Source organism: Malaclemys terrapin, chromosome 25, assembly GCF_027887155.1.
Source record: "Malaclemys terrapin pileata isolate rMalTer1 chromosome 25, rMalTer1.hap1, whole genome shotgun sequence".
In the NCBI taxonomy this organism is placed as follows: Eukaryota; Metazoa; Chordata; order Testudines; family Emydidae; genus Malaclemys; species Malaclemys terrapin.
In genome coordinates this window covers 2,610,233-2,670,609 of record NC_071529.1, presented here as the reverse complement: position 1 = coordinate 2,670,609, position 60,377 = coordinate 2,610,233, and the positions used below count along the sequence as shown (strand labels likewise).

General features: G+C 59.5%; 1 protein-coding gene across 2 annotated transcripts; it reads right to left on the bottom strand.

Moving 5' to 3' along the window:
* Positions 1-12,840: 12,840 nt before the first annotated feature.
* On the bottom strand, positions 12,841-56,533 carry ITGA2B (integrin subunit alpha 2b). Of its 2 annotated transcripts, XM_054014732.1 has the most exons (30): positions 56,336-56,533; positions 53,328-53,458; positions 52,033-52,130; positions 51,327-51,492; positions 49,173-49,222; positions 48,769-48,814; positions 48,147-48,272; positions 47,036-47,083; positions 46,202-46,245; positions 45,771-45,830; positions 45,079-45,131; positions 43,941-44,152; positions 43,175-43,348; positions 42,552-42,597; positions 41,917-42,015; positions 41,723-41,778; positions 32,899-33,050; positions 31,905-32,030; positions 31,395-31,462; positions 30,921-31,068; positions 30,361-30,453; positions 30,038-30,117; positions 29,478-29,558; positions 29,044-29,149; positions 27,075-27,227; positions 26,014-26,142; positions 23,159-23,272; positions 21,874-21,975; positions 20,240-20,362; positions 12,841-13,451 (listed from the first exon to the last, which is right to left on the bottom strand). In XM_054014732.1, exons 1-30 carry the CDS (start codon positions 56,530-56,532, stop codon positions 13,356-13,358), a joined length of 3,177 nt encoding a protein of 1,058 aa, XP_053870707.1. In that variant the 5' UTR covers position 56,533; the 3' UTR covers positions 12,841-13,355. The 2 variants fall into 2 exon arrangements, with proteins under 2 accessions (XP_053870707.1, XP_053870708.1); XM_054014733.1 differs by lacking the exon at positions 20,240-20,362.
* Positions 56,534-60,377: the final 3,844 nt, after the last annotated feature.

Below are 60,377 nucleotides of genomic sequence, written 5' to 3'. Positions count from 1 at the left end.
AGGCTGGCCCTTCTCCAGCACTCCCCTCCCCTCAGTCTTGGGCTTGCCCAGACGGACCCCGGCCTCCCCCACCTCCCCTCTCACCCCCATCCCCCAGGTCAGGCTGAGGCCTGTGGGCAGGGGCTGTTCGCCCTGTGGATGCCCATAGGGGCCTTTGCCATCTGGCACCTTTTGGCCCCGGGTCTTTAGCCAAAACAGGTCCTTCCCGCAGGGGAAATGAGGTTTTCTGTCACCTGGTGAACTGGGTGGCATCTTCCGGACAGCGTCCCTCTGGCTCCATTGCTCCAGGCTGCTCACAGCTTCCCCGAAGGCGGCCCCTCCTCAAGCTGCTGCCAGGGGGTTGGAGGAGACCCCCCTTCGCTGGCACAGGGCTGACTGGGGCTGGGCAGGGACTTGGGTTATTTCCCCATCTCGCTGTCTGCTTATCATAACCATGGGGGCGGTTCCCCCACCCCACCCCACCCCACCAGCCAAGCCCTGCCCAGAGCAGAGACCAGCTGCGGGGAGCTGATGGGGGGGCCCATGGGCCCTTCTCCCGGCTCAGCAGTAACAGGCTGGGGAAATGCAGCCTGCCAAGTGCGCTCACCTGTCACTGCTCCCCACAGCCCTCCCCTGCCTGGGGGACGGGCAAGAAATTAAACTAGAGCATTGGGGTGGGGCTGGGCTGAGCATGCACCTGGGAGCCAGGCCTGCTGCATCCCCGGCCTCAGCCGTCCCAGCAGCAAAAGGGGAGGATCATGTGGCCGTCTCCCGTCCCCCCAGGCTGCCCTGGGAACCACTGAGCTCCTGGCCCAGGTCCCACAGAGCCAGGGCAAGAAGCCAGGAGTCCTGCCGCCTACCCCCTGTTCTAACCACATCACCTACAAACCACTGCCCCCACGAGCCCCTTCCCCAAATCTGGCCTGGCCCCTAGCCCAGGGGGGACACCCCCAGAATGGCCCAAGCTAGGCATGCTGGATGTGTAGTGCTGGGAGCGCCATTGTGTCCACACTGGGCAGCAATGTCCTGCCATTGGCCACCCGGGGCCGTAGGGGGAGCAGTGACCCGATGGGCCCATCCACCTCCTGACACTGTGAGCCCGAGCAGGGCCATGTGGCATGCTGCAGCTGGCGACTCATCTACACTAGAGCTCCTAGCGCTGCCCCTGGCAGAGCAGAGCAGAGCAGGGCTAGTGCAGCAGTGGGGAAGGGGCTGGCTTCATGGCAACCTGACCAGCCTCACCAGCTGCCCCGTGGTTTAGCAGAGGCTGCTGTAGGCAGCACAGCCGGCTGCGGGGCCAGGGAGGGCAGGGCAGGGGGGCTAGGCTGCGCCAGGCCCACTCGGTGCTTCTGGGACTGGTGGGAGAGCTGGGTTAGTCTGCACGTTTCAAACTGGCTGCACAATGCGCACACACACCCCGCACGAACACACACATACAAACACACATGCCACTATGCATGCACCCACCCCTACACACACATACCCCTGTGCGTGTGTACACCCCTACACACACACACACACACCCAGTGCACGCACCCGCATGCAAACACATGTCCCTGCGCATGCACACCCCCTACACACACACCCCCTTGCACATGCACACTCCCTACACACACACACACCCAGAACGCACACACACACATGCCCCTGCGCATGCACACCACCACACACACCCTGTGTGTGCACACATACACACACCCATCCTTGCGCATGCACACCCCCTACACACACGTGTACACCCCTACACATACACACACCCAGTGCGCGTGCACACACACACACACCCCTGCGCATGCACACCCCCTAGACACACACACCCCTGCGTGTGCACACACCCCTAACCACACACACATCTGTGCATGCACACCCCTACACACAGTGCGCACACACAATTGCAAACACACATGCCCCTGCGCATGCATACCCCCTACACACACACACCCCTGTGTGTGCACACACCCCTACACACACACACAATGCACCCAGTGCACGCACACACATGCAAACACACATGCCCCTGCATATGCACACCCCCTACACACACACACATCCCTGCATGTGCACAGCCCCTACACACACACACACACACACACACACACGCTGCTATTTGCTCCCCTCCTCCCCCAATCTCTGCGCTGTGTCATGCTCTTTGCGGTGCCATGTTTAAAACGGGCACTAACTTCCAAGGCTGCAGCCCATTGAATGTTGCCGGGAGCCCTGGCATGGCTGGTGCTGCCCGGGAGCCAGGCTGCCTGTGTCGTGCCAGGAATGTCAACGTGCTGCACGCAGACCCCCTCCCAGCCAGCTCTGCAGAGGAGGGGGAGGCTGGGAGATGAAGCCGCAGCTGCTCTGCCACCTTGTCCTGCAGCACCAGCCCTGGGAGCAGAGACGCGCCCATGGGCCTGAGCAGGTGTGTGTGTGTGTGTGTGGGAGGGGGAATAGCAACAGGGAATTTGGGGGGTGCACTCGGGGTCTTTGCAATGCAACCACAAAGCAATATCGTGTCAGTTCCCAGCCCCCCTGTTCCCCATGGACCCTGGCTACATGACAGCCCTGTGCAGGGGCTCTGTGCACCGGATCCCATAGCCAGGTCTGTAGGTGGAAGCTGGTGCCCTGCCTTGGCAGCTGCAGCGTAGAGACAAGGAAGGAAGGTTCGGAAGCCCCATTATTAACCCTCCCCATTTAGAGAGGCTGGAAGAAACCAGCCCTGTCCCAGTCCTCACTTTGCCACTGCAGCCCTGACTTCCTCCCACACCCCTCACTCCCGACCCGCAACCCCCTGCGATCCCAGCCCTGGGCTCCTCCCAGCTCTGCCGGTACCCCTCACTCCCGACCCACAGCCCCTGCTATCCCAGCCCTGGGCTCCCCACAATCTGCTGGTGCCCCTCACTCCTGACTCCAGTGCATTATCCACGATCTACAACCTATCCTGGAAAATGATCCTTCACTCTCACAGACCTTGGGAGGCAGGCCAGTCCTCGCTTACATACAACCCCCCAACCTGAAGCAAATACTCACCAGCAACCACACACCACACTACAGTAACACCAATCCAGGAACCAATCCCTGTAGCAAACCTCGTTGCCTACTCTGTCCCCACATCTACTCTGGCGACACCATCAGAGGACCCAACCACATCAGCCACACCATCAAGGGCTCATTCACCTGCACATCCACTAATGTTATATATGTCATCATGTGCCAGCAATGCCGCTCTGCCATGTACATTGGCCAAACCGGACAGTCCCTCCGCAAAAGAATAAATGGACACAAATCGGACATCGAGAATGGTAATATACAAAAGCCAGTAAGTGAACACTTCAATCTCCCTGGTCATTCTATTACAGATTTAAAAGTCACTATCATTGAACAAAAAAACTTCAGAAACAGACTTCAAAGAGAAACAGCAGAACTAAAATTCATTTGCAAATTTAACACCACTAATCTGGGCTTGAATAGGGACTGGGAGTGGCTGGCTCATTACAGAAGCAACTTTTCCTCTCCTGGAATTGACACCTCCTCATCTATTATTGGGAGTGGACTAAAAAAAAAAATAATGGAGATATCCCATCTCCTAGAACTGGAAGGGACCTTGAAAGGTCATTGAGTCCAGCCCCCTGCCTTCACTAGCAGGACCAAGTACTGATTTTGCCCCAGATTCCCAAGTGGCCCCCTCAAGGATTGAACTCACAACCCTGGGTTTAGCAGGCCAATGCTCAAACCACTGAGCTATCCCTCCCCCGCACTACATCCACCCTGATTGAATTGGCCCTGTCAACATTGGTTCTCCACTTGCGAAGTAACTCCCTGCTCTCCATGTGTCCGTATATAATGCCTGCATCTGTAACTTTCACTCTATGCATCCGAAGAAGTGAGGTTTTTACCCACGAAAGCTTATGCCCAAATAAATCTGTTAGTCTTTAAGGTGCCACCAGACTCCTTGTTGTTTTTGTAGATACAGACTAACACGGCTACCCCCTGATACATGCAGTCCCCTGCTATCCCAGCCCTGGGCTTCCCACACTCTGCCGGTGCCCCTCACTCCCGACCCGCAGCCCCCTGCGATCCCAGCCCTGGGCTCCCCACACTCTGCTGATGCCCCTCTCTCCCAACATTTAACACCCACCGATATTCCCAGCCCTCCATGGCCCCTTGCATTGGCATGGGTGGCATCAGGGACATTTCCCGTAGTCGCTAACGCCGGGTGCCGCCGTTTGAGGTGCCCTATATGAGAGTCCAGGAGCCCTCATTTCCTGGGCCCAGTTGCAGCCCCCACCCCCAGGGCCGGTTTAACCACTAGGTGAACTAGGCAGCTGCCTAGGGCACCAAGATTTGGGGACACCAAAAAGCTGTGACCCCAAATTTTTTTTTACACTATTGCTCTCTGCAGGGGGATGGGCCGCTCGCAGCCACTTTAGCACCTACCTCTGCAGGCGTCCTCTGCAACCATGGGCCCCGCCGCCTCCCTCTGCCACGCCTCACATCACTGCCCACCCGCGCCCCCCTGCCAGCCCAGCCCCCTCCCTCTGGCTCTGGCAGTCCCAGACCCCCTGCCACAGCAGCGGCTGCTGCCCAAGGGCTGCCGGCTGCAGATTGGAGCCAGTGACATCAGCCTGCCTGCAGCCGGCCCTATTGACAGCAATGCAGCAGCGGGGGGGAAGAGAGGGGGGAAGAAGAGAAGACCGTGGCCACCGGTTCACCTGCAGGAGTGGATCATGGCCCTGCAAGAGGATACAGGGTTAAAGAGCTGCAAAAGTGTAACCGTCCTCAGCATGTGCCACCTTCCAAGGCTTCATCCCCATCCATCCCTGCAGCCCTGTGGAGCAGGTAAATAGAGCCCCATTTTGGGAGAAACTGAGGCAGAGAACAGGGACGTGACTTGCCCAAGGTCACCCGGGGAGTCATTGTCGGAGTCCTGCTTTGAACACAGGAGATCGAGACTCCTAGTTCTGCGCTGGCTCAGACCTTAGACCAGGGCCTGCAAGCCCTGAGCTCTGCACCTGCCCACACACGGTATTAATCTGGGGTTCAGGGGCAGCTCACTGCAAGTTTTCAGTGAAGAAACACGGCTGTCTTGAGCCCTTATGGCTACAAGGAATATCTTCCAAAGGTGATGGGCGTCTAGCTGACACAGTTCTGTCTGCCTGAGTCTGCAGCCAGCCTGGGACAACAGCTCTGGGAAATGCAGCAGTAACTGTTAAGTCTAATTAAGACACCGTCAGAGCCAGATTTTCATGTAACATGGGTGACCAGTGGCGTGGTGCACAACCACTGCAAGTGTGTGAGCAACTCAGGTTAAGTGCAGCTGAACCCAGCACCCAAGAGATTTTTGTTCTCCCACTGAATGACAGCAGATGCACCAGTCACTTTACTAGGTAGAAGTTTAGTGACCACATTAAAGGGCCATGTCCTCCCACTCCCAGCATTGGGCCAACTGCCCCTCATCATTCTCCTGATTGCTTGTATTGTTATTGATGGGAGATCTGCTGTGGACTGAGGGGTGTATATGGACCTGCCTTTGCAGGCTCAGTCCTGGCCTTGAGTGGGCCTGACTGGTATATAAGGGCAGTCAGCAGCAAACCAGCTGGGCGGCGAACAGCAGAGGCTAACAGCGGGAGTTTGCCTGGGAGCTGTCCGAGAGGAGGTACGCTAAGTGCTGCATTAGGGGGGCTGTGTTGGTGAGTATCTGAGTGTCTGCTGCTGGGACAGTTGGTCAGTTTGACCGTGTGCTTGATTGCTTGCTTGTTTGTTTGAAAAGTGTGAATTGGGAGTGCTTTGTTCCAGCTGGGCCTTGAGTGGGCCTGACTGGTATATAAGGGCAGTCAGCAGCGAACCAGCTGAGCGGCAAACAGCAGAGGCTAACAGCGGGAGTTTGCCTGGGGAGAGCTCACTGAGGCTTTCATCTGCAGGTTTCTCTGAGTAGTTCCTGCAACAGTTGAGGAAGCTCTTAAGAGGACGGTGATATGGAAGGTGAGCGATCAGCTGTTGTCACCTGCACAGGTTGTGCCATGTTTGTCTTTCTTCCACAGGACAGAAGCGACTTTGTCAGTACAAAGTGCAAGCTGGTCTCCATATTGGAAGAGAAGGTTCGAGGGCTGGAGAAACGAGGGTCGACTCTGCGTTGCATAAGGGAAAATGAAGATTTCCTGGACAGACGTCAGGAGATGCTTCTACGGCCACAATGTTCTGAAGATTCAGAGCAGGCGCAGCAGGGACAGAAGGATTGTGAGGAGGTTTGGCAGCATGTGACCTCCAGAAGGAGAAAGAGGAGCGTCCATGCACCAGCAATGGAGATACAGGTGAGTAATCGTTTCCATGTTCTCTCTACAGGTACTAATGTGGAGAGTGGACTAGATGGCCCATCTGAGGGAAGGGAGCAGAAGGAGACTCCACCGATTGGAAGGCAAAAGATGCACTGTCCTAGGGATGGGGGTTCCACGACCACCACTCCCAAGAGGAGGAGGAGGGTGGTGGTGGTGGTCGGGGACTCCCTCCTCAGGGGGACTGAGTCATCTATCTGCCGCCCCGACCGGGAAAACCAAGAGGTCTGCTGCTTGCCAGGAGCTAGGATACACGATGTGATGGAGAGACTGCCAAGACTCATCAAGCCCTCGGATCGCTACCCCTTCCTGCTTCTCCACGTGGGCACCAATGATACTGCCAAGAATGACCTTGAGTGGATCACTGCAGACTACGTGGCTCTGGGAAGAAGGATAAAGGAGTTTGAGGCGCAAGTGGTGTTCTCATCCATCCTCCCTGTGCAAGGAAAAGGCCTGGGTAGAGACCGTCAAATCGTGGAAGTCAACGAATGGCTACACAGGTGGTGTCGGAGAGAAGGCTTTGGATTCTTCGACCATGGGATGGTGTTCCAAGAAGGAGGAGTGCTAGGCAGAGACGGGCTCCACCTAACAAAGAGAGGGAAGAGCATCTTCGCCAGCAGGCTGGCTAACCTAGTGAGGAGGGCTTTAAACTAGGTTCACCGGGGGAAGGAGACCAAAGCCCTGAGGTAAGTGGGGAAATGGGACCCTGGGAGGAAGAACAAGCAGGAGAGCACAAGAGGGGAGGACTCCTGTCTCATATTGAGAAAGAGGGACGATCGATGAGTTATCTTAAGTGCCTATACACAAATGCAAGAAGCCTGGGAAACAAGCAGGGAGAACTGGAAGTCCTGGCACAGTCAGGGAACTATGATGTGATTGGAATAACAGAGACTTGGTGGGACAACTCACATGACTGGAGTACTGTCATGGATGGATATAAACTGTTCAGGAAGGACAGGCAGGGCAGAAAAGGTGGGGGAGTTGCATTGTATGTAAGAGAGGAGTATGACTGCTCAGAGCTCCGGTATGAAACTGCAGAAAAACCTAAGAGTCTCTGGATAAAGTTGAGAAGTGCGAGCAACAAGGGTGATGTCGTGGTTGGAGTCTGCTATAGACCACCAGACCAGGGGGATGAGGTGGACGAGGCTTTCTTCTGGCAACTAGCAGAAGTTGCTAGATCGGAAGGGAAGCAAAAGTGGATGGGAACCTGGGAGGCAGTGACCATGAGATGGTCGAGTTCAGGATCCTGACACAAGGAAGAAAGGAGAGCAGCAGAATACGGACCCTGGACTTCAGAAAAGCAGACTTTTGACTCCCTCATGGAACTGATGGGCGGGATCCCCTGGGAGAATAACATGAGGGGGAAAGGAGTCCAGGAGAGCTGGCTGTATTTTAAAGAATCCTTATTGCGGTTGCAGGAACAAACCATTCCGATGTGTAGAAAGAATAGTAAATATGGCAGGCGACCAGCTTGGCTTAACAGTGAAATCCTTGCTGATCTTAAACGCAAAAAAGAAGCTTACAAGAAGTGGAAGATTGGACAAATGACCAGGGAGGAGTATAAAAATATTGCTCAGGCATGCAGGAGTGAAATCAGGAAGGCCAAATCACACTTGGAGTTGCAGCTAGCAAGAGATGTTAAGAGTAACAAGAAGGGTTTCTTCAGGTATGTTAGCAACAAGAAGAAAGTCAAGGAAAGTGTGGGCCCCTTACTGAATGGGGGAGGCAACCTAGTGACCGAGGATGTGGAAAAAGCTAATGTACTCAATGCTTTTTTTGCCTCTGTCTTCACGAACAAGGTCAGCTCCCAGACTGCTGCACTGGGCAGCACAGCATGGGGAGAAGGTGACCAGCCCTCTGTGGAGAAAGAAGTGGTTCGGGACTATTTAGAAAAACTGGACGAGCACAAGTCCATGGGGCCGGATGCGCTGCTTCCGAGGGTGCTAAAGGAGTTGGCGGATGTGATTGCAGAGCCATTAGCCATTATTTTTGAAAACTCATGGCGATCGGGGGAGGTCCCGGATGACTGGAAAAAGGCTAATGTAGTGCCCATCTTTAAAAAAGGGAAGAAGGAGGATCTGGGGAACTACAGGCCAGTCAGCCTCACCTCAGTCCCTGGAAAAATCATGGAGCAGGTCCTCAAGGAATCAATTCTGAAACACTTAGAGGAGAGGAAAGTGATCAGGAACAGTCAGCGTGGATTCACCAAGGGGAAGTCGTGCCTGACTAACCTAATTGCCTTCTATGATGAGATAACTGGGTCTGTGGATGAGGGGAAAGCAGTGGATGTCTTATTCCTTGACTTTAGCAAAGCTTTTGATATGGTCTCCCACAGTATTCTTGCCGCCAAGTTAAAGAAGTATGGGCTGGATGAATGGACTGTAAGGTGGATAGAAAGCTGGCTGGATCGTCGGGCTCAACGGGTAATGATCAATGGCTCCATGTCTAGTTGGCAGCCGGTTTCAAGCAGAGTGCCCCAAGGGTCGGTCCTGGGGCCGGTTTTGTTTAATATCTTTATTAATGATCTGGAGGATGGTGTGGACTGCACTCTCAGCAAGTTTGCAGATGACACTAAACTAGGAGGCGTGGTAGATACACTAGAGGGTAGGGATCGGATACAGAGGGACCTAGACAAATTAGAGGATTGGGCCAAAAAAAACCTGATGAGGTTCAACAAGGTCAAGTGCAGAGTCCTGCACTTAGGACAGAAGAATCCCATGCACTGCTACAGACTAGGGACCGAATGGCTAGGTAGCAGTTCTGCAGAAAAGGACCGAGGGGTCACAGTGGACGAGAAGCTGGATATGAGTCAACAGTGTGCTCTTGTTGCCAAGAAGGCTAATGGCATTTTGGGCTGTATAAGTAGGGGCATTGCCAGCAGATCGAGGAACGTGATCGTTCCCCTTTATTCGACATTGGTGAGGCCTCATCTAGAATACTGTGTCCAGTTTTGGGCCCCACACTACAAGAAGGATGTGGAAAAATTGGAAAGACTCCAGCGGAGGGCAACAAAAATGATTAGGGGTCTGGAGCACATGACTTATGAGGAGAGGCTGAGGGAACTGGGATTGTTTAGTCTTCAGAAGAGAAGAATGAGGGGGGCTTTGATAGCAGCCTTCAACTACCTGAAGAGGGGTTCCAAAGAGGATGGAGCTCGGCTGTTCTCAGTGGTGGCAGATGACAGAACAAGGAGCAATGGTCTCAAGTTGCAGTGGGGGAGGTCCAGGTTGGATATTAGGAAACACTATTTCACTAGGAGGGTGGTGAAGCACTGGAATGCGTTACCTAGGGAGGTGGTGGAGTCTACTTCCTTGGAGGTTTTTAAGGCCCGGCTTGACAAAGCCCTGGCTGGGATGATTTAGTTGGGAATTGGTCCTGCTTTGAGCAGGGGGTTGGACTAGATGACCTCTTGAGGTCCCTTCCAACCCTGATATTCTATGATTTGAAATAAATTGCCCTGAGTTTCAGAAGTACTGAGAACCTGGAGTTCCCACAGACATCGGGGGAACGGCAGGTGCTCAGCATCTCTGAAAATCAGGCCCAGAATGACACTGACGCCTTTGTCCTGGGCCAGAGCTCTCTGAGTAAGGGGCTTCAGCAGCGATTGGCGTGGGGCAGAGTAAAGCAACTAGGACGGTCATGACAAGGCTGGAACTCTGTCCTCGCATCCCACCTGTGGGGAAGACAGGCCTTCAGACCCCCCTCCCGCCTGCATTGCACTTTCCAGCCCAGGAGCAAGGAACCATTTCACACCTTAGCACTGGGGGCAGCTGAAGCCCAGAATGGGGAAGTAACTTGCCTGAAGTCATCCAGTGAGTTGGTGCCAGGATGGAGAATAGAAGCCAGACCCCGACTCCCAGCTCTGTGCTCTGATCCCCAAAACAGCCCTTTCCAGATCCATGGGGGGATTGGAGGGGCAGGAGGGACTCTAGCCACGTGCAGGAGACCCAAGGCCATTTATTTTCATTAAGTATGTAGACTAAATAATGAAAGTAATAAATTTTCAAGACGAATGTGTATTAATTCTAATGACCAAGGCCATATTATGCAGTATTAATTGTTGAAAGTTTATAATAAGCGATGCTCCGGGGGGGAGAGTGGGCGCAAGGTGGAAGTTTCGCCTGGGCGCAAAATATCCTTGCACCAGCCCTGCCTCCACCCCCCAATTTCTGGAGGGGCTGAGCACACATTGCCCCCGAGACAGGCACCAGGAGCTGTGACCTTTATGCAGAGGCCAATGGTGAGCGTGCTGGCAGCAGTTGGCCCCTGTGCCAGCAGCGAGGACGGGCGGTGGGTTTGCAGAGACGAGACAAATGCCCAGCCCCTGGCAGCCCAAAGCCAGGCGTAGGGCTAATCCCCTTCCATGCCCACCCCCCCATCACTAAGGTAGGGCTACCATTTGTCCGGATTTCCCCAGACATGTCCGGCTTTTCGGTCTATAAATAGCCGTCCGGGGGGGATTTTTAAAAATCTAAAGATGTCCGGGATTTCCCCCCGGTCGGCTATTTATGGACAGAAAAGCGGCGGCCAAGCGCCGCTCGGCAGCCAAAGCCCCTTCCCGGCTCTCCCATCCCCTGCAGCCTTACCATGCAGTCCGGCCCCGCAGCTGTCTTCCCCCTCCTCCCCTCCCCTGAACGCTCCGCCCGCCTGCTCCTCCCCATCCCCTGCTTCCCGCTAATCAGATCTTCCCAGGAAGTCTGAAAAGAAGCAGGAGCAGGTAGGCGGGGGGGGGGGGGGGGCCGCAAGGAGGAGAGCTCCGGGGAGGCACGGCCCTGGCCGAGCAGCTCCCTCCAGCCTGGGCCGAGCGGCGCCTGGCGGCCCCAGTGGATCCAGCCCAGCTCGGGCCCCAGGGCAGCAGCTCCGGTTCTGGCCGAGCGCGCCAGCCCGGCACTGGCTGGGCACCCCCGGCCTGGCCCAGCTCAGGCCCCAGCAGCGCCGGCCCCGGCTCCAGCGGCTCCAGCCCGGCTCGGGCCCCAGGGCGGCGGCCCTGGTTTCGGCCGAGCGCGCTGGCCCAGCCCCGGCCGAGCACCTCCAGCCCGCAGGGCCGGCTCTAGGATTTTTGCCGCCCAAAGCAAAAACAATTTTGGCCGCCCCCGCGTTCTTTAATTACCCCACCCCCGGCCCCGCCTCAACTCCGCCCCTTCCCCAAATCCACAGCCTTGCCTCCTCCCCCCAGGCTCTCAAGCCTAGGAGGGAGGGAGGGAGGGGGAGAAGTGGCGCCCGCGCCGCGGCCACTCGGGATCTCCACCCCCTCCTAGGTTTGAGAGCCTGGGAGGGAGGGCGAGCAGCGTCTCGCGAATCAGCTGTTTTGCGCGCCGTGGCAGCAGCAGCGGAGGTGAGCTAGGGCGGCCGGGGCACATTTTTAGGGGCGGCATTCTGGCGCCGGCCATGCCGCCCCTAGAAATGTGCCGCCCCAAGCACCAGCTTGTTTTGCTGGTGCCTAGAGCCGGCCCTGCCGGCCTGGCACCAAGCCCTGCAACCCCAGCCGGAGCTCCGGCCGGAGCGCAGCCCAATTCCTGGGCTCTTTAAAGCCGGCCCTGGTCAGGGGATAGGGAGCGGGAGGGATTGGATGGGTCAGGAATTCAGGGGGGGGCTGTCAGGGGGCAGGGGTGTGGAGAGGGGTTGGGACAGTCAGGGACAGGGAGCAGGGGGGGTTAGATGGGTCTGGGGTTCTGGGGGGGCTGTCAGGGGGGCAGGGGTGTGGAGAGGGGTCAAGGCAGGCAGGGAGCAGAGGGGGTTGGATGGGTCGGGAGTTCTGGGGGTCCTGTCGGGGGGCGGGGAGTAGTTGGATAGGGCATGGGAGTCCCAGGGGTCTGTCTGGGGGCGGGGGTGTGAATATGGGGTGGGGGTATGGATAAGAGTCGGGGCAGTCAGGGGACAGGTAGGGTCGTAGGGGGACAGTGAGGGTGGGGGGTTCTCAGGAGGGGGCAGTCAGGGGACTAGAAGCAGGGCGGCTTAGATAGGGGGTGGAGTCCTAGGGGGCAGTTAGTGGCAGGGGTCCCAGGAGGGGGCAGTCAGGGGACAAGGAGTGGGGGGGGGTTGGGAGTTCTGAGGGGGGCAATCAGGGGGTGGGAAGTGGGAGGGAGTGGATCGGGGTGGGGTGGGGCAGGGGCGGGGCTAGAGCGGGGCTCCTCCCCCCCAGTGTCCTTTTTGCTTGTGGAAATATGGTAACCCTAACTAAGGGGCAGACCTGGCTGAGCTGACATGCAGCCCCGCCCCCATTTTCCCTTGCCCCCCCCCTCCCCCCAGATTCAAGCTCTCTCACACCCCGACTCAATCCCAGCATGCAGTGGGGCTGGAAAGCAGTGCCTCCATCCCAGCATGCAATGGCGGGGTCTCCTTATTGCCTCTGTGCCAAAGGGCTGAGGAAAAGCTGCTGCTCCCCAGGGACGCTGGCGCCATTGCCCTGCACATGAGGGTCCCACCGCCGCCCCCACACTACCCCACTCCCATCCAGGAGTCCCCCTCGCCACTCCCACATCCCATGCACCATCACCTGCTCCCCCCGCGTGCGGGCCAGGAAAGGACGCCCTGCACAGGGTGCTGGGAGCTCGTTTATTGCACAGCAGGAAGCAGGAGGGAGGCTACAATTCCATGGCCAGGAGGGGGCCTGTGATGCAGGAGCAGTGGGTGGGGAATGGGAGAGGCCCCCCTGTCTCCCCCAAGGGTGCAGCGAGGGGCTTGGTGCTCTGCCCTCCAAGGGTGGGGCCTCAGCAGCTGTTTGACCCCCCTAGGTGGAAATCAACATGTGGTGCTAAGGAGAGGCAGTGCTCACAGGGCACCCGGCTGCGGGGGGGCACTTTCCTCTGGCCAGCCCTGCCCATACCTGCTCTTGGCTGGGAGGGGAGATCGCTGTGGGCTGGGGAGCTCCAGCTGGCGAGGGGCAGGGTGCGCACTACAAGAGGAGCGGGGGGGCAGGAACTGTCTGTCCGTCTGGCTGGTGTAGGCATTAGCTCTGCTTCTCCTTGCTACTGGGGGACAGGCCCCAGGCATGGGCTGCACTTGCAGGAGATAGTGACAGGAGTGCAAGGAGGGGACCAGTTTGGGGGGTGCCCCCTACTGGCCCTTCCCTGTGCATGGCTCCCCCGTCTCATCACTCGTTAGCTCCTCCTGGTCGTCCATGGGCGGCCGGGTTCTCTTGAAAAACCCCATCTGTGAGAGAGGGAAAGAGTGACCCAGATCCCCCAACACCCCCAACATGACACAATGTCCCTGAACAGCATCCCCCAACAACCCCCCCAGATGACATGCCTCCCCCAACAACCCCATCAAGCACGTTCCCCCCAACCCCCGCAAACACCGCTCCAACAGCATCCCCCCCAGCACAGGAGACTCAATGTGCACTAGATCAGGGACCCGGGAAATACGTTTCTCCAGCTGCAGCCCCACAGCTGGAGGCCACATTTCTGCTCTCCCAGGGAATGAAACTTCCTCTGATTGGCTGCCTTCACCACTGCCCCGCCTCCTGGGGAAGAGCAGCCAATCAGGCCTGTGGCAGGCAGAGCTCTCCCTCCCCTCTCCTGTGAGCAATGGGGACAGGAGGGAGCCTCTGCCCCTCCCCACTCCCACCTGCAGCACCCGCCTGGAAGGGGGGGCCCACTGCAGCCCGCTGGCTGGGGCAGGGGATGTGGAGCCCCCAGGGCTGGGGGGCAGGCAGATGTGCCGTTGCTTTCATTTCTGCAGTGACAGATCCTCCCCAATGTCTTCCAGACCCCACTGAGCACCAAGCCAGACCCCCAGGGCACCCCCACACTGACGGACTGGGTCCCCCTCCCCCAGCTGGGCCGGTCTCCCTGCAGGGCTAGAACCTAGGCCGGAAGCACTGCCAGGCAGCTGTAACCAGCGTGGGCTCCACTGCCAACAACTCACTGTCGATGCGGATTATGGGAAGTCCCGCCTCAAGAGTTTGACAGACAGCAGCCTCATGGCTCCTGATTGGCTCCCCACCCTATATAAACCCAAGGGGCATTCCAGGAAGTGTCCAGGCAGCAGCACAGATCTTCTGTAGCTACTCCAACACCCACCCCTGCTCTTGAACTCCTGGCCTCTGCCTTGGTTTGGCTTGAACTTCACCTCGTGACCCTGAAACCTGACTTGGACCCTGACCCTCAGTATCGACCCTGGCCTGGAACCCAACTATAAACTCCTCCACTCCCCCTGCTCTGCCCCTGGGGCCCGACTGCCCTTGTCGGGATCCTGATAGCTTGCCTGGACCTAGGATAGCCAGATGAGATGAAGAAAATATCGGGACACCGGGAGGGCAAAAAAAAAAAAATGCTGAGTGCTGCCGGCGGAGCAAAATATCGGGACAAATTGCATCCCGACCAGAGATCTGCTTTGAGCAGGGGGTTGGACTAGATGACCTCCTGAGGTCCCTTCCAACCCTGATATTCTATGATTCTATATTCTATGATCAGTCGGGACGCGGGACAAACAGCTAAAAATCGGGACGGTCCCGATTTTATCGGGACGTCTGGTCACCCTACCTGGACCATCCTAGCCTGGGGTGAGGTGAACACATTACCCTGGGGGGACATGGAGGCAGCAGACCACTCTGTTGGCCTGCCCCAGGGGACCCTGGAGATGCCCCAAGAGGCTGATGTCTTCCAGGAGCTCCCCACCCTTCGAGACCGAGTGTTCATAGAATCATAGAATATCAGGGTTGGAAGGGACCTCAAGAGGTCATCTAGTCCAACCCCCTGCTCAAAGCAGGACCAATCCCCAACTAAATCATCCCAGCTCACGACAGAGAACTAGGCTCTGCATGGGCAGTGGGACAATGTGTACACTGGGCGGCTGTAAACCCTGCCTATGATGGAAACCACGTCCCAGGCAGGGCAAGCACTCCCCATACCCTGAGCTCCAGGTCTGCCTCTGTGTTGCAGAGAAGCTCACCGAGTCCCACCACAGTGGGCACTGGTGGATTCCGGGGCAGTGGACAAAGCAGCCCATCCAGTTCAATCAAAGACGGTCCTCGACCTAGTGGGAACTATTGATGGCTCCTGTCATCGGGCCAGTGACACAGGCGACGGTACCTCTGGAAGTTGCCATTTGGGACCATCGGACCTCCTCCAGTTTGGGACGATCTGCTCACCACACTTCCCATAATTCTTGGCATTTCATGGCTGTTGGCTCATGACCCACACATCCTTTGGCATGAGCACCAAGTTAGCCTCTGCTCCTAGTTCTTCCAGCACGTCTGCCTGCATGTGCCATCTGACAAGCCCCAGAAACCAGACACACGCCCTGGCCATGGGTCAGGTGGGACCAGCAGCAGAGTTGGCTTTGGCACTGTCCCCCAAGCACAGCGACTGCTGTGACGTCTTCAAGAACACCCCCGACCCCGCACCACACCCCGGGATTATAACTGCGCCACTGAGCTGCACTCAGGGGCCAAGATGCCATTTGGCCATATCTACGTGATGTAGTAATGCAGGTCAGCCAGCTCCGGTTCCGATCTCCAGGAGAACCCGGCCAAGGGTTTCATATGGCCATCTATCTCTTGCCAGGGCCCTATTCTGTTTGTTAAAAAGAAAGATGGAACCGTGCGCCTATGTGTGGATTACCAGCCCTCAATCAGGTTACTCCTTCCACTCATCCCAGAACTACTGGCCTGTGTACAATCAGCCCAAGTATTCAAGAAACTCAACCTACGGGGGGCTACAGCCTGGTTCAGATCCACCGGGATGAGTGAAAGGCTGTTTTTTTAACTCAGTACAGCCACTACGAATACCTGGTAATACCATTTGGCCTCACAAACGCCCCTGCAACATTGCAGCTCTTAGTGAACGAGGTCTTTCATGGCATTCCAGGCCAGTACATCACAGTCCACCTAATAAAAAGAACAGGAGTACTTGTGGCACCTTAGAGACTAACCAATTTATTAGAGCATAAGCTTTCGTGGACTACAGCCCACTTCTTCAGATGCATATAGAGTGAAACATATATTGAGGAGATATATATACACACATACAGAGAGCATGAACAGGTGGGAGTTGCCTTACCAACTCTGAGAGGCCAATTAAGTAAGAGAAAAAAACTTTTGAAGTGGTAATCAAGCTAGCCGAGTACAGACAGTTTGATAAGAAGTGTGAGAATACTTACAAGGGGAGATAGATTCAATGTTTGTAATGGCTCAGCCATTCCCAACCGCATTTGCTCCAATCCCTCGGATAGAGACAAGCACCTACAAGATCTCTATCAAGCATTCTTAAAACTACAATACCCACCTGCTGAAGTGAAAAAACAGATTGACAGAGCCAGACGAGTACCCAGAAGTCACCTCCTACAAGACAGGCCCAACAAAGAAAATAACAGAACACCACTAGCTGTCACCTTCAGCCCCCAACTAAAACCTCTCCAGCGCATCATCAGAGATCTACAACCTATCCTGAAAGATGATCCTTTACTCTCACAGATCTTGGGAGACAGACCTGTCCTCACTTACAGACAACCCCCCAACCTAAAGCAAATACTCACCAGCAACCACACATCACTGAACAAAAACACTAACCCAGGAACCTATCCTTGTAACAAAGCACGATGCCAACTCTGTCCACATATCTATTCAAGTGACATCATCATAGGACCTAATCACATCAGCCATACCATCAGGGGCTCGTTCACCTGCACATCTACCAATGTGATATATGCCATCATGTGCCAGCAATGCCCCTCTGCCATGTACATTGGCCAAACCGGACAGTCTCTCCGCAAAAGAATTAATGGACACAAATCTGACATCAGGAATCATAATACTCAAAAACCAGTGGGAGAACACTTTAACCTGTCTGGTCATTCAGTGACAGACCTGCGGGTGGCTATATTACAACAGAAAAACTTCAAAAACAGACTCCAACAAGAGACTGCAGAGCTAGAATTGATATGCAAACTAGACACAATCAACTCCGGTTTGAATAAGGACTGGGAATGGCTGAGCCATTACAAACATTGACTCTATCTCCCCTTGTAAGTATTCTCACACTTCTTATCACACTGTCTGTACTCGGCTAGCTTGATTATCACTTCAAAAGTTTTTTTCTCTTACTTAATTGGCCTCTCAGAGTTGGTAAGACAACTCCCACCTGTTTATGCTCTCTGTATGTGTGTATATATATCTCCTCAATATATGTGCCACTCTATATGCATCCGAAGAAGTGGGCAGTAGCCCACGAAAGCTTATGCTCTAATAAATGTGTTAGTCTCTAAGGTGCCACAAGGACTCCTGTTCTTTTTGCGGCTACAGACTAACACGGCTGCTACCCTGAAAAAAGTCCACCTAATGAGATCCCCGTCTTCTCTGAGGATCCTGAGCAACATACTCAGCATGTCCAGCTGGTCCTGGAACAGCTCTACCAACACAGCCTGGATGCAAAGCTGGAAAAGTGCAGCTTTGATCAGTGCTCTGTGAAGTTTCTGGGCTACATCTTGTCCCCCAAAGGCCTCCAAGAAGGTGGGGCAGTATGAACCTGGGCACTCCCCCAAAACGTCAAGGTGCTGCAGCGCTTCCTGGGTTTCACTAACTTTTATAGATGCTTCATCTCTGGGTTTTCAAGCGACATTGCCCCATTGATAGTGCTTCTCTGCAAAACTACCACCTTCACCTGGGCTTTGGCGGCCCCACAAGCATTCGACCGGCTCAAGATGACCTTTGTCAGTTCCCAGGCCCTGGTCCATCCCAACTAATCCTGACTGATGCCTCCAATATGGCAATTGGGCCCTACTCACTCAAAGACATGGTCCCCAACAGCATCTCCACTCTTGTGCCTGCTATTCATGGACGCTCACTCCAGCCGAACAACATTACAAAACTCTACATAAGTTGCTTCTAGCCATCCAAGCGACCTTCGTAGAGTGGTGCCACTATCTGGAGGGTGCACAGTACCCAGTCCAGGTCTACAGGGAACATAAAAACCTGGAGTATCTCCGCTGAGCCAAAGCGCTGAACCAGAGGCAGCTTTGCTGGGCCCTGTTCTTCCCACACTTCAATTTCACCATCACGTACCACCCGAAGACCCAGACCAAGACTGCCAATGCCTTGTCCCAAAGAGGGGAATATCTTGCTATCCAGGAGTCCCCCACATGGAGTCCCCACACGATTTTAAGCCCTGGAACTTCCTGGATGCCACAATTCCCCAAGACCTCATGTCACTGATCCACTCAGCCACGGGGAAGGTGCCCCCTCCCAAGGAACTCAAGACAGCAGGCCAGGGCCAACACTAGGTTCAGGATGGCTTGCTCTATGTCAAGGGCTGCTTGTATGTTCCACCAGGACCCTCCAGTTTGAGGTACTCCGGCTCTGTCTTGACTCGCCACTAGCAGACCACCTGGGGCACCTCAAGACTCTCCGCTTGGCTGCCCACTCCTCTGGTTGCCCCGAGTGTGCACTACAGTCCACTTGACTGTTGATTCCTGTGAGACATGCACCCACACCAAGATGCTGCGCTCGAAACCCCTCAGCATGCTACTGCCTTCTGAGACCCTGTCGGGACCCTGGTGGCCATTGCCCTGGGCTTCACAGCTGAGCTCCCCTGTCTCAGGGGCACACTGTAGTTCTCACTCTGGTTGACCAGTTGACAAAAATGGCCCACGGCTCCCCATTGTGCACCTGCCCCTGCAGAAGAGATGGTCCCGCTCCCGGTGACTCGCATCCTCTGCCCTCATGGGCTCCTGGAGAGCGGCACAAGTGATCGGGGTCCACAGTTTGTGTCGCGGTTTTGGTTGGGGTCTGCACTTGCACGTCCTCTGCCTCTCCCCACAAACTGACGGTCAGGCCACATGAGGGAATCCGCTGTTAGAACAATGCGTGTGCTGCTTCATGAATTTCCACCAGGACAAATGGTCGAGCCTCCTGTCCCGAGCAGAGTTTGTTTACAGCAATGCCAGCCACGTCTCCATTGGGCAGAGTCCATTTTGTGCCAACTGTGACTTCCACCCCCATCTCCACTCAGCCATACCCAACAACTCCACCAATCCTGCAACCACTGACAGGGTGCAGTAGATCCAAGGCCCACCTGGACAAGGCCGAGGAGAACTAAAAGTGGTATGCTGACCGCTGGCATCAGGAAGGCCCGGCATTCGCTGCTGGGCAAAAAGTGTGACTCTCAGCCCTAAACCGCCACACCAGCGTGTTGTAAACTGGACCTCCGATCCCTTGAGCTATGTTCCATCAGCCGGCCAATCAACCCAGTGCGTGGGACGCTTCAGTTACCCAGATCCCTCACAGTACATCCAGGGTTTCAGGTATCCTCACGGAAGCCCTTTCGCTCACCAGGCTCAACCGCTGCACTCTCCGGTGTGGGTCCAAGGACATGAGGAGGATGCAGTCCATGAGACATTGGACTTCAAAATCAGACACAGCTCCCTCTGCTGCCTCAGAGACAGGTTGGGCTGTGGCCCAGAAGAGCAATTCTGGGAGCCCACAGCCCGAGTCCATACTCCCAACCTGCCTTCGCTGCTGCCACTCCCAACAGGGGGCACCCCTATAAGGGGGGAGGGGACGTAAGACCCTGCAGCTCTAGTACCCAGCTGGCATCTCCAGACCGTCACCCAGCAGCAACTGTAACCAGCCTGCCTGCCACTGCCCACGACTTGCTGTGGACACTGACCATGGGCTCAAGTCCTGCCTCAAGGAGTCTGACAGGCAGCAGCCTCATGGCTCCTGATTGGCTCCCCGCCCTGTATAAACCCAGCCTGGACCTCCTGGAGCTGCCACACCCCACTCTGCTCCAGAACTCCTGGCTCTGGCCTCGCCTCCTGACACCTAACTTGGCCCCGACACTTGGTATTGAGCCTGGCCTGGAACCTGACTACAGACATCTTGGCTACCCTCAGGGTCAGGTTTGCCCCTGCTCTGCCCATGTGGGGATCCTGATGCCAGGAGCCCCCCGGCCTTGGCTGGACTAATCTGCTCAGGAATGGCTCTGTTCTGGCAGCCTCACCTTCCACAGGGCGCAGATGAAGAGGGCCAGGAGCAGGAGCCCAGCCAGCACAGCCAGCACCACCCACCAGGTGGGGATCTCCTTCTCCGCATCCGGGCTCACCCGCACCACCTCCGTGTGGGCCTGGGGAGGGACAGCTAGGTCAGCGCCCCACCAAGGGGGAGAGAGACGGGGCCAGGAGGGGCCTGGGGGAAGGGCTGACCCCCTCACCTCAGGGTGGGGACTGCAAGGGCGGTGTCCCACCAGCCCAAATGACCACGGTTACCAAGACAACGGGCTGCCCCCCCACCTCCCCGGCCAACTCAGTAGAGGGCTCAAGTTGTCTGTTCCCCACCTCAGACCTCACGCGTGGTCTGGTACCAGGTGCCCCATGGTGCCACCCTCTGGCCCAGGGAGCTGCAGCCGGTGCTGGACGGGGTGCTCTCGCCCACACCTCTGTGCCCTGGGGCCAGGCCGAGGCGCTGGCTGCACGCTCTGCCAGGGCTAGGGTTACCATACGTCCGGTTTTTCCGGGACATGTCCGGCTTTTCGGCACTCAAACCCCCGTCCAGGGGGAATTGCCAAAAAGCCGAACATGTCCGGGAAAATGCCGGCCAGGCACTTCCCCTCCCGCCGCGGCTCTGCTCCTCCCCGACTCTTCAGCTCTGTTTAAGAGCAGAGCGCTACGGGCTTTGGGCAGCCCCCATACCTCCGGACCCTGCGCCAACAGAGCCCGGGAGGGGAAGTGCCCGGCCGGGGGCGCAGGGTCCGGAGGCATGGGGGCTGCCCGAAGCCGGTAGCACTCGGTCGGTAGCACTCGGGCACTCGGGCAGCCCGGCTCTTAAACAGAGCCGAAGAGTCGGGGAGGAGCAGAGCCGCCGCGGCCGGAGGCTCTGCTCCTCCCCTGACTCTTCAGCTCTGTTTAAGAGCCGAGCGCTACGGGCTTTGGGCAGCCCCCATACCTCTGGACCCTGCGCCGCCGGAGCCCGGGAGGGGAAGTGCCCGGCTGGGGGCGCAGGGTCCGGAGGCAAGGGGGCTGCCCGAAGCCCAAGCGCTACCGGCTTCACAGTTTGCCGGGCAGCCTCCGGACCCTGCGCCCCCGGCTGGGCGCTTCCCCTCCCGGGCTCCAGCTGCACTGGGGAAGCGCCGGCCGGGGGCGCAGGGTCTGGGGGCTGCCCAGCAAACCATGAAGCCGGTAGCGCTCGGGCAGCCCTTTCCGCGTGGCTGGGAGTGGGAGGGAGGAGGGGGCGGAGTTAGGGCGGGGAAGGGGCGGAGTAGGGGCAGGGCTGGGGAAATGGGCGGGGCCAGGACCCCATGGAGGGTCCTCTTTTTTTATTTGTTAAGTATGGTAACCCTAGCCAGGGCACTGTGCCCTGGGTCTGCTCGGCTTGGCTCTCCCCACCCACAGGAGCACCCCGTCACTGCCAGCACGCCCCAGCCCTCGGTGCGGGGCCCCAGCCCCAGGCGGAAGAGTGTGACTCTCAGTGCCTGCTTCGGGCTCTTACTGCCAGGGCCACCATGCCAATCGGTATCTGGGGGGCAGAGTATGGGGGCACCAGCAAGGCGCTGCAGGGCTAACAGAACCAGCCCCCCACAGAGCAAGGGGGCCGCAGGTGGCTCCTCCCACTGGCCGTGGCCCCTCCCCAAGGACGTACCGTGGCGTGTCCGCTGGGCAGCAGTTCAGGCTGGATGCGGTAGGGCATGGCGGAGACGTTGAACCAGGCCTGCGACTGGATGATGAACTGGTCATGGGGCCGCTGTGCGGGAGAGAGCCCCGGGGGGCAGCAGGAATGGCCCAGCACTCACTGGCAGGGCTGTCATGCTGGGGACATGCCCAGTGACTAGCCGTGCCTGTGAGGGGCTGGATGCCCTGCATGGGTGCTTTGGGCACCAGCAGGGCTGGGCTGATCCCAGAGCAGGGGCATGAGGGAGATGTGACAACAGGCTGGACTCCACCGCCCCCCGGCTGGGCCCCACTGCCCTCTGCTCTTCTTTGGGGCCACGAGACCGCAAGGGAAGCAGGGCAGCTGGGCCTCTGTCCATCCAAAGGGAGATGACGGGGCATCTCCAAGCTCCAGCGGACTGCAGCCCAGCATGTCTTGCCCTGCAGGGAGCCTGGACTCCTGGGTTCAGACCCCAGCACAGTTCAGGGGCTGCCCAAACCCACTCAAGTGGAACGCCACGGCCTGTACACACAGGGCCGAAGTCGATGTGCAGTACAGGGGTGCCCTGCTGTGTTCAGACAGCCTGTGCAGTCCTAGGGGGGATGGATGGGTGGGCCTGGGTGGGCCCGCACTTGCCTTGGGCCCCGGTTGGGTGGGCAGGCAGGGGGAACCTCACTCACGCCCCTTGGGGAGGGGGACAGATGGGCAGACGGGGACTCCACTCGCCCTGGGGGGGACGGACGGATGAACAGGTAAGGAGACCCCACTCACCCAGAGGGGACACATGGGTGGGCAGGGGGGACCCCACATACCCCTGAGCGGGGATGGAGCTCTGAGGGCTCTGATCTCAGCACTAATTGAATTTTTGGGTTGGGAACCAAACTGGAAAAAACAGGGGGAACAGGAACTTTGGGTTGAAGTGAAGCTGAAGATTTGGGGGTTTCTGACCAAAATGAGAACTCCCCAACATTTCATTTGGGAAACCCCAACCCCAAATCTCCTCCAGGGCTCCCTGCTGCAGAGCTAGGGGCCAGCCGGCCTCCCGGGATTTCCCTAGAGCTCCTGAGAGGAGCCTGCCAGCTCTGAGAGGCCGGGCATCAGCCAGTGCTCTGGGGGCTGGAGGGCTCCCTGCGCGGAGGTGTGGACCTGGGAATACCAGCAGGTTTCCAAGGGACTCTCGCCTTGGCCTGGTCAAATCTGCACCAGGGTCGACAAAACCTGTCACGTCAGCGAACGGGCGAGTGGCTGGGAAAATTCTGACCGGCCGCATCCCCACCTTCCTGACGCTCTGCATCCACAGGACGGAGTGGACAGTCACCATGGCCCGCTGGTCCCTCTCCAGCATCTCCACCTTGCACAGCACGGCCACACAGGGTTGGCTGCTGCAGTTCTGCCACAAGACAGAGCGAGTCAGCCCTGCGCCCCCACCCCCTGCACCCCTGCGACACCTGCAGGGTTTGGATCCAGAGCCTGGGGGTAGGGGTTGATTTGTCCCCATGTGACGTTACTGACATAACCTGGGACCGTAGAAATCATTGTTGCAACCACTGTTATATATTTGCACCAAATATTGTACAAAGGTTGTCGTATGAGGTGTCTGTGGACAGGTTATGGTTTGCTGATCATGATGATGCTGTCTGTATGCAGGCATCATTTTTGTAATTGAAGTTATGAATATTGACTATGTACTTGTATATCAATGACAGGTTTCAGAGTAACAGCCGTGTTAGTCTGTATCCGCAAAAAGAAGAACAGGAGTACTTGTGGCACCTTAGAGACTAACAAATTTATTAGAGCATAAGCTTTCGTGGACTACAGCCCACTTCTTCGGATGCATCTTATGCTCTAATAAATTTGTTAGTCTCTAAGGTGCCACAAGTACTCCTGTTCTTCTTTTTGCGGATACAGACTAACAGGGCTGCTACTCTGAAACCTGTCATTATGCAAGGCACTGCATTTAGCCGTATGGAGTGGAAATCCATCAACCTCATGAAAAAACTCGTACAGATACAGACTTATGCATCCGAAGAAGTGGGCTGTAGTCCACGAAAGCTTATGCTCTAATAAATGTGTTAGTCTCTAAGGTGCCACAAGTACTCCTGTTCTTCTTTTTGTATATCAATGTGTTTTGATTCTGAAGTAAAGCATTTGGTCAGCTTCCTGAGAAAGGAATTTTCAAGTTAAGTGCCCAATCAAGAAACACTTAACTGACAATAGACCTTGGGAGACTCCAATCCACATAAGAAGTCTTCCTGGGGACATTCAAGATAGCGTGTGGGCAGTGGCTGCCGCCTGTAAAGCACGGAGTCATGCATGGACATGTGACTTGCCCATGTGACTCCAAACTCCATTTTGCTGTAATTTTCCACAGTAAGAACAAAGAGGTGTCCTTACACCTGGAAGAGACTATAAAAAGCTGATGCCTCATCTCTATCTTGTCTTCAATCCTGCTTCGTACTTCTGGAGGGACTTTGCTACAAACTGAAACTTTGAACAAAGAACTGAATGACCCATCCCAGCTGGGGATGTTCCAGAGACTTGATTTGAACCTGCAGTTTATTCCATCACTGCTACAAGCCTGAACCAAGAACTCTGCCATTACTGTATGTAATTGATTCCATTTAACCAATTCTAACTCTCATCTAGATTTTTTTCTTTTTATGAATAAACCTTTAGATTTTAGATTCTAAAGGATTGGCAACAGCATGATTCATGGGTAAGATCTAACTTGTATATTGACCTGGGTCTGGGGCTTGGTCCTTTGGGATGGAGAGAACCTTTTTTCTTTTACTGGGGTATTGGTTTTCATAACCATTCACCCCCGTAGTGAGTGGCACTGATGGTGATACTGGGAACCTGGAGTACTGTATCTAAGAGAATTGCTTGTGTGACTTGTGGTTAGCCAGTGGTGTAAAACCACAGTCCTCTCTGGCTGGTTTCGTTTGCCTTGGGCTGTAACTGCCCTGTTTGAAGCAATTTGTCCTGAACTGGCACTCTCAGTTGGGTCCCACCAGAACCACCCAGCTCCAGAGCAGATGGGGGGGCAGGGCGGGAGAGATGGAAGATGCCGGCCCAGCGTGGGAGCTGGCCTTCGGGTGTGTGGCCGCTCAGGGACCAGACACAGAGCTGTCTCCCTTGATAGCGTAGTCCATGCTGCCCACAGAGTCTGCCTGGTCTCCCAGCCACGCTCTGGCTGCAGGCCCTAAACTGCTATCTGACCTACAGCCCCCCCTAGTGGGGGGATCCCTCCCCACCCCCTTTTGCAGCCACCCTGTGTGTGTATAACAGGGAGGCTAAAGCCCAGGAAGCCACACCCCTGGGGGCACTGCCTTCCCCTCACCAGGGGTTCTCTGCTCCCCCCAGATTGTCTCTGCACAGCACTGGGCCTGGCCAGCACCCACTGGGGCAGGGTCTCCTGTAGGGTTACCATACGTCCGGATTTTCCCGGACATGTCCGGCTTTTTGGGCTCCAAATCCCCGTCCGGGGGGAAAGCCCAAAAAGCTGGACATGTCCGGGAAAATCGGGGGGGCCGGGACGGGGGCCGGGACGGGACGGGGGCTTGGGGGCCGGGACGGGCCGGCGGAGCGGGGCCGGACCGGGCCGGGGGCTCCGGGGCCGGCCGGCGGTGCGGTGCCTGGCTTGGGGGCTCTGGCGGGGCCGGGCCGGGGGCTTGGGGACTCCGGCGGGGGCTCGGGGGCTCCGGCGGGGCCGGGCCCGGGGCTCGGGGACTCCGGCGGGGGCTCGGGGACTCCGGCGGGGCTCGGCCGGGGGCTCCGGCAGTGCCAGGCCGGGCCGGGGGCTCGGGGGACGGGCCGGCGGGGCTGGGGACCGGCAGTGCGGTGCCGGGGGCCGGGCCGGGGACCGCAGTGCTGGGCGGGCTGGGGGTGGTCGGCCGGGGGCCGGCACCCCAGGGCCGGGGCCAGCCTGGGCCGCGCCTCCTCCCCCCACACTCCCCCTTACCTGCTTCAGGCTTCCCGCGACTCAAATGTTCGTGGGAAGCAGGGGAGGGGGCGGAGACTTTGGGGAGGGGGCGGAGTTGGGGCGGGGGCGGGCCCGTGGAGTGTCCTCCTTTGGGAGGCACAAAATATGGTAACCCTAGTCTCCTGGCAGACACCCCCCCTTCTCCTTACCACCAGGGTGGGCTCCCTGAGAGTGGCTGGGCCTGCCTCGGCCTTGTCTGCCTCCCGTCGCTCTCGCCTGTGGGCGGGCTGGTCACTCATGTTGTGGCCAGGGGAGGCCGTTGGTTTCTGGCCCTCCAGCTGGAATGAGAGGGGACACGGCCTCATCTCCACATCCCAATGCCACAGGGATAGGCCCTATGGACCAGCCTCCATATTAAACCAGTCCCCCTCCGCTCCTCCACACCAGCCCAGCACCCCTGGCAGCCTGGGCAGACCCCTCAGACTCTGCCCAGTGGAACCAGTTCTTGGGGAGTTTTGATATTTGGAAATTTCCTTCAAACTGGAAATTGCAAACAAGTTTGCTTAGAAAACACCAACCCTGAATTTCCAAGCCAGACTCTGCTCCCAGGGCCCTGCAGCCCGGAACTGAAACTGACGGGAAAGGATCACAGCTGCTGTTCAGTGGTGAGTAACAAGACTTATGGCCATCTATTTCTGTCAGCAGCTGCCACGCGGCCTGCCCCTGGGCTGGGGACCCCAGGGCTCCCCTGGAGCTGCAGACCTTGGACCGACTGCTTTCCGGGGAAATGCAGCCTCCAACAAATCAGGATTTTCCAACCAAACGCTGCTTCCTCGGAAACCTCCGACCGGCTCCACTCAGGGCTCCCACCCTGCGGCTTGGTGGGGCTGGGCTGGCTCTGCTCCCAGCACAACTGCACGTGGACAGCGCAGCCCCACAGCTCAGCCCCACAGGCTGGCAGCTGGCTGGGATAGCGGGACTGGAGCCGCTTTGCCTGCTGGCACCTGGGAAGATCCCACATCAGAGCCTGGCAGGTGCACTCGGACCACATGTTCCATCTCACCCGTCACCCCCTCCCTTGGGCCCCATGCAGCCTGCGCTGCCCCCAGCTCCCGTCCACTCTTGCTCATGGAGGGACAGGTGCCTGGCAGCAGAGCTGGGATGGCAACGAGGGGCCTTTCTGCTAGTGCTGGAGCTGGCAGAGCCCGGGGCCCATGGCCTGGTAGCAGCCCCCCACCCCCCTGCCGGTGCAACAGATCCCCGCTCCTACCTCCAGAGGGTTGAGTCCTGTGGGGCTGGAGCAGTTGATCCTCCCCTCTGTGTTGAGCTCCATCATGTACAGCAAGAAGTCACCCTGGAACTGGTTCGGGAACTCCACCCGCAGCTCTGCTTGGCTCACGGTGCCAGGGCCCTGGTTGTGGAGCTTGGGGACGGGAGGGGAAGAGAGGGGAGTAATGCTGGGTGGGAGTGGGGGGGCGCCACACTGGAGGGAGGCATCGGGAGGAAGGTGGGAGACAGGAGTTGGGGGGTTGTCTCCTGGTTCTCTAACAGGAGTTAGGGGGCGTCTACACTGTAAACCAGCCCTGGCAGCGAGTCTCAGGCTCCCGCTGGGGGGCTACATGTAATCGCTGTTCCAGACCCCTAAGCATTTCCGTTGCCCTCTTCTGAACCTTGTCCAATTCCAAGATTTTTTTTCGAGATGGGGCGAGCACATCTGCACGCCGTGTTCCAGGTGTGGGCATCCCATGGATTATATCGAGGCAATAGGACATCGGGTGATTAACAACCCGCTAGCAAGGGGAGCCAGCTTATCAGCTGGGGGCTGTTAACCCGGAGGAGGAAGGCGGGGCTGGAAGCCCAGGGCCCCAGCGAGGTGACTCCTCCCTCCCCCCCACCTGAGCCTAGGAGGACGCTGAAGCTTGGGAAAAGCCTGATGGGGCTGGGATGTGACACTGTACATAAGTGCTGGGGGGGGGGAGGGCGGCTTGCAACAAGACAGCCAGGGAGAGTGGGCACACCCGGGCCACCTCCCCAGTACTGGCAGTGCCGAATGGAGCATGTGAGGGCAGTATGGAACAGAGCGCGTGTGTGGGGGCGTACCTGTGTGTGTGCGTACCAGTGCAGGTGCATGCACATGTGTGGGGGTACACGTGTTTGTGTACCAGCGTGTATGGGTGTGGGTGTACCGGAGCATGTGTGGGTGCACTAGCATGTGTAGGTGTACCAGCATGTGTGCAAGGGGGTGGGGGGAGAGGGAAGTGTACCAGTATTCACAGGTGTGTGTGTGTGTACCAGTGCACATGTGTGGGGATCCACACGTGTCAGTGTACAGTGGGTGTGCATGGGGCTATGTGTGTGGATGTGTACCTGTGTGTGTGTGTGACTGTACCAGCGTGTGTGCAGGATGTACACAGATGTGCGTGTACCAGCGCGTGTGCAGGGGGGTGCCCAGGTGGGAGTGTACCAGCGCGTGTGCAGGGGGGTGCCCAGGTGGGAGTGTACCAGCGCGTGTGCAGGGGGGTGCCCAGGTGGGAGTGTACCAGCGCGTGTGCAGAGGGTGCCCAGGTGGGGGCGTACCAGCGCCTGTGCAGGGGGGTGCCCAGGTGGGGGCGTACCAGCGCGTGTGCAGAGGGTTGCCCAGGTGGGGGCGTACCAGCGCGTGTGCAGAGGGTGCCCAGGTGGGAGCATACCAGCGCGTGTGCAGGGGGGTGCCCAGGTGGGGGTGTACCAGTGCATGTGAGGAGGGGGTGCCCAGGTGGGCACGTACCAGCACATGTGTGGGGGTGTATGTGTGCAGGAGGCTGATATGTGGTCTCCGGGAGCTGTGCTGACCACTGTTTGATCAGCCCCATTCCGAGCTGGCGCGGTGGGGCACAGGGGTGCCAGGGCCCCGCTGCCCAGGCCCAGCCTTGCCGTCTGCTCCCCTGGGCCATGCATGTGCTTCCCCGGCGCCCGCTGCCTAGTGCAGCCCCCAGGCTCCTTGTGCCACCCAGGACGGGTGCTTGGAGAGCCTCCCAGCCAGAGGAGCCCGGCGCAGGGCCCTCCACCCCGCGATGCTCCCAAGCGACACCAGGAACCAGCTGGGGAGGGACAGAATTCCCCCCGAGCCATGGCAGAGGGCCTTGCTGTGAAACATCTGTGGGGGGGGAGAGAGCAGGACTAGGGGGCTCATTGCCCAGCTCCGGGTGAGGGAAGGAGGCCAAGCCCGCCCTGTGGCCCCCTGCGCTGTGGGGCCATACCTGATAGACGTGCTCCACCCTGGGCCCGTGGTCCTCCAGCCGGCGGCTGCCCTCCACCAGTTCCCAGCCTGCCACTGGCAGCACCATGGTGGCTGGCAGCGAATTCCTGTGGGAGCCAAGGTGGGCAGGCTGAGGGTTCCCACTTTCGAGCGCGGGGGTCAGCTGCAGGGTCGGGCTGGCCCCAGGCTCTGCAGGGCTCGCGGAGCAGAGCTGCTGCGCCCCACAGAGGGAGGCCACGTGGCGCTAACCCCACCCTGCCAGAGGTGCAGTCAGAGGGCACGAGGTGGCATTGAGTGGTGTGACTGGGCACTGAGCCAGTACCAGCCATGGTCACTGCCCGACCCCACCCCACTCGGGATCCCAGCCGTGCCAGGGAACCCCCCCAAGGGCACCAGACCCGCTCTGCCCATCCCCCGGGCTCACAGCCCCCTCACCCTCGCAGGTCCAGCAGCGCGGCGACCTTGATGGGGATCTGCACCCGCTCCACGTTGCTGTGGGGGCTGCGGCTATTCTTGCTGCGGTCAAAGGGGAAAAGCCAGGTCAGCCGCAGCGCCCGGCGGGGCCCTGCTGGGACAGAGCCGGGCAGAGGCGACTGGTGCGAGGGGCTACAGCAGGGGACAGGAACTCCTGGAGCCTCTTCAGGGCTAGTGGCTAGAGCAGGGAACTGGGCCCCAGGACTCCTGGGTCCCATTCCTGCTTCCACTCCTGTGCAACCTGGGGCTGCCAGTTCCCGGGAAGGCTAATTCGGTAACGTTCCCAAAGTGCTTTGAGATCCAAAGACAGGGCCAGCCGCGCCCTAGGCCTTCGCCACTGCTCTGGGCTGGGGCAGGCCGGTAGTGGGGCGGGAGCTGGGGCCCCTGCCCGGGCTCTGCCCCAGAGTGACCAATGGGTGGGCTGAAAGGAGCATCCCAGGCCGGCCAGCAGGGCCCGGGGGTGGCTCAGGGAGCCGGGCACTTGACAGGCCGCTACAGGGGGGAGGGGGCATCTCCATCACCTCCACAGCTGCAGCTGGAACTCGATGGTGTCACCAGCGTCCTCCAGGTTACTGATGCTGAGTGCCACGTCCACAGCGATCTGCGGGGAGAGGGGAGCTGGTGTCTGCCCGGCCAGAGGGCATGGGCAGGGCTCCTCGGCCGGGGGGCCCAGGCAAAGCCCCTTCCCAGCTCCGGGCACCACCGTGCTGCGGTACCTCCATCACCAACGGACAGCGCAAAGCGTCCAGGAGCTGGTGAGCACAGGCATGTCCTGCCAGGGGCCCCTCACCCAAGGGAAGGGCAGCCCGGAGGCGGCGCATGGGGGGGGAGGAAAGGCCCCTACCTTGGTCCCGCTCTTCATGGGGTTCCCCAGCTCGCAGATCACCACACGTGTCTCGTTCTCCTTCTTGAGGTTACAGATCAACTTCTCCAGCCCCTACGGCCGGGGTACAGAGGCAGGGGGTTACCATGGGGGCAGCGGGGAGAGGCTGGGGGCAGGAAGCGGAGGACTTTCACTGTGGGGGGAGGAGGGGGCTGGATGGGGCCCGGACACACACGCATGGGAGCTCCCCATCCCAGACCCGCTCTGAACCAGCATTCACTGCAGGATAACAACCTCCCACTGCAACCAGCTAAGGGAGTGACCCCGGAGCAGAGGTCAAGGCTGTAGGTCCAGGGTTCAAACCCCGTTGACGACACAGGGCAGACGATGCAATGGCAGAGCGATGGAGACCACAGAGGGACTGTGACTGCAACTGCAGCAGGGTGTCACCGGGGGCCCCATGGAAAGCTCTGGGGTGGCCCCCTTCCACCTGCTGGGGAAGGGGACCCCTTTGCCCTGCAGCGGGGGAAAGGTGCCAGCACCGCAGTGCCTTCTGGGAGCCCGTCCAGCCCTGCCCGTACCTGGACATTGCTGGTGGCTTTCTGATAGTGGGCGTCGCGTGGCAGCTGCAGCCGCAGCTCGGCCTCGAAGGCGCCTTCGCCCGCATTGGTGGCGTCGGCCAGGATGTGAACCACGTTCTCGGCCCCGATGAACAGCTGGGCCACGGGCCTGAGAGATGGAGGGAAGGAGTCTGAGTCCTGGCCCGACCCAGAGGAATCCAGGGCTTGGCCAATAGGAGCCGCCTACACTGTGTATCGGCCGGGGAAGCTGTCCGAAAGTGGACCACGGCCAATGGGGAACAAGCCCTTGTGAGCCCTAGGGATCGGCAGGTCAGCTCGGGCCATCAGTCCCGTGTCCTGCCAGCACCAGCAGCCAGTGCCAGCCGAATCCCCCCATGCACTGAATGCTGCAGCACGCCAGGGAAAGAAATTCCTTCCTGACCCCCAGCCCAGTGGCCTGAGGATGGACCTGGCTTCAGCCCAAGTTGTGCTTACGTGTGGGCGGCAAGCTGTAGCTTTGGGATGCAGACGTTGTCCTCGCCGCAGTCCAGCACGATTCTTGTCTGGGGTCAAGCAGAACACAAAGCAAGAGCAGTTCTTCAGCCTCACAGCCAGTGACGCCATGGGGCACCAGCCCTGGCACCGCTCTGCCCCAGAGAGCCCAGCAGGGAGAGGAAAGGCTGAGGGCAGGGCGGGACTGAGGGGCACCAGCAGAGCTGGGGGCAGGGGTCTGTGGGTCATAGTTATGGGGCACTGGCAGATCTGTGGGGTGAGGAGGAGCCCGGGGCTGGGATGGCAGGGGCTACAGGCTGGGATTGAGGGGCACTGGCAGATCTGTGGGGTGGGGGAAGCCCAGGGCTGGGATATCTGGGGGCTGCGGGTAAAGGTTGAGGGGCACCAGCAGAGCTGTGGGGCGAGCCCCTGGAGGGGACAGCAGGGGCTGCAGGACAGGAACATGGGGGGAGCCGAGGGCTGGGATAGTTAGGGGGCATTGGGCTGGCACACCTGCTCCTGAACCACCGTCTGCCCGTAGAGCACCAGTCCCAGCTCCTCGGTGCCCAGCCCAGCTGCCAGGCTCAGCGCCAGGCTCACGACGATGGGGCTCAGCTTGTCCTTGAAATCAGCCTCGTCCTGGGGTGGAGGGGAGAGGAGAGCGATGAGGCAGGGCTGGGTGCCCGCACCCCCCGCCCCACAGGTCTCAGCCCGGGCACACTGTGAATCCTTCCCGCTAGGACCAAGGGCGGCTGCCCTGGCCCAGCCTGAGCCCACGGGACAGAGACGTGACCAAATGGGAATGTTTGGTAATATTTCTGTCCCCCCGACACGTGCCTCGGTTTCCCCTGTAGGCTGCGGGGTGCCTGAGGGGAGCAGGCGTATGATGCTCTCAGAGCAGACAGATGTAGGGGGCGTCACCCCACCCAGCTGGAGCGAAGAGTCACTAAGGAGCTGGCTGAAACTGACCTGGATCCGCATGGGGGTCAGAGCGCCAGTGCCCGCACTAGGGGTGCCTGCCCAGAGTCTCTTGGCAGGCCATGGGGCACAGCCCAGGCTGGGACTGGAGCTGTAGGGGCCGGGTGTGCAGGTCAGAGCTGGAGCCCATCAAGGGGTCACTGCTAGTGCCGTGCTCTGGGACGACCCACCCAGCCGAGGCTTAAACCCCGGCTCTGTGCCCCGGCCCTGGGGCGTCCCGGGCTGGGCCTAGGCGACCAATCACCCTGATGGGCCCATAACCCCCAGCTGGGGCGCGCTGGCCCCAAGGCGCAGCAGCGTCGCTGCCAGGAACCCGGCTCAGCCGGACCCGCGGGCACAACTCGGGGCTGCAGGAGGCCGGGCCCAGGGGCTCAGTGGCCAAGGCCAAGCGGGACCAGGGGCTGGCACCTAAAGGGGGGTTGTGTAAGATCTGGGGTGTGGCCCTGAGAAGTGGATCAGCCAGGAGCCACCCTGGGGTGCCCGCAGGGACCCTGACTATGGAGCAGCCCCCGCCCTGAGCCCCCCGTACCCGCAGGTAGGCTGTGAGATTCTGGCAGGTGAGTGGCGCCTCCCTCGATAGCTGCAGCTCCAGTCTGAGGCCCGCCTGGTGTGTCTGCAGCTCCCAGACCCTTCGCCCCGACGTGGGCTTCAGCCGGTCCAGCTGCAGGTCAGCGGCCAGCCCTGGGGAGCAGAGGGTCAGCAGGGGAGGGGAGGCTGCGGTGCCCCTCATCACCAAGCTCCCAGCCCCAGTGCCCATGCTGCCCTCTGAGTCACACAGCCCTGGCACCCACGCCACCGTCCCTGGCTCTGGCCCCCTGGCACTGGTACCCATGCTGCCCCCTCACTGCAATCTGCAGTGCCCACACCAACCCATGCCACTATCCCTGGTGCACACGCCGGCCTCCTGGCTATACCGCTGTGACATTGCACTCCATGTTTTATGGAAATATGCTTATCAGTGTGAATATGATGCAACTGGAATAGGTTTCATGCAAAAGGCCTCTTGTAAGGTATCATTACAAAGGTTATAAATTACTGAATATATTCCTCCTATTTGTATGCATGATCAGTCTTGTATCTGAAGCTAGAAATATGAAGTATTACTCTGAGGTCCTATTGTAACTATGCAAAGTGTGGGCCATTAATGGTGGTTTAGAATCTTGATGGCTCCCATTGACTAGGACAACTGATTGTAAATGGTTTATTTACCTTCACGCCTTCCTGTGTGTGTGGGCCAGCCCATGGGGAATGGAGACTAGGGGATCTTACAATGACATGTGACCATGTCACCTGATAATAAAATCCATCTTAAATCTGGTACATTTTCATTAGGAGGGGTGGGGACCCATAGAGACAAAAGATTCCAGCCTTGTGCCAAAGCTATAAAGGGGGTGGACAGGACAAAGGGGGCTGCCAGTCATGAGAAAACCCCTGCTTACCACCTGAGATGTCTGCTGGAACTAACAAGGACTGTACCAGGGGAAAGGATTGGGCCCAGACTAGGAGGAAGTCTAGTCTGTGAAAGAAGCTTGGAACATCTCTGAGGGTGAGATTTACCTGTACTCAGTTTCTTAAATTGTCCACCCTCTATAACACTGATAGAGAGATATGCACAGCTGTTTGCTCCCCTGGGTATGAATGAGGAGGTTACTCACCCTGTGCAGTAACTGACGTTCTTCGAGATGAGTGTCCCTGTGGGTGCTCCACTCCAGGTGTTGGTGCGTTCCTGCGCCTTTGCTCGGAGATTTTTGCAGCAGTACTCATAGCAGCTACGCATGCTCAGAGGCTGCCCCCCGCTGTGAGTCTAGGTTGATAGTATGCATGCGTGGCCGGTCTCCTCAGTTCCTTCTCTACAACGGAGGCCCCCCAACTCCGAAGTAGAGGGGAGGAGGGTGGGTAGTGGAGCACCCACAGGGACACTCATCTTGAAGAACGTCAGTTACTGCACAGGGTGAGTAACCTCCTCTTCTTCTTCGAGAGATGTCCCTGTGGGTGCTCCACTCCAGGTGACTTAAAAGCCGTGTATCTTAAGGAGGTAGGGACTTCGGATCTGATAGGAACGCCGTGGATAATACAGCCCTGCCCAAACGTATGTCAGATAGAGGGCCTTGAGTAAGGGCATAGTGTTTAACAAATGTGTGCTCAGAGGACCAGGTGGCTGCTTTACAAATATCAGCCAGGGGAACTTTGCATAAGAATGCTACAGAGGCAGCCAGAGATCTAGTGGAGTGTGTTCTGATGCCGTCTGGAGGTGTAACCTTCTTCATCTGATAGCACAACCGGATGCAGGGCCGGCTTTAGCAAGAGCGGGGCCCGATTCCTGGGGGCGGGGCTTGCTGCAAGCCCCGCCCCCAGGACCCGAGCCACGCCGTGCCACCGGGGGGGGCCCCGAGCCGAGCCGACCCGCGGCGCCAGGGGTGGCCGGGGGGGCCCCGAGCCGAGCCGCGCTGCCGGGGGGGCCGGGGGGGGCCCCGAGCCGCGCCGCAGGGGGGACGGGGGGGACCCGAGCCGAGCCGCAGGGGGGCCGGGGGGGACCCGAGCCGAGCCGCGCCGCCGGGGGGGCCCCGAGCCCCGCCGCGCCGCCGGGGGGGCCGGGGGGGCCCCGAGCCGAGCGGCCGGGGGGGCCCCGAGCCGCGCCGCCGGGGGGGCCGGGGGGGCCCCGAGCCGAGCCACAGGGGGGGCCGGGGGGGCCCCGAGCCGAGCGGCCGGGGGGGCCCCGAGCCCAGCCGCGCCGCAGGGGGGCCAGGGGGCCCCGAGCCGAGCCGCGCCGCAGGGGGGGCGGGGGGGACCTGAGCCCAGCCGCGCCGCGCCGCAGGGGGCCCCGAGCCGAGCCGCGCCGCAGGGGGGCCGGGGGGGACCTGAGCCCAGCCGCGCCACGCCGCAGGGGGGCCGGGGGGGGACCCGAGCCGCGCCGCGGGGGGGGATGGGGGGGCCCGAGCTGCGGGGACTGGGCTGGAGCCGGGCCACGGGGGCCGTGCTGGGGCCTGCGGGAACGGGCCGCGCCTCCCCGGAGCCCTTCTCCCGCCCCCACCCCAGCTTACCTTGTGCTGCCGGCCGGCCGGCCCCTGCTGCTTAGTCTCAGACTTCAGGGGAGGGGGCGGGGCGTGCAGGGCAGGGGAGGAGGGGGAAGTGGGCGGGGTGAACAGCTGCAGCGCGGGGCCCTCTTGGCGCGGGGCCCAATTCAGCCGAATCGGCTGAATCGGCCTAAAGCCGGCCCTGACCGGATGCACTGGGAAATCCAGTTCGAAAGTCTCTGGGTAGAAATAGGCGTACCTTTGGAGCGCTCCGCAATGGAGACAAAAAGTCTGGAAGAAGTTCTAAAAGGTTTGGTTCTATCCAAATAGAAGGACAAGGCTCTGCGTACATCTAGTGTATGCATTGAGGCTTCCAACGAGTTCACGTGTGGTTTCGGAAAAAAAGTCGGTAGGTGTATTGGCTCATTAATGTGGAATGACGAGTGCACCTTTGGAAGAAATTTGGGGTGTAATCTGAGGGTAACCTTGTCTTTAAAAAATAGCGTATATGGTGGGTCTGCCATAAGAGCTGCTATTTCTCCTGCCCGTCTGGCAGAGGTAATTGCCACTAGAAATGCTGTTTTCATCGAGAGGTGTAAAAGGAAGCACGTGGCTAGGGGTTCAAATGGTTGTTGAGTTAGGCAAGACAGTACTAGATGAAGGTCCCAAGGGGTGGCAGGTGGTTTAATGTCTGGGTATTGGGTTTGTAGTCCCTTGAGGAAAACGCTTAGTGATAGAATGAGCAAAGACAGACGTGTCATCAATTCTGTCGTGAAAAGTTGTAGTAGCAGCTAAATGGACCCTGATGGAGCTGAAAGAAAGGCCGGATTGCTTAAGGCCCAATAGATAGTCAAGTATGAGCGAAAGAGATACCGACGTGGGACAAAGGTGTTTAGCGGAACACCAATGTGTGAATCGTTTCCACTTTTGAAGATAGGTCGTGCGAGTAGATTGTGTTCTGCTATGTAGGAGCGCCCTTTGAACTTGTTCAGAGCAATCTAATTCGCTTTGGGAAAACCATGTAGGAACCAGGCTTTGAGGTGAAGCATGGACAGGTTGGGGTGGAGAAAGCGGCCGTGTTGTTGTGATAGGAGGTTCGGAATGAGAGGCAGGGAGATTGGTGGTTGAATCGACATTCTGGTGAGGAACGGAAACCACGGTTGTCTGGGCCATGACGGGGCAATGAGGATCACCTTGGCTCGGTCTGTTCGTATTTTTATCAGGACCCTGTTGAGAACTGGTATCGGGGGAAACGCATAGAGTAGGTTTCGGTGCCTGAGGTCATGAATGCATCTCCCAGGGAATGTTTGCCCAGTCCTGCTCTGGAGCAGAAATTGGGACATTTCTTGTTTTTTGTAGTTGCAAAAAGATCTATTGTTGGGTAACCCCAAGTGCTGAATACGTTGTGAATGGTTTTCTCGTCTATCTCCCACTCGTGGTCCCATGGGAAGCGTCTGCTTAGTTCGTCCGCTGTGGTGTTCATTACCCCGGGAAGATAGGCAGCTGATACCCGGATGTTGTTCGCAATGCACCAATTCCAGAGCTTCATAGCCTCTGTGCACAGCGAATGGGATCGAGCTCCTCCTGCCTATTTACATAAAACATGCATGCAATGTTGTCTGTCATTATGCGTACGTGATGATGCTTGATTAGTGGCAGGAAGTGACGGCACGCATTGCGAATAGCTCGAAGTTCTAGGACATTTATGTGCAGGGAGGTCTCGGTTGACGACCATAGCCCCTGTACTGTTTGGTGAGACATGTGTGCATCCCAGCCTGTCAGAGATGCATCGGTGGTCAGGATGAGTGATGGAGCCTGCTGAAGAAACGTGACTCCAGAGCAGAGGTTGGAGTGAACGGTCCACCAGTGTAGAGAATCTTTGACTCGGACAGGTAGGGAGAGAGTCTTGTTTAGAGAGTGCACATTCGGTCTGTAAACCGTGGCCAACCACGCTTGGAAGCACCTCATGTAGAGGCGTGCATTCTGGATGACAAAAGTGCACGAGGCCATGTGACCTAGTATTTGTAGGCAGTCTCGGGCAGTCACCTGGGGACTGTTGCGAATTATTGTGGCCAGTTGGCTTATGGAGTTGAAGCGATTGGGTGGGAGAGATGCCAACCCCGTCCGGGAGTCGAGGTCTGCTCCTATGAACTCCAGGTGCTGGGTGGGGCGTAATGTGGATTTGTTTTTGTTTATTTGTAGGCCGAGAGATAGGAAACAATCGACGGTGAGCCGCGTGAACCGGAGAGCCTCGTCGAACGTTGAGGCTTTGAGGAGGCAATCATCGAGGTAAGGGAATACTATAACCCCTTGTTTCCTGAGGTAGGCAGTGACTACGGCTAGGAGCTTGGAAAAGACACGGGGGGCTGTGGACAGTCCGAAGGGGAATACCCTGTATTGAAAATATGTCGAGCCGAGGGTAAATCGAAGGAAGCGTGTGTGGGCCGGATGTATAGTGACATGGAAATAGGCATCTTGTAGGTCGAGGGCAGAAAACCAATCGCCCTGCTCCAGCGCTGGGATTATGGTGGTGAGGGTAACCATCTTGAACTTTTGCTTTTTGACAAATTTGTTGAGCAGCCTGAGGTCAAGGATTGGTCGCCATCCCCCATTTTTCTTTTCTGTTAAGAAATAATGGGAGTAAAAATCCTTCCCTTTGTGTCGTTCTGGCACAATTTCTACTGCTCCCAGATGAAGGAGATGTTGCACTTCTTGGAGGAGTAGCTGCTCGTGAGAAGGGTCCCTGAAGAGGGACGGGGAGGGTGGGTGGGTGAGAGGCAAGGAGAGGAAGGGGATGGCGTATCCAATTGTAACTACCTCTATGACCCACCTGTCGGAGATAATGTTCTTCCATTGGTGGGAGAATGGTCGTAGGCGGTGTCCAAAGATCGGTGTGTTGGCTGAAGTGGGAACGCTGTTTTCTAAACCCTTGACCAAGGCTTCAGATCTGCCTATTAGTTGGAGGGGGTTGAGGTGCCCCTGCAGAACTGGGACCACGGCGCTGGAATCTTGGTCTTTGACGTTGTTGTTGTTCCTGCGGTCTATGGGAATGTTGTGTAAATGCGGGATAGCGTGGACGGTGGTATGGTTGGTATTTATATTGCCGTCTTCTGGTCATAGGTGTCTGGAGACCTAAAGACCGGAGGGTTGCCCTTGAGTCCTTCATTGAATGAAGCACGTCGTTCGTGGTAGAAGCAAAAAAGTTTGTCACTGTCGAAGGGAAGATCTTCAATGGTGCTCTGAACTTCTCGAGGAAAAAAAGAGGAGGAGAGCCATGAACCCCGTCGCATGACTACTGCTGTAGCGGTCGATCTTGCTGCAGTGTTGGCTACATCGAGGGCCGCTTGAAGAGCGGTGCGTGATATGCTTTGTCCCTCGGAAACCAGAGCTGTGAACTGTTGTTTTTTCTGTTCTGGAACGTCATCAATAAAATCCATGAATTTATTATAGTTTTTGTGGTCGTATTTTGCCAGGACTGCAGTATAATTAGCTATATGAAATTGTAGGGTCGAGGATGCATATACTTTACGACCAAAGAGGTCCAAGCGTTTGCTGTCCTTGTTGGCTGGGGCGGAACGGGAATACTGTTGTTTAGCCCTCAGGTTCGCGGCGTCTACTACCAATGAGTTTGGTGCCGGGTGGGTAAAAAGGAATTCAGAACCCTTTGGAGGAATAAAGTACTTCCTGTCCGCTTGTTTACAGGTAGGTGGGCTTGTCGCTGGAGTCTGCCAGATGGACTTAGCGGGTTCTAAAAGGGCTGCGTTAATTGGTAATGCCACCCTAGAGGAAGAAGGGGGCTGTAGGATGTCTGTTAGCTCATGCTGTTGTTCAGTGACTACCTCCAAGTTAATTCTCAAGTCACTGGCAACTCTTTTAAAGAGGTCCTGGAATTTTGCATAGTCATCCGATGGTGTTGGAGGAAGGGGAAGTAAGGCTTCTTCAGGTGTTAGCTCCGGCTCTGCTGGAATCGGAGCAGGGCTGGGTTTATCCTGGAAGTGTGACTGTGCTGCCAGGTGTCTCGTGTCACTGGCATATTCGTCAGGGGGCGGCGCTGGATCGATGTTGCGCCTGGTCAAGTGGCCATGGCGCACGTATTTCCGAGGGTCCGATGCCCATGGTGTCCAGTATTGCCATGGTGGCAGGTAGGGCATAGGTGGTGCCATCCAGGGGTTCACCCCCCAGGAGGCAGGGTCCTGAGAGTGGGATGAGGTAGTTTTCTTATAACCTCTATTGTCTGGGAGTGGGAGTCTTGATATGGAGAAAAAACTCCCTGTGGATCAGTTTCCTCCTCACTGGAGGAAAACTGCTCAGATCCTGACTCGGGCATTGGAGAAGAACAGGCATTCATCAGGGGAGACTGCAGGATAGGTGATACCAGGAGATCTGCTGTCTGAGTAAATTGAAATGGTGAGGCTCCTGCGTGAGGTGAAAGCTGAGCAGGGGGAGGCTGCCGTGCGGGAGCATTCCTCTGAGCAGGGGTTTTGCCTGTGACCTCCCTGTCAGACTGCACCGCGGGGGTCGGTGCCGCGGTTGGTGCCGGGCGGGCAACACCGTGTCCGTCGCGGTGCCGAACGGTGCCGTCCCTGAGGCAGGCAACTGGAAGCCTGATGCCTCGGCACCGGAGCCTCGCGCCGCCGCCGCAGACTCAGGCGGCTTTCGCGCGGTTCCTGAGGAGCCTGGCTCATGGAAGTTGCTGAGGCGAGGAAACACCGGCAGGGAGACCGTTGATCTGCCTGGAGAAACCTAGTGCCTCATAACCTTCTTTGGTGAAGAAGGCTTTTCAGTTTTTTTGAGGCGGGGGGGCTGTGGCAGGTAGCGGAGCCGGATTCAGTGCCTGGGTCTGAAACTGACCCGATAGACTTTTGCAGGAAGAGCAGTTTAAGTCTAAGCTCCCTGTCCTTCCGTGCCCTGGAACTGAGTTTACAGCAGTGGGCACATTTTTGGGGAATGTGAGCTTCCCCCAAACATTTTATACACTTGGAGTGGCCATCTGATAGCGGGATAGCTTCCTTGCATGTAGCACAGCGCTTGAAGCCTGTGGAGCCCGGCATGGCCGAAGCGGCCGCGGCTGACAGAAATTTTTTTTTTTTTGGTAACAGATAAACGAGGTAATTAACTACACTAACAAAGAACTGACAACAAACTAGTTACTAAAAGGGTAATTGTAGCAAGAGTGAGGGATTTCCTAACGAGTCTGCTGAGCTCCATCTCAGGCCGGGGATGGTAGAGAAGGAACTGGGGAGACCGGCCACGCATGCGTACTATCAACCTAGACTCACAGCGGGGGGCAGCCTCTGAGCATGCGTGGCCGCTATGAGTACCGCTGCAAAAATCTCCGAGCAAAGGCGCAGGGACGCACCAACACCTGGAGTGGAGCACCCACAGGGACATCTCTCGAAGAAGAACACTTATTCTCGGTTTATTAATAAGCAAAAGTGATTTTATTAAGTATAAAAAGTAGGATTTAAGTGGTTTCAAGTAATAACGGACCGAACAAAGTAAGTCACCAAGCAAAATAAAGCAAAAACACACAAGTCTACACCTAGGTGAATCTAGGGCCCAAAGGCCTGGGCAGAGCTCTCCCTATGCCAATTGTAGACTTGTGTGGTTTTGCTTTATTTTGCTTGGTGACTTACTTTGTTCAGTCTGTTATTACTTGAAACCACTTAAATCCTACTTTTTATACTTAATAAAATCACTTTTGCTTATTAATAAACCGAGAATAAGTGATTCGTACCCGGGGGAGCAAACAGCTGTGCATATCTCTCTATCAGTGTTATAGAGGGTAGACAATTTAGGAGTTTACCCTGTACAGAATAAAACGGATTTATTGGGGGTTTGGATCCCATTGGGGACTGGGTGTCTGGGTGCTGGAGACAAGTAACCTGCAGAGCACTTTTTGGTTAAAGTCTGCAGCTTTGGGGGCATGGACCAGACCCTGGGTCTGACTCACAGCAGGCTGCTGTGTGTGGCTCAACAAGACAAGGTTCTGGAGTCCCGAGCTGGCAGGGAAAATGGGCTCAGAGGTAATTTCAGCACATCACATGACAGTCCCAAGGGGATCTCTGTGACCGAACCCATCACAATGGCTCCCTGGCTCCTGGCTATACCGCCCCCTGGCCCCCAGCCCTGCTGCCACCTCACTCCTGGCCATGCTTCCCCCCTGGCCCCCAGCCCCACCACCCCCTGGCCATGCTATCCCCTTGGCGCCCAGTCCTGCTGTCCCCCTGGTTTCTGGCCATGCCACTCCCTGCCCCTGCCCACCCTGCCCTCCTGGCCCCAGCCCCACCGCTCTCTGGCGCCTGGCCATGCTGCCCCCCCCCCCCCACTGGCACTCACTTATTCTCTCCGGGAGGCTCTTCCCCTTGATGCCCACGCACAGCTGGATGGGGAAACTGTGGGGGAACGACACAGGCTGGTGAGGGCTTTGCCCGGCATTTGTGGGGGGAAAGGCCCAGGAGAAGGAGACAGCAGTTCCCCACTCCAGCCCTGCGCCCACCCAGAACACGCCCCCCCCATGTCCCTTTGCTCACCAGCTGACAAGGGTCCTGTGGGCAGTGCAGGTCTTCTCCTCAGGGTTCAGCACATCTGGCACTAACAGCTGGCTACTGGCCACCACCACGGGCTGGGCTCTGTGGGCACCATCAAGCCAGTCAAACCCAGGCGAATGGCGCTGGCTCTGTAATATCAGGGCCAGCAGGCAGGGAGGGGGCAACGCCATCCCTGGGGTAAGCAAGAGGGACGCCTGGGGTCAGAGCTGGGCCCAGCCCAGCCATGAGGAGCAACAACCCCAGGGCCTGAAGCCTGACCAGTCGGAGAAGCTCCGCGGGCAGGCAGCAGCAGCAGCAGGCTGTTATCCCCAGGGCAAGGGCGGCAGGCAGGGAGGAGGGGCTGGGTATGTGCCAGCCACCTCCCCCACAGCTGGGAACCCAGGCACTGGGGGGCAGCTGCTTGGTGGCAGGACAGAGTCTGTGCTGGGCACCACGCTATTGACCCCTCCCAGATCCAACCGGGCTTCGGGCCCCGATCCTGGTGTCCTGGGGGCAGCAGCCCCTCCTGACTTCAGTGCTGCGGGCTCTAGGTGCAGCTCATGTGCACAGAGAAGCACCCAGGACCAGGGCCCCTGGGCACTCACCCACCCCCTGCCCAGCCAGCCCCGGGCACTCACCTGTACACAGCCACCTTGCTGGCGCCGAACGCCCCAACCAGCACATCTGGGGGCACAAGTCAAGGGTCACACTGGGCTTCACGGAGCGGGCACAGGATCCCGCGGCTCAGCTGTGTGGCAAAGCTGCCAGCCAGAGCCAGGGCGGGGAGCCAGGGCTCCAGCCAGCCAGGGGGGCACCCGCCTAGAGGGCCCAGAGAGCCGCACCCTGCTAGGGAAGGGTGTTCAGCATTTCTCAGGGGACAGCACCCAGCATGGAGTGACCTAGGAGGAGCGGGCAGTGGCCGACATGGGAGGGGGGCCCAGGGGGCAGCGGCTGGCACGGGAGGGGGGACCCAGGGGGCAGCACCAGGCATGGGAGGGGGGAGCCCAGGGGGGGCCATGGGGCAGGGGGGAAGTGCCTGGCACGGGAGGGGGGGCCCAGGGAGCAGCAGCCAGCACGGGAGGGAGGGCGCAGAGGACCAGGGGCAGCGCCCTGCACAGGAAGGGGGTCCAGGGAGAGGTGGAGGCCGAGCCCTCTTCCCCACACACTCATCTCTCTCCCCGAAGGGTCCAGGCCATGGGTCCTGGCCAGCTCCAGGCCTGTGACCCTGGCGGGCCGGGGGTGGCTGTGAGGATGGCCGTACCTGGGTACCCGTTGGCGTCGATGTCGGTGGCGCCGCGCACGGAGAAGCCGAAGGCGGCACGGCCGGGGAAGGGGCTCTCCAGGACCTGCGAGGCCGGCGTGCGGAGCCCCTCGCTGTACCCTCTGAAGATGAGCACACGGCCGCTCCCGACAAACGGAGCCCCCACCGCCACGTCTGAGGGGACAGGACAGCAGAGCCCGCGAGCCGGGCCCCGGCCAGAGCAGCTGAGCCTCGGGCACCAGTTGCTCCTCATCCCCGGGGGCAGGATCCCACCCACTGAGGCAGGGACCGGGCCCCAGACGTTACACACTGACGAGAAGGGGACCCAGAGCTCGGAGGGTCGAGTCTAGGGGTCAGAGTGGGGGCTGGGAGCCAGGATGCCAGGGTTCTATCCCCGGCTCTGGGAGAGGAGTTGGGACTAGTGGTTAGAGCTGGGGGCAGCGGGGGACTGAGCGTCAGGACTGTTCCTGGCTCTGCTACTTTGTGGGGCTATGAGCAATTCGTCGCTTTGCCTCAGTTTCCCCAGCTATATAGCTGGACTCAGAGCTCTTCCGCCCCACGAGCACTTTGAGACCTGGGGCTCGGCCTTCCCAGGGCTGCCTCCCAGCCTTCCAGTGACTGTCCCACGGAGGCTGTGGGTCACTCCCTCACCACTGGGGCACACCTCCCAGGTGCCCTGCCCCAGACCCAGCCAGTGGGGGAGGTCTCTGAGCCAACCCAAAGCCCCCTGCCCTGAGCACTAGCAGACTGACACGCGGGGAGTTACCGACGTAGCCGTCCTGGTCCAGATCCCCCGCAGGAGCGATGGCTGTGCCGAAGCGGCCGTAGACCTCGGTGCCGGTCATGGTCTGCCAGGGGTGTCTGTAGGGGTGGGGACCCCGGTGCTGCAGGTACAGGTAGATGCACCCCACCTCATAGAGCTTGCGGTCGGAGCGGTGCTCCATGTAGAGCGGCGCTCCCACCAAGATGTCGTCCTTCCTGGTGGCAAAGGGGGCAGATGGCAGAGGGAGGCACCCGGCTCGTCTGGGCTCCCGTCCCCGTCAGGCCGCGGGGGCCGACGGAATGAAAGGATGATCCCACGGGGGGGGGGGGGGGGGGCGAAGGAATGCTGGGATGGGAGCAGCCCCTGCCCCCCCGGGTGCAGCATCCCCTGCAGGAGGGACGCATTGGGCCATTGTGGCTAACACTAGTCGGTGCCCCGTGGCTGATGCTCCTGGACACGGACACGCCCTGAGCTCTGTCCGTCCGTCTGTCCATCCCCAGTCCCCTCAGGGCCCAGGCTCCCCCCGGGCTGACACGGGCCTTGTGCTGGGGGCTGGGGTTCCCCCCTCGGCTCAGCTTTGCCCCACTCCTGTCCCCTACCCCTGCTTGCCTGGTGCCAGGCTCTGCCAGCCGCAGTGCAGGCTGGTGGGCACCAGATGGCAGCAGAAGCCAACGTGGGGGGATGTGGGGAGACAAACCAGGCTGGCTGGGGAGCCCAGAGCACAGGCCAGGAGGAGGAGCAGCACCTACAGGGACCCAGCCCCCTCCTCAGGGCACCGTGACTGCCCCATGGATTCACCAGCTGCACAATCCACACCCAGCACGTCAGCGGGGCCTGGGCAGAGGGGACCCTGGGAGCTCTTAGCCGTGCCCCCAGCCCTTGGCGCTGACGAGGGCTCTGGCCCCACAGGGCTGTACCACGAGCACGGGTAAAGCGGAGCATGGAGGCTCCTGGAGGTGATGGAGCCCAGCAGCCCCGGCACCCCCCAGCGTGAGCCCGGCTCTCCCTTGCCCTGCCAGTGCCCAGGATGGGAGGCCTGAGTGAAGGGGCCTCGCCGCCCCCCCAGGCAGTGGTTGGGGACAGACGTGGGCACTTGGGCTCAGTGCCCCAGCTGCCAAGCCAGTGCCAACCTCCTCCTTACCCATCGCCATTTACATCAGCAACAGCCACCGTGTGACCAAAGTACGATGCCACCTGGAAGACATGCGGGGGGGGAGGGAGGGGGATGAGGACAGGGGCTGCGCTGGGCTGGCCAATGCCTGTCAACCCCGACCCGCAGCCCCTGCTCACCCAGCCCTGGGCTCCCCCCGAGCTCTGCCAGTGCCCCTCACTCCCGACCCACAGCCCCTGCTATCCCAGCCCTGCCGGTGCCCCTCACTCCCGACCCACAGCCCCTGCTATCCCAGCCCTGCCGGTGCCCCTCACTCCCGACTCACAGCCCCTGCTATCCCAGCCCTGGGCTCCCCCCGAGCTCTGCCAGTGCCCCTCACTCCCGACCCACAGCCCCTGCTATCCCAGCCCTGGGCTCCCCACACTCTGCCGGTGCCCCTCACTCCCGACCCACAGCCCCTGCTATCCCAGCCCTGGGCCTCTCTTGCTCAGAGACTGGTAACTAAGGCCAAACTTTTCGAAGTGGCCACTGCTTTGGGAGCCCGAGAGTTTGTGGAGGCCAGTGGGAGACCCCTGTGCTGGGAGTGGGGTCCTTGGAGGCTGGCTCTCCCTTGGCTGGGGCGGGGCAGGGGAACGTGAAGGGGGGAGGAGTGATGGGGGTATTGCGGAGTTGGGGGAAGGGGGTAGATGTGGGGGCAGGGGCTGTGGGAGGGAGGCAGGTACCTGCTCACTCTGGATGCTCTGTACCAGCACCAGAGACTTCCTAGCGCTGAAGATCTCAACCTGCCGTGGGGAGAAACAAATCAGCCAGGAGAGAGATGGGGGCTGCTCCCGCCATGTCTCCCTGGCCAGCAACCTCCCCTGGGGCCTGTTCCCGTGAGGAGGAGCTGGGAGCCCAGCATAGGGGGTGGCCCACTGGGGTGCTTGGTGTGGAGGGGTCTCTGGGAGCCCCACAGCTGTAGGGAGGAACCTGCCCCCCCCCCATACACAACCTGGAGCACATGATGCCACCTGCAGGACACGGAGAGAATTACATACATGAGGGCAGGGCCATGAGCAGCCCATGGCCGTTCTGCTCCCCCGGCCGGACACAGCCGGGGGGGGGGACGCCCCATGCTGAGCAGCTCACCCCGATGGTGCCCCCCGATACTCACCACCCCCAAGGTCATACTCTTGTTGGGGACGCCCACAACATACTCTGCGAAGGAAACACAAGAGTCCCCGCGACCCCGCGGGCAGAGGGTGCTGAACCGCTGGCACAGTGTGCCCGTCCCAAAGCCAGCCCCCCCCCCAGACCCCAGTGAGGGACCTGAAGGGGACAGGCAGGGGGCAGAGGGCACAGGAACAGGTGCTACCCCTCTCTGGGAAGGGCTGCACTGGCTGGCTCTGCCAGACCCTGTAACCTGTGTGGCTCGGGCTCTGCCAGGCTCTGGGGGCATCGCACAGACGGTGCCTGCCTGGACAGCCCTTGCCTATGCAGCGACCAGGGCAGCAGGCAGCCAGGTGCATGGGGTGCTCTAGGCAAGGCTGGGGAGCCCCCAGCCCTTGGGGAGGAGGGTAGAATCGGATCCAGCCCCAGGACTGGAGGACTGTGCCCAGCTGGAAGGGAGAAGCAGGTGGGCAGGTCTGGCAGGCAGGGACTCTGGGGCGGGGGAGCCCGGTGGGCAGGGACTCTGAGGCAGGGAAGCCCGGTGGGCAGAGGACTTGGGTGTGGGGGAGCCCAGTGGGCATGGGCTCCCTGGCTGCAAGCCATTTCTGAGGGCAGAGGCCCTGTTTGCCCGGGGGTGGCAGCTGGCGAGGAGCCCCTCACCCTCCCTGCTCCCAGCCCTGTGCCCCGGGGGCAGGCAGGGGTGGGGAGGTCACCATGGGCGTGGCCGGGGTGGGCGAGCCAAGTCTGCTCCTTTTGCTGCCCATTGAGCCCGGTTGGCAGCCCCAGAGTGCTGTGCACCTTCGGGGGGCACCACACAAGCCAAGGGCAAATCCCCTACCTGGCGTGGCGGGGTCCCCGTCGAACTCCCCCACGGCCACTGAGTACCCTGCAGAGAGAGGGAGCAGGGTTAACCCTTTGAACGCCCCTGCCCGCCGCACGTGCCCAGGGCAGAACAACCGGCACCCGGGGGAAGGAGATGCCAGTGGTTAGAGCGGGGGGGGGGGGGAGGGAGAGGCAGGGAGCCAGGACTCCTGGGTTCTGTCCTCAGCTCAGCAGAGAAGCGGGGGGCTGGGAGCCAGGACTCCTGGGTTCTCACCCCGGCTCTGGAGGGGAGTGGGGTCTAGTGGGGTAGAGAAGGGGTGGGGGCTGGGAGCCAGGACTCCTGGGTTCTCTCCCCAGCTCTGGAGGGAAGTGGGGTCTGGTGGTTAGACTGGGGGCAGTGTGGACTTGAATACTGTGTACAGATGTGGTCTCCTCATCTCAAAAAAGATATACTGGCACTAGAAAAGGGCAACTAAAACGATTAGGGGTTTGGAATTGGTCCCATATGAGGAGAGATTAAAGAGGCTAGGAATTTTCAGCTTGGAAAAGAGGAGACTAAGGGGGGATATGATAGAGGTATATAAAATCATGAGTGATGTGGAGAAAGTGGATAAGGAAAAGTTATTTACTTATTCCCATAATACAAGAACTAGGGGTCACCAAATGAAATGAATGGGCAGCAGGTTTAAAACAAATGAAGGGAAGTTCTTCTTCACACAGCGCACAGTCAACCTGTGGAACTCCTTGCCTGAGGAGGTTGTGAAGGCTAGGACTATAACAGCGTTTAAAAGAGAACTGGATAAATTCATGGTGGTTAGGTCCATTAATGGCTATTAGCCAGGATGGGTAAGGAATGGTGTCCCTAGCCTCTGTTTGTCAGAGGGTGGAGATGGATGGCAGGAGAGAGATCACTTGATCATTGCCTGTTAGGTTCACTCCCTCTGGGGCACCTGGCACTGGCCACTGTCAGTAGACAGGATACTGGGCTAGATGGACCTTTGGTCTGACCCAGTCTGGCCGTTCTTATGTTCTTATGACTCTGCCAGTGCCCTGCTGGCACCGGGGACAGCCATCTCTCCCGTGCCCAGCCACGAGGTGGGCAGGTTGCTGGGAGAGGCTGCGCTCACCTCTGTAGGCGTCATCATAATCCATGTACATGTCTTCTGTGACCTGCTCCGGGGCCACGGACCAGAGCAGGGCGCTGCTGGGGACTTGGGACACGACTGCCGACAGATTGACCGAGTAGATCAGCCCTGGGGGAACATCCAGGGCCGCCCATGAGTCAGTGCCAGGGGCCCTGCTCGGAGCAGGCAGGGGCTAGGCATGGTGAGAGAGGGAGGGTGCCCCTGTCCAACATGGCCATCCTGCACCCCCACCCCACAGTACCCCCTTCGCCAGCCTCACGTGCTAGCTCCTGGGGGTCCCCACGAGGGGGCAGTGCCATGGGCAGCTCCCTGCCTGAGAGGGATGCTCCATGCTACAGACCCGGGGGGGCAGCCTCTGCCAGCCACAATGGGACACCACGGACAGGTTGGGCCTGGGGCTGTGGATCAGGCAGGGTCAGTTCCAGCCCCCTGGCCCCTGGGCACAGACAGGCGCGGTGCCCCCAGCACAGCTGAGGGGGGGGAGCCCTGGGGTGCGTTCATGGCTCCACTGGAAGTGTCGTAGGCAATGGCAGCCATGCCAAGGGGCACTGGGCTCCCCCTCCCCCCACAGTCCCCAGAGTCCCCCAGAAACCAGAGCCCTTACCCACAAAGTAGTATCCTCCCGGGGCACCCAGCACCAGCCTGCCAGCCTGCAAGGGAACAGGACAGGCCTGAGTGAGAGCCCTGCCCGGAGACACCCCCATGAGCACGTGCACACCCCCAGGCACGCACAGCCCCCCCCACGGGCGGGCACACACCCCCAGGCACACACAGCCCCCCCACGGGCACGCGCACACCCCCAGGCACACGCAGCCCCCCACGGGCGGGCACACACAAGCCCAACGGGCACACACAGCCCCCCCACAGGCACCTCCCCCATGGGCACATGTGCACACACCTCCATGGGCACATACACTCATGGGCACACGCCTACACACACAGGCACTCCCCCAAGACCCCCACCACCATGGACATCTGCAGACATGGGTGCCCCCGGGCTGTACTCACGTGGGTGATGGTGGCGCTGAAGCCCACCTCGCAGTACCGCTTGTCGTTGACTGTGTAGAGAGGCACAAGGCAGCGTTAGCGCCATGCTCCTGGGGCAGTGGGGCTGAGGGATTTTGGGGGGTCGCCCCTGCGGAGTTTGGCTGTGATCTTCGCCGGGCAGAGCCAGACTTCCAGGCCGGACCAGCACCCACTCATCTGCCCCCAGGCAGCGGGATGCCAGACAGCGCAGGGCTCTGCCTCTCTGAGGGGCTGCTCGGAGCTGGCAGCTCCGGTGTCCATCCGTGGGTCAGTGCCCCGCAGCCAGCCTGCTCAGCAGGGAGTGAGCTGCTGGGCCCACGGGGCAGCCGGACGCCTGGGTTTGGCCTTCCCGGGGTGAATCTAGGGCCCAAAGGCCTGGGCAGAGATCTCCCTGCGTGGGGCCCCAAGGGGCACACGGGCTGAGTGTGCTGCGGGCATGGAGGGACTGGGAGTGAGGCCTGAAACAGACAACAGTGAACACGGGAGAGGGGCCCCCCAGATGCCCCCAGTGCCCCTCTGCCCCAGGATCCAGCCACTGCGCCTCACGGGGTCTCCAGTGAGCTCCCTGGCCTCGGCACCACAAGGGGAGTTGTGTCCAGTGGGCGCTGAGAGTGATAGGCTGGCCCTGGGCACTCTGGGCCTCAGTTTTCCAGTCTGTATAAGAGAGTGGGGCTACTTCACTGCAAAGGGGCTGAGGGCTCGGCCGGGAAGGTTGGTGCTGACCCAAGCCACGTGGGAGGGATGTGGGCACCTGCGCATGGGGGCGAGGGATGGTGGGGCTCCTCCCAGCAGGGAGCTCTGAGTGTCCGCACGAGAGGAGCAGCAGCATCGGCCTTGGGCCTGGCCCCCCCGGGGATGAGCAGCAGGTGGGGGGGGGACCGGCACCGAGGGGGGGGAGTCGGGGCAGGGAGCTGGCATGGCTGTAGGGGAATGGGGGGTAAGCGTCCAAGCCAGATGCCCCCCCCCACCCCCGGCCCTGCTCCACGTGCTCAGCCCGGCCGCTGCTGTTCGTGCCCCCGTCTGCTCTGCTCGGAGGTCGGGGGGGGGCTGATGGCGGGGTGTCCCCCCCCCCCGAGTTCCACTAAGGCGGGTGATGGGACGGGGGGTATCTGTGCTGCTGCCTCTTGGGGCTGGAGCTGCTTGGGTCCGTCCCCCCCCACACACACACCCTCCAGGTCACTTCCCTACCTGGGCTGTGCTGAGGCACCAGGACCTTTCGAGCAGGGAAAGTGACCTGGCTGCAGGGACCCCTGACAGCTCCTTGCTCCCCCTCCAGTCCCCTATGGCTGCGCGGGGCAGTGTGGGGGACGCAGGGGTTAGGGGCAAAGGGGGCACAGGAGGGGGCAGGTGTTGGGGTGCAGGAGGAGGGCAGAGGTTGGGGTGAGGGCGCATGCACAGTGCAGGGTTAGGGGCTCAGGAGGGAGGTACAGGGGGTAGGAGTGAAGGGGTGCAGGGATTGGGGCACAGGAGGGGGCAGAGGTTGGGCATGAAGGGGGTGCAGGGATTGGGGCACAGGAGGGGGCAGAGGTTGGGCATGAAGGGGGTGCAGGGATTGGGGCACAGGAGGGGGCAGAGGTTGGGCATGAAGGGGGTGCAGGGATTGGGGCACAGGAGGGGGCAGAGGTTGGGCATGAAGGGGGTGCAGGGATTGGGGCACAGGAGGGGGCAGAGGTTGGGCATGAAGGGGGTGTAGGGATTGGGGTGCAGGAGCAGAAGCAGGTGGGGGCAAAGGGGGCACAGTGCATGGGTTAGGGGAGGAAGCGGGGGAGCCTCGGGAACTCATGGAGGCCAGGGGCAATGGGGGAATGCCTTGCTCACACTGGCCAGGGACACCAAAATGCAAGTTCACCCAGGGTGCCATTTTCCCTGAGGCAATGGGGGCCTGGAGCTGGCGTGGCTGTGGAGGAGGGGGCATCGGGGGCAGGGAACTGGCGTGGCTGCGGGGGGGATGGGTGCAGGGAGCCGGAGACGGGGGCATCAGGGGCAGGGAGCTGGCGTGACTGCAGGGGAGGGAGCGTTGGGGGCAGGGAACTGGCGTGGCTGCGGGGCGGCAGGGAGCCGGCATGGCTGTGGAGGAGGGGGCATCGGGGGCAGGGAACCGGCTTGGCCACAGGGGTGGGGAGGAGCGTCGCTCACTGTTGCGCCTGTTCTCGTATATGGCATCCATGTGGTGGCAGCGGCAGGGTGCGTATTCGGCGAAGCGGCTCAGGCCATCGGTGGCCACGAAGCAGGTGCCCACGGGTGTCTGGGTAGCCTGGGCCTCGCCGTCGAAGGCATTCCAGTGCTGCAGGGGGGCGCAGGCCTGGCAGGACGACCGGACACTCAGCGCCACCCACTGCAGCCGGGATCCAAGCTCTCCTGCCCCTCGCCCGGCCAGGCCCAGCTCCCCGCTGCAGTGCCTGGAACCTCCCGTCACTGGGCTGGGCTCCCCCTGCCGCCCCCCCGCTCCCCCGGTGTCCATCCAACCCACAACAATCCACCAGAGCCAACATCTCCATCTCGTCTCCCCAAGGGCAGGACAGATCCGGCACTGAAATGCAGCTGCTTCTGGGGCAGAGCATGGCAGCGGGTTAACAAGACACAGCGACTGAGAGCCCCAGGAGAAGAACTGGACCCCTCTGCTCCGGGGAGCCATGGGCAGCCAGGGCCCCAGCCGAGCACCTCATCTCAGCGCCTCCCCTCCTGTCCGGTCCGGGACAGGGTCGCTCCCTGCCCTCTGGGACACCCCCAAGGGTCTCCCGCCCAGCGCGACCCTGCATAGCTCCCCGATTTGGCCAATCGCCAGGCAGTTGCCAGGATGCGTGGGCCAGTCAGGGGCACGGGCTGCGCCTGGGGCACTCACCACAACGTTGCCGTCCCAGCTGCTCACGGACGCCCCGAACCACTGGTGAGACTTGTAGGTCTTCACCTGGAGGAATCCCATGCTCTGGGCCTGGTCCCCTGGGGGCACGGGCAGGTCAGCACAGGCAGGAGTGTAACTGTGGGAAAACACCCGGGATCCCCCCACGGGATCCCCAACCCGCCCCACCTGACCCCGGGGTCCCCTCCCCCCTAATCCACAACCGACTGAACCCCTCCAACCCGCACCTCACCCCGATCCAAAACCCACCTCAACCACCCTGCACCCACCCCGCCCCCACCTCACCCCGGGGTCCCTACTCCCCCCAATCCACAACCCACCGAACCCCCCAACCCCAGCCTCACCCCTGGGTCCCTCCCCCTCCCCAATCAACAGCCCGCCCCACCCACCTCCACCTCACCCCACGGTCCCTACCCCCTGATCTAAATCCCACCCCCCCACCCTACCCCCACCTCACCCCAGAGTCCCTACCCCCAATCCAAAACCCACCTCACCCACCCTGTCCCCACCTCACCCCACGGTCCCTACCCCCTGATCTAAATCCCACCCCCCCCACCCTACCCCCACCTCACCCCAGAGTCCCTACCCCCAATCCAAAACCCACCTCAACCAGCCCGCCCCCACCTCACCCCAGAATCCCTACCCCCAATCCAAAACCCACCTCAACCACTCCACCCCTACCTCACCCGAGGGTCCCTACCCCCCTAATCCACAACCCACCTCAACCACCTCACCCTGGGGTCATTACTCCCCAATCCAAAACCCACTTCACCGACCCTGCCTCCACCCCTAATCAACAACCCACCGAATCCTCTCTAACCTCCACCAAACCCCAGAGTCACTACCCCCGCCCGATCCAAAACCCACCTCACCCACCTCAGGGTTTCTACCCCTCCCTGATCCACAGCCGACCCCATCCACCTCCACCTCACCCTGGGGTCCCTACCCCCCGATTCAAAACCCACCTCACCCCCCATGCTCCCACCTCACCCCAGGGTCCCTACCCCTCTGATCCACAACCTACCCCTCCAATCCACAACCCACCCCACCCGTCCCAATCTCACCCCGGGGTCCCTAGCCCCCTGATCCAAAACCCACCCCCACCTCAACCCGAGGTTCCTACCTCCCGATCCAAAACCCGCCTCACCCAGCCCGTACCCACATCATCCTGGGGTCCGTACCCGCCCCCCCGAGCCCCACCTTCCCCCCAGCCCCCTCTGTCCCACAGTAGCTAATGGCCCCTGTTTACCCCAAGCTGCCCCCTCTGGCTCACTCACCTTTGGGATCAAACTCTATGATGCTGCAGGGGGTCCCGCCGGGTGCCCAGGGGCACAAGTACACGGCTCCGGCCTCCACCACGCCAGGCTGCGAGGTGTTGGCCCGGGGTGCACCCACCACCACACTCATGCTATGGGCACAGAGGGAGGCTGTCAGGGCAGGGCCCCGGCATGGTTGGGAGCACAATGTCTCTGGGGTGCCAGCTGGCCCAGCTCCTCATCCTGCAGCCCGCCCCCCACCTAGATCCCGGCACCTTTGGTCTCAGAGCCCCACGGAGTCCTGTCGCCCCCCACTGCAATGCAGCCCCCTCTGGGATGGGACTTGGTTGCTGTTCGACAGAGCAATGCAGCGCCACCTGGTGGTTGGGACGGGAAGGGGACAGCTTCAGACAATCGGGGGATGAAGGGCATTGGCAATGGGGCCCAGGCCCAGCTCCTCAGAGGGACTGAGCCAGCCAGAAGTCAGGGGCCTAAGCCACTGGGTCTGTTTCTGCAGCAGCATCTGGGCAATGCCCACAGGTGCCTGGCACAGATGCTGCAGGGGCCCTGCCCGTCTGCCCCCTCTGCTCCCCCCCGCGCCCGGGCAGAGAGTCAGCCCAACGCTTCACTCCACTGCAGCCCCAGTGCTGTCCTCTCCTGCCGTCCCCCACTGCACCCCCGAGAAAGGGGGCTGGGCCATCACCTCCCCCACCGGGGGCACTAGCTTAGCAGCCCCCATGGTGGATGGAGCCAGGAGCGCTGGCTTTACCCCAAGCCCGGCCTCCTGGTGCTGGCTGAGAGCCCCAGAGGGCTGGTGGGGCCAAGCCATTCGTAGTGTCACCTGTTGGATTATCCCACCTGCCCCGTCACCCCCTCACGGCGTGGGTGGAGCCCCAGAGCCGAGCCAGCTTCTGTCACCTCCCAGGAGTCTCCTTGGCCCCTGGGATGACGTGACCCCCCGATCTCCCCATCGGCGCCCCAGGGCTGGGAACAGCCCCAGGGACACCTGACACCTCCCTGCTGGGCCACTGCACTGCTCTGAGCCCAGCCCTGCGCCTGCCGGGACCTTGTCAGCAGTGTCGTGGCAGGGGGCTTAGTGTTAGACACGTGTACGCACACACACACCCCATGTGTGCACACATCACATGCACACATATGCACATGTGCGCGCAAACACACACAGAGGCAGCAGCGCTGCTGGGCCACACTGGTGTAGGTCTTTGTGTAGGAGAATTTCACAGCCCTGAAAGGCAGGCGAAACCCATGGGGGGGAAGGGAGGCAGTCTGGGGGGGCTGGTCTGTGCACTTGCAGTTTGCCAGCTTGCTGGGGAAGGCTGGAGCATGGGGGAGGGGGAGTGTGGACATGATCCTGGGGGGCAGAGCATTGGGGCCAGTCCAGCGTGCCGGGGAGGGGAGCGAGAGATCGAACTCGTTTTCCCCTTAGACCTGCTTCCCAGGGATCTTACCGGCCAACTCCCTGAGTTTGCTAAAGTGCCCTCTGAAATCCATTGTCTTGATTGTGCTGTTTGCCTCCTGCCCGGCTCTGAAGGGAACTAGGCACCTCGGCACCCCAGGTGCCTTCCGCCTTCAAACTCACCCGCATCCCACTCGAACCCACGACAGCCTCTGCCCTGGTCACTTCCTCCCCGTTCTGAACTAAAAACTTGTCTCCAATACAATCCAGCCCACCCCCATGCTCACTCCCCACCCCAACCCTGACCCCCACCCCCACCTTCCACCCCGACCCACCCTCACCCTCCACCCCAACCCCACCCCCATGCTCACTCCCCACCCCAACCCTGACCCCCACCTTCCACCCCGACCCGACCCTCACCCTCATCCTCCACCCCAACCCCACCCCCACTCCCATGTTCACTCCCCACCCCAACCCTGCCCCCCACCTTCCACCCCGACCTACCCTCACCCTCATCCTCCACCCCAACCCCACCCCCACTCCCATGCTCACTCCCCACCCCAACCCTGACCCCCACCCCCACCTTCCACCCCGACCCACCCTCACCCTCCACCTCCACCCCAACCCCACCCCCACTCCCATGTTCACTCCCCACCCCAACCCTGACCCCCACCTTCCACCCCGACCTACCCTCACCCTCATCCCTCCACCCCAACCCCACCCCCACTCCCATGCTCACTCCCCACCCCAACCCTGACCCCCACCCCCACCTTCCACCCCGACCCACCCTCACCCTCCACCCCAACCCCACCCCCATGCTCACTCCCCACCGCAACCCTGACCCCCACCTTCCACCCCGACCCGACCCTCACCCTCATCCTCCACCCCAACCCCACCCCCACTCCCATGCTCACTCCCCACCCCAACCCTGACCCCCACCCCCACCTTCCACCCCGACCCACCCTCACCCTCCACCTCCACCCCAACCCCACCCCCATGCTCACTCCCCACCCCAACCCTGACCCCCACCCCCACCTTCCACCCCGACCCACCCTCACCCTCCACCTCCACCCCAACCCCACCCCCATGCTCACTCCCCACCCCAACCCTGACCCCCACCTCCACCTTCCACCCCGACCCGACCCTCACCCTCCATCCCAACCCCACCCCCATGCTCACTCCCCACCCCAACCCTGACCCCCGCCTTCCACCCCGACCCAACCCTCACCCTCATCCTCCACCCCAACCCCACCCCCACTCCCATGCTCACTCCCCACCCCAACCCTGACCCCCACCCCCACCTTCCACCCCGACCCACCCTCACCCTCCACCCCAACCCCACCCCCATGCTCACTCCCCACCCCAACCCTGACCCCCACCCCCACCTTCCACCCCGACCTACCCTCACCCTCCACCCCAACCCCACCCCCATGCTCACTCCCCACCCCAACCCTGACCCCCACCCTCACCCTCACCCTCCACCCTAACCCCACCGCCATGCTCACTCCCACCCCAACCCCGACCCCCACTTTCCACCCCAACCTCACCCTCACCCCACTCCCCACCCCAACCTCACCCCCATGCTCACTCCCGACCCCAAGCCCCCATCACCTACCTGCCCTTACTGCCCTGGAAGAAGTCCATGGCGAAGCCGAAGTAGCTGTGGTTGGGCCCAGCGTAGATGGTGGGACGGTCCGAGTGCAAGTTGAAGGCCCGCACTGGCCACGGCCCTGGGGGAGCCAGCAGCACCTGGACCCAGCACCAGAGCCAGAGGGGAGGCAGCGGCAGCCACAGTCCCTGAGCTCCAGCCATCGTCCTGGCGTTCCTCCTCCTCTGCCTGGCAGGGATCGAATGCTCCAGGCAGGCCACTGCGAACAGCCCAGCCTGGCTGACGTGCTTCCGCCCCGTCAGCCCCGGCCACCAGCAGGTCCTTATCAGAGGGGATGCAGCCACTTCCAGTGGGTCTTGGGCTCAGCCGGAGCTGCCCAGAGGGGCTGGGGAGAGCTCCCACCTGAGAGGGGAGCTGCACAGCTCCAGCCCTGCCAAGGCCCAGGGGGTGGGATTGGGTGGAAAGGCCCAATGGCTTAGAGAGGAGACCAATGAGAGGACATGATATGAGTCCAGGGGACAGGAAGAAATTTCCTGGTGCAAGTGCTGGAGGAACCAACTAGGGGCAGAGCTTTTCTTGACCTGCTGCTCACAAACAGGGAAGAATTAGTAGGGGAAGCAAAAGTGGATGGGAACCTGGGAGGCAGTGACCATGAGATGGTCGAGTTCAGGATCCTGACACAAGGAAGAAAGGAGAGCAGCAGAATACGGACCCTGGACTTCAGAAAAGCAGACTTTGACTCCCTCAGGGAACTGATGGGCAGGATCCCCTGGGAGAATAACATGAGGGGGAAAGGAGTCCAGGAGAGCTGGCTGTATTTTAAAGAATCCTTATTGCGGTTGCAGGAACAAACCATCCCGATGTGTAGAAAGAATAGTAAATATGGCAGGTGACCAGCTTGGCTTAACAGTGAAATCCTTGCTGATCTTAAGCACAAAAAAGAAGCTTACAAGAAGTGGAAGATTGGACAAATGACCAGGGAGGAGTATAAAAATATTGCTCAGGTATGCAGGAGTGAAATCAGGAAGGCCAAATCACACTTGGAGTTGCAGCTAGCAAGAGATGTTAAGAGTAACAAGAAGGGTTTCTTCAGGTATGTTAGCAACAAGAAGAAAGTCAAGGAAAGTGTGGGCCCCTTACTGAATGAGGGAGGCAACCTAGTGACAGAGGATGTGGAAAAAGCTAATGTACTCAATGCTTTTTTTGCCTCTGTCTTCACAAACAAGGTCAGCTCCCAGACTGCTGCACTGGGCAGCACAGCATGGGGAGAAGGTGACCAGCCCTCTGTGGAGAAAGAAGTGGTTCGGGACTATTTAGAAAAGCTGGACGAGCACAAGTCCATGAGGCCGGATGCGATGCATCCGAGGGTGCTAAAGGAGTTGGCGGATGTGATTGCAGAGCCATTGGCCATTATCTTTGAAAACTCATGGCGATCGGGGGAGGTCCCAGATGACTGAAAAAGGCTAATGTAGTGCCCATCTTTAAAAAAGGGAAGGAGGAGGATCCGGGGAACTACAGGCCAGTCAGCCTCACCTCAGTCCCTGGAAAAATCATGGAGCAGGTGTGACGAAGTGGGGGGTTTTCTTGTTTTCTGTGGAGTTTCAATGGTTTGCATGCGGAGGGGGTGGGACCCAGTTTCCCTGGGTGTTACTGGTTTAATGAGGTGAGGGGAGAGGGAGTGTGTTTTGCAGAGGACCAGACAGAGGACTCGGGGCCCCAGCCGATGGCCGGGAGGATGGATACCCCAGCGACCGGTGACCTGGCAACCCGGAGGCCCAGCTGAGGAGATGCAGCTGGTTCTGGCCAGTGGGCGGACAATGGGCTGCAGAGTGAGGACCCAGTGACCTAACCAGCTGGTTCCAGCCAGAGGACAAAAGCGAGGAGAGGAGGCCCCGGTTTACAACCCTGTTTATCTGGAGAGAAGACAATGGACAGAGGCAGGACCTGGGGCCGGTGATCTCAGATGCCCAGCTGGGAGCAGGGGGGCTCTGGGCTGGAGAGGGGGAGCAGGCAGAGCCCACCTGGATGCAGAGAGACTGGGATGTGCTGGGCTGAGGGAGGCCAGGCCTGAGGCCCTGAGAGTTTCCTGTGCTGTGTTCAATAAACCCTCCTGTTTCATGCTGGCTAAGAGTCACTCTGGTCTAGGGAACAGGGGGGACATCAACCCCTTCGGGGGTGGAGTCCCTGGGGGTCCAGAGCGAGTGGACTCCCCGAGGGGGCCCACGGCGAGAAACAGGTGTGCTAGGGCTCCGAGAGGTGCAGATCCAGAAGGTGGAGGGGCCTGACCCCGAGAGAGAGTGGACCCCCGAGAAGGGCTGTCTCACTAAAAGGGGGTCCTAGAGTGGGCACGATCTGTGAGTCCATGACAGCAGGTCCTCAAGGAATCAATTCTGGAGCACTTAGAGGAGAGGAAAGTGATCAGGAACAGTCAGCATGGATTCACCAAGGGCAAGTCATGCCTAACTAACCTAATTGCCTTCTATGAGGAGATAACTGGATCTGTGGATGAGGGGAAAGCAGTGGATGTGTTATTTCTTGACTTTAGCAATGCTTTTGACATGGTCTCCCACAGTATTCTTGCCGGCATGTTAAAGTATGGGCTGGATGAATGGACTATACAGTGGATAAAAAGAAGGCTAGATCGTCGGGCTCAACGGGTAGTGATCAATGGCTCCATTTCTAGTTGGCAGCTGGTTTCAAGCGGAGTGCCCCAAGGGTCGGTTCTGGAGCCGGTTTTGTTCAATATCTTCATTAATGATCTGGAGGATGGCGTGGACTGCACTCTCAGCAAGTTTGCCGATGACACTAAACTGGGAGGAGTGGTAGATATGCTGGAGGGTAGGGATAGGATACAGAGGGACCTAGACAAAATAGAGGATTGAGCCAAAAGAAACCTGATGAGGTTCAACAAGGACAAGTGCAGAGTCTTGCACTTAGGACGGAAGAATCCTATTCACTGTTACAGACTAGGGACCGAGTGGCTAGGCAGCAGTTCTGAAGAAAAGGACCTAGGGGTTACAGTGGAGAGAAGCTGGATATGAGTCAACAGTGTGCCCTTGTTGCCAAGAAGGCTAAGGGCATTTTGGGCTGTATAAGTAGGGGCATTGCCAGCAGATCGAGGGACGTGATCATTCCCCTCTATTCGACATTGGTGAGGCCTCATCCGGAGTACTGTGTCTGGTCTTGGGCACTACACTACAGGAAGGATGTGGAAAAATTGGAAAGAGTCCAGCGGAGGGCAACAAAAATGATTAGGGGGCTGGAGCACATAACTTATGAGGAGAGGCTGAGGGAACTGAGATTGTTTAGTCTGCAGAAGAGAAGAATGAGGGGGGATTTGATAGCAGTTTCCAACTACCTGAAAGGGGGTTCCAAAGAGGATGGATCTAGACTGATCTCAGTGGTGGTAGATGACAGAACAAGGAGTAATGGTCTCAAGTTGCAGTGGAGGAGGTCTAGGTTGGATATTAGGAAACACTATTTCACTGGGAGGGTGGTGAAGCACTGGAATGGGTTACCTAGAGAGGTGGCTTGACAAAGCCCTGTCTGGGATGATTTAGTTGGGGATTGGTCCTGCTTTGAGCAGGGGGTTGGACTAGATACCTCCTGAGGTCCTTTCCAACCCTGATGTTCTATGATTCAAGTGAAATTACAAGTGGGGAAATACACAACATGTCATTAGCCTGTGGATGTGGTTGTGGCCAAGAACCTAACACGATTCAGAAAGGGACTGGCCATTTCTATAGGAAACAGGCAGATTCATAGCTGGCCTCATTAGTGCTAACAGTCACTGGACTGTGGAGGTGAATCCTGCTGCAGGGTTAAGCCAATCTCTGCCCGTCAAAGCCTAGGCTGAGGCCGGGGGTGATCATCACACAGCTGACACTGCAGTGTTCCTGCCCCTTCCTCTGCAGCAGCTGGTGCTGCCCGTGTCAGAGCCAGGGCACGGGGCCAGATGGACCCACAACATGGAGGTGGCGTCCCCGGGGCTTTCTCACCCCTTCCTGGCCAGAAGTGTCCCACTGGGCTGCCTGCTGCCCTTCCTCAG

Excerpts from the sequence above, each read along its gene's own strand:
- ITGA2B (XM_054014732.1), bottom strand. The coding sequence starts at position 56,532 with ATGGCTGGAGCTCAGGGACTGTGGCTGCCGCTGCCTCCCCTCTGGCTC. Across the intron at positions 30,454-30,920 it reads AAGCCACCAGCAATGTCCAG|GGGCTGGAGAAGTTGATCTG; the intron begins GTACGGGCAGGG and ends CCCCGGCCGTAG. Across the intron at positions 30,118-30,360 it reads CCATGAAGAGCGGGACCAAG|ATCGCTGTGGACGTGGCACT; the intron begins GTAGGGGCCTTT and ends CTCTCCCCGCAG.